At 46.3% G+C, this 70,624-nt stretch overlaps 3 protein-coding genes and 1 long non-coding RNA gene across 9 annotated transcripts in view; 2 read left to right on the forward strand and 2 right to left on the reverse strand.

Annotated features, from left to right (window-relative positions):
* Positions 1-12,224: 12,224 nt before the first annotated feature.
* On the reverse strand, positions 12,225-14,918 carry rh50 (Rh50-like protein). The gene has a single exon (XM_064306300.1). The coding sequence runs from the start codon at positions 14,900-14,902 to the stop codon at positions 13,481-13,483; it is 1,422 nt and encodes a 473-aa protein (XP_064162370.1). The 5' UTR covers positions 14,903-14,918; the 3' UTR covers positions 12,225-13,480.
* Positions 14,919-25,258: 10,340 nt separating this feature from the next.
* Positions 25,259-42,053, forward strand: arfgap1 (ADP-ribosylation factor GTPase activating protein 1). 6 transcript variants are annotated; one of them, XM_064306687.1, is made up of 14 exons: positions 25,259-25,508; positions 26,361-26,423; positions 26,734-26,843; positions 27,096-27,267; positions 27,402-27,502; positions 28,126-28,215; positions 31,955-32,066; positions 32,205-32,261; positions 33,153-33,185; positions 34,234-34,263; positions 35,794-35,850; positions 36,479-36,538; positions 37,032-37,108; positions 38,066-42,053. In XM_064306687.1, exons 2-14 carry the CDS (start codon positions 26,364-26,366, stop codon positions 38,415-38,417), a joined length of 1,311 nt encoding a protein of 436 aa, XP_064162757.1. In that variant the 5' UTR covers positions 25,259-25,508; positions 26,361-26,363; the 3' UTR covers positions 38,418-42,053. The 6 variants fall into 6 exon arrangements, with proteins under 6 accessions (XP_064162757.1, XP_064162759.1, XP_064162756.1 ...); XM_064306686.1 differs by having other exon boundaries at positions 25,260-25,506; positions 26,358-26,423; XM_064306689.1 differs by lacking the exon at positions 36,479-36,538 and having other exon boundaries at positions 25,259-25,506; positions 26,358-26,423; positions 37,038-37,108.
* Positions 42,054-51,819: 9,766 nt separating this feature from the next.
* The window catches only part of elmo2 (engulfment and cell motility 2), a 26,226-nt gene continuing 7,421 nt past the window's right edge, over positions 51,820-70,624 (forward strand). Inside the window, exons 1-10 of the mRNA XM_064306092.1 lie at positions 51,820-51,877; positions 52,000-52,157; positions 58,469-58,512; positions 60,876-60,948; positions 61,575-61,625; positions 63,078-63,247; positions 64,283-64,382; positions 65,886-66,037; positions 68,204-68,282; positions 69,706-69,741. Coding sequence (XP_064162162.1) covers positions 51,820-51,877; positions 52,000-52,157; positions 58,469-58,512; positions 60,876-60,948; positions 61,575-61,625; positions 63,078-63,247; positions 64,283-64,382; positions 65,886-66,037; positions 68,204-68,282; positions 69,706-69,741 — 921 coding nt within the window. The remainder of the gene's footprint in view (positions 51,878-51,999; positions 52,158-58,468; positions 58,513-60,875; positions 60,949-61,574; positions 61,626-63,077; positions 63,248-64,282; positions 64,383-65,885; positions 66,038-68,203; positions 68,283-69,705; positions 69,742-70,624) is intronic.
* On the reverse strand, positions 53,945-57,414 carry LOC135237634 (uncharacterized). Its single transcript, XR_010324880.1, has 2 exons — positions 56,835-57,414; positions 53,945-55,225 (listed from the first exon to the last, which is right to left on the reverse strand). It is a non-coding gene; the product is annotated as an uncharacterized LOC135237634 (long non-coding RNA).

Below are 70,624 nucleotides of genomic sequence, written 5' to 3' on the forward strand. Positions count from 1 at the left end.
ATGGAGTATGAATGACTGCTTGTATGTGCACCATGAGATCAGTAGGCAGGTGTTGCAAGGGTTAAAAAAAATACAACCAACGACAAAAAAGCAGACTGCACAACAGCAGCCATCCGGTTACGCGGAGGAGAGAGAAAATATGATAGAGGCCATCGTGTGGTAAACAGTCTTCTAAAAAGACGCAGGCCAGGTGTTGCCGATCAAATCAGGTGAGCACCGCTGCTACCTGACGCACCTGCAAATTACAAGTAAACATCGCCGCCAGCAGGGAAACGGAGGGGCACAGAAGGCACGGTCGTCTCTGATTTATCTGGGAATTTAGTATTTGGTCAGGTAGCCTAAATGATAAATTAGGACAGTTCAGGTTGAGACAGTTATAAACACATTTGCAGACCAGGGTTACCCGATGGCAGTTCAAATGGTCCATTAAGAATTCAGATGTCATTAAACTCAGCCAGTAAACCAGATAAAGGCGTGCTAGCGTCATTCGAAGCAGATGGAGCCTTGTAACAGCCTAGATGGGAGTTATTCGCTTAATTAAGTTTAATAGGAAGGAACTCGGGCTGTTCCTGTATTGTCAATAATTTAACCTGAAAGAATTAAACTCGTTTTCACATATATAGCAATCGCCCCCTCTCTTACTCTGTCGAGTCGAGAATAAAACTCATTATAACCATCTAAGATTAGGGTGAATGTATTGAGTCAAAACTATGACCGGACCAGAACGTCATTAGCGGTATGGAGCCAAACATTATTAATTTAGAAATTATACTTCTAACAGTCATATGTCAGAGACCATGCAATTTCTTTTCTTAAAAAATACCAGGTGATGATAGGCTGTTTTAATCAGCATCAAGCCCCGGATTTGGTTTATATTCCCAGAAAAAAACAAACAAGAGAATCATAAAAAATTTAGACTAAGTAGATCTATCGATTCCACTCACACAGTGACCAAGGGCAGCAGCGTTGAAGCAAGTAAGTAACCCAATTTACGTACTTGCCTGTATTGAGTATTCTGCTATCCCTGTTCCAGACACCTTGCAGTACTATCGTAGACCGCAAGATGTCACTGTCAAATAACTATGGGCCTTTCTTTATACAATAACAAAAAAAGGTTATCCACTGTCTTTACTTGTAGAGCGAACCTTCAACAGTTGCCACATGCACCTGAGTTCATATTCACACCAAGGAAGTTAAACAAAAAAGAGCTGAGCTGGTTTGAACAGATGTGAATATATTTATTTTTTCTGGTTGATTTGTTTGCTTTTAGTCTGTTATGTAGAGTTTGCTTAGTGTCATTGCCTTAATGACATCAATCATTAGACCTCAGCCAGACTCTCAGTATTTGTCATAGAAACAGAAAAGCAAATGGACTGACTCTCAGGGGGCTATGCTGTGTTCGTAATCTGAGAATGTAACATTACTGCCTCTACCACAGGTGACATAGCTCAGGAGGTAAGAGCGGTTGTCTGGCAGTCGGAGGGTTGCCGATTTGGTACCCCGAAAGACACTAATTGCTCCCAACAAGCTGATTGGTACCTTCCATGGCAGCCTTTCACCGTTGGTGAGTGTGTGTGTGTGAATGGGTGAATGAGAGGCATCAATTGTAAAGCGCTTTGGATAAAAGCGCTATATAAATGCAGTCCATTTACCAGTCCCCTCCCTAAAGCAAAGAAAACCAAATCACCTTGTGAAATTTGTAGGAAATTAATAAAAAATCTATTTTGGAGGAGTGACAGAATTGAGACTGATGACAACATGTTTGTGTAGGTGTGTGCGTGATTGTCCGTGTGTGAGTCTGTACGTGCGTATGCTTGTGTGCACATTTTTTGCGTGTGTGTGTGTAAATGTTTGAAGGAAAAAAAAATGACTGAAGAGAGCACATGAGGACACTACCTTATGGTACATTTTATTACTGCAGAAAAAAATATTTTAAATAAAAGTTTATTGGAGTTTACTGAACCAGGTGTACTAGTGCCACCCACTCTTAAAGTGCTCAACAGAATTACACAATAATTCTGTACACAGAAGAAAACACATATACTACCCAAATGTGTATATAAACAGTAAACAGAGTGTATTTCATGCATTTCTCACTATTGCAGATCGTCGGCAGGCAAAACAACAGAGTGTGCATGTGTTTTTCTCCCCTTGGACATTTTCCATTTTGGTACAATTCACCTTTTTAAAAAAAAGCATGAACACCCCCCCCCACCCCGCAGTCCGCCCCCCCCCCCCCCGATCCCAACGTTCCCTGGGCTACTCCAGGGATTACAAGGTCTTTTAACGTGAGGTTCTTAGAAAAATATAATCTACTCAATGACCATTAGAAATCAGAAACTCCTGCATTTATTGGGAGGATAAAAACACTTGCAGTAAATACTTGCAAACTCTTTATTTAATCTCCAACGTCCAAACTGTCATATAATTTGGCTTTCCAGTACCTGTAACACATTTTTAAAAATAATATAAAACCACATATTAGGAAATAAATGTAATGGTTATACTTGAAAGAATTACACAAATACTCTCAAGATATATTTTAAAAAGGAATGAACTTACAAATAAACATGGTGGTTACCCCTTTGATTGTTTCTTTAATATCGTTGAAAAAGATCAAACAAAACTGTAAAAATTGAGCATAAAAAAAGTTTATATTAATTTTTTTTTCTCATGAAGTTTATTGTTTAAATCAATTACAAATACGTAGGCTACTTAGGATGACCGGTCTCTGGATACAAGATAAAGTCTGTGCTCCCTGTGCAGGGGTGAGGGAATCTCAAATAAAGGCCATATGGAGAAGGTATTTAGAAGCCAAACCAGGTCGTTAGGATGCCTGCGAAAACCAAAGTGCTCTGAGCAGGTCACCAAACATCAATGCTAGCGCTGTGCCGAGAATCACGGGAGAATGTGCCGTGAGAAACGGTCTGATTCGTAGAACTGACGGCGCTTAACAGCCAATCACGCTAATCTCAGTACAACAAGGGAAGACTGCAAAGCTGCACATGAAGGGGCGGATTTATGAAGTCCCGGTGGTCCTTTAGAGCTCTTGCCCACATTGGAATCTTGATGCTGCGAGCATCTACTACCAGTGTTACACAGAGAGCACGCGTAAGCAAAGGACCACCCAGCTTTCCACGAGGACAAAGTGAGAGGACTTTGTCACTATTGAGTAGGTGGGCAGTCTTTAGCGCTATTTTACCGTTCTTAAAAGTTTTAATATATCGCCCAGCTAGCTTACCTTAGGATGACTCCAGGATCAATATGACTGCGTATATTATTTAAAACCTCAAAAGCAGTGTATAGTGCAATTTTATATGCTGTAAGAGCCACAAACACCAGACAGCCTGAAACACAGCTGGAAGGCCAATCAAAGCAGCAATAAGAAGATGGAAGAACAAACCACCTGGAGCATATCTGGTTTGATGCTTAATTAGCATGCCAGTGGTGTGCTTTCTAAAACTGGGTCTTGTGACCCTTGAAAGGTTTAGGATTTTTTTTCCCAGGGAGGTAAACAAGTTTATCTGACTCCATCAGATTACAGGTTATCAAAATTAATGGAATTTGCACATGAATACGGGTTTGCACGTGCACACATTGACTGGGGTTGTGCTTATGTGAAATATTGACCTTCTGTCCTTGGAGGCAAATGTACCACTCCCCCTGAAATATCACAATTTATATTCCTGTGCCATGATCAAGCGACTTCAACCTGTGAAATATGTAGATCCGGGTACCGACTAACTCAGGCTTACTCCATCTGGTTTGTGAATATCCTGTCCCATGACCCCTCTGATATTTTGTAAAGTAACACTAGGATCAATCTGGACACTGTGTCGGAACAGTGTTACCCCAAAACCACATGTAAAAGATGCAGAGATGCAAAGCCAAGTCAGCGTATAAAGGCAGGTGCACATTATACGAGTTGCAGGCTCCTAGTTTTTTTTTCAGATTAGGTCTTAACGTCGCAACTTGCATTCCAAAATGATCTGACTGCTTTACGAGCTCCAAACTGTTTTTTTGACATGTCAAAAAAATTCAGGCACAGTCAGCTTGAATCAGTCAGGTGTGAGAGGTCATGCCAGCCGATTCTGTGTTTTAATTCCCGTTGACCAATGGGGAGGCGGCCCCGTGTATGACGTTCTGCCCGCTGTGCTTTGCCGACTGTAACGTCTTCCGATCTGGTCGGGAACTCGTATGGTCTGTTATCACCCGACCGGTTGTCACGATCTGAACCTCTCGCTTAGTGCAAGAGGGCGTCCAAACTCCTGACTCCCAACCCGTGAGAAACCCGTGAGACAATCATATAATGTACGCCCGCCTTAGTATAAGAACATGAAAAAAAACACTTATGCATGCCCAAAATTCTCATTCTGTCTTATGACTGCCCGGTGTGCCTGTCCGTGTATCACGCATCTCCTACATTTCAGACGATGCTCTCCCCAGTCCACTGCATCTATATCTTCCCCATTAAAATGCATGTATAATGCCTTCTTTCAGTCCAGAATGCAGGTGTGCCTCTGGCTTTTCCAAGTTTGAGAAGGTTTGACCCAGCAGTGCCCTGTGGGAGGTATATGATATATTGGCCCTGTCCTTGGCTTCTGTTTGGCCCCGTGACACATCCTGGGTTCTGTCGCTCCAATCAGAGCGGGCTTGATAGGAGTTATCTTGTTCCTCATAAAAAGGGTTGCAAGACTGTCCCATGTTTAGGAAGCACACTGTGCTGATAAAGCAGTTTACCAGAGAGGCCTCCGGTTGGTTTGTCCTTTTCATCTTCCCGTTGTTGTGGTGATTGGCCTTCCAGCTGTGTATACGAAGTGCAGTTGTGCACAGTAAAAATGTTCACTGTTAAATCAACTCTTACAGAGCACATATGGTCCCTGTTGGACTCGTATATACTCCTTTAGAGTTGAATTATCACTGGACATTTTACTACGCACAATCGCACCTTATACCCTGTTTGTGTTGCAAGATCGCTACTGTACTTGACCCCAGGTTCCATGGTCCAAGGTGCATTCCCAGAGAACGAAGGGAAGAGGTGTGGGTTTCAGTGAGAAACCCGTCAAAGGAAGAGAGGCCGGCCCCAGTAGCCATCTGTTGAGACAACAGGGAGTCAGTCTCCAAAAAGGGGAGGATGTCCCTCCTGCTTGGCTCTTCTGATACAGATACAGTGGAGGAGGAGGAGGAATCCATTGATAAGTGTGTAAATTGTAAATCAGAAGCCAAACCTGACACGAAAGAGTGTCCACCGCAGTGGACAGAAGGGGCAGATGCAACCACAGTGCTTTGTGAGAGGTCATGTTCACTGTGAGGCCATATTGACAAAAGAAAAGCCCAATTAGTCATCTGAAAATGCTAGCGGTCTGTCTTGGTGACTGGCTCTGGAGAAAGGATAGGTAGGCCCAGGTCCCTGTGAAGGGATTTGAATCCTAATCTAAATTCTCTTCAGACATTTTTTTTGTTTGTTTTCCAATTGCCAAATTTTCAATGATTATTATAAGACTTCTTAGACATGTCCTACTGTAGGTGAATATTCCAGACTGGTGCGGCATGAGTGTATATTTGCAGAAGACCAGGCAGACAGCAGCATTCTGGACCAGTTGTAGCAGCCTGAAAGCCAAGGAACTGCAGTAGTCCAGATAAGGGATTTTAAAGGCTTGTGCCAGTGTTTTAGGACCTCAAATTCCACCACATTTAAATTCCGTGGATAAAATTTTATTGTGCGTTAAAATTTATGGAAATATGTCAGGTTTAAGTCATGTTATATTTTTTGGAAATAAATCTAAAACTGAACCATGCAAAAATTTGAACTTGTTTTCTCAATAAGTTCCCTCCATAAAGCTTCCCTGAGAAAAACGTTCCAGTTCTAATGCATATATATTTTCAGTATGGACACAAACTAGTTAACGGACCTACCAACCTATATTCCCCTGTCACCCAATTACCATTCTGTAGAATGAGTAATAATTCTGGTGTTATTCTTTTGTACTGATTGAAATAATCAAATGGATTTTTATCCATCATTTACCCACATTAAGTGATTTAGGCCTACTCTGTTTTCATTTCTCTATGTTTACATTCAACATTGTTTATTATCATATTCAAGCTGTTCATGTCCAGGGTTCTTCAGGACGTTGGGCTCTGCTGCGACATGAATCACATTTTTTAAAAACTAAATTAGACTAAACCTCTACAATTTGTGACAACTAGTTTACCAAAACTGTGAAATAATTGCAGGGTTATATATTTTCCCTTCAACTTGGCATCAAAAGACATGAAATATGATTGTAATAAAGTAAAACCCATGAGGCATAAGTCCAGATTCAGTTCAGCTACAACGCCTTGACTAATGCACTGTTCAGTTCTGCCCTTGTTTCTGAGTGTTATCAATATTAAAGCACTGCAGTTTCAGAATTTATGTAGGTGAGGATACAGATGGAATAGTGAGGAATGACCAGGAAAATGTCATTATTTAGTGTGTTTCCACTGTTTTTTTAATAGCTTTTTTCCACCATCGTTTCCTAGCTCCTTGTTTTAGTAGACAAATTTATTCAGAAACTATTCTGAATTTTGGTTTGAGTTGTTTTGTCCCCTGGGGCCAGTTCAGTGTCTCACTTAAATCTCACTGGGCCAACTTGTGTGAAAATTCAACATATATTCTATTTTTGAAGCTGCCCATTATCTGTATGGTGCACAACAATACTGGAAAGATTATTTTCCATATCTGAAATAAGATATAATTCCAACCAATGAAATCACAGGCATTGGTCACATACAATAGGGCTGTTGGGCTTCATATTTGACATCCCAAATATCATTTATTAATGTAACAGAAGCGTTGTGGTTAATACAATCTCGATGACCCAAAGCTAAATGACATGCACCTGAGAAGGCACAGGGATCAGACTGCAGCCCTGAAGGACCGCTGCACCTGCTTGTTTTCGGGGTGTCTCGGCACCAGAGGCTCATTTAAGTGATTGATTGGCTAAAGAATCCTCACCCCTTGCTCTCAATGGCTAATTTGGCAGCAGAAAACCACAAAATCCCACAGACACCATAACCCCCTGGAACTTGAGTTTGACAACCCTGTCATAAGGTCATCATAAGGCCATCGCTTGCTTTTCACTCTGCCTGTGGATGTTTACGAGAACCTGTTTGTGATCACTTGACATGGCCCAAGAAAAATATGCCAAGGATGCCTGACTTGTGGTTAAATCGGGTCAGGAGAGGTTAATGGCATTTGGCCAGATGCAAACTTGTTTCTCTACATCAGTGGTTTTCAGGTCTGGCACCCTTGTGATGCTTTTTCATTCCAACCACAATTGAAACCCCTGAATTTTAACAAGCTCTTCAAGTTCTGAGGAATTGTTTACCTTCTTTGCCCACATTATGTCAGAAATTACTATGCAAGTCCATATTGTGCAATATTTCAAATGATTACATGAACGGAGGTTAAAAAAAAAGAAAGAAAAAAGAATGTTAACTGATCAAATTAAAGAATGTGAATCATCCATCCATCCATCCATTTTCTAACCTCTTGATCTAAGTCAGAGTCGCGATCAAGCAGTTAAAAAATGGATGGTGGACCTTGATCAATTTTGGGTCAGTCAAGGACCAATGAGGCATAAACAGATAAAATAAGCAACTTGAATTTAGTTACAAGGTACTGCAAGTAGGAAATTAACTGGGATTGTGTAACCAATCTGCTGTAAAGAGAGTAGGTGATTTGGTGGCCAGATTGAGAGAGCCAGTTTTTTTGTAAATTTGACCCCAGGACACTGGCATTTACAGCCCTACTCTTTCCATTGTTGCCACTGGATCTTAAATGATCCATCGACAGTGAATCACCTTATGAAAGTGTGCGGGAGCAGTTAAATTTAGGGGAGGGCGTGAACCTGAATTTTCAGTGCCAGGAATAAGTCAGTTATCCTCTACTTCCATTGCATTAGCTGAAAAAATAGCAAACCCATGCTGAAACATACCGCCAGTGGTTCCGCAGCATGGAGATGTCGGAAGATAAGTCACCCGAAGCACTTAACACCTGGTTTCAAAGACCCGTTTAGCAGGTGGGTCAGGCACAGCGGCAGCAGAAAAGAGGCCATTATGGAAACACTGGTGTTGGACAGTTCCTGCGTGTTCTGTATCCAGAGGTGAGGACAAGGAACATGACCATACCGCTGCTGCTGCAGCTGCTATATTGGTGGAGTCATACACCGCTGCTTTTAAGATACCCGGGGCCCGCTACTATGCTGGTTTACTGCAACCAGCTAAGGGTAAGTCTGGGGTGTTTGGGAAAGGAAGTGGTTCAGCATCCCTACCCTGTTCCTAGAGATCTACCATCCTGTAGGTTTTAATTTCAACCCTAATTTGGCACACCTGACTACTAATTAGCAGCTCAACAAGATATCTAGCTGTTGAATAAGGTGTGCTTTGTTAGCGTTGGAATGACAACCTACTGGATGGTAGATCTCCAGGAACAGGGTTGGTTACCACTGCTCTAGGAGGAGCGGGTGGGAAGGGCAAAGCTCCTCAGAGGTATCTAGTCTACTATAGTGTTTTATGAGATCAGTTAACATATAATAGGGGAGGTTTTGACCACTCCTCTGAATTAGAATGCTTTAAGATCCTTCAGATCTTTTGTTCTGCGCATGCATATTGCTCTCTTCAATTCAAACCACACATTTTCAATTCGGTTCAAGTCTGCACTCTGAGTTGGCCATCGCAGTTGTAGCGGGTGTGGGTCGACTAGCCCACCATTATGCACTGTGAGGTGCAGTAAAGTGAAGGCTTCGTAGCAGGCTTCCATGACAACATTCTCTGGTGATGTGACCCCTAGGTCCAAAATAACACTTTTGCCCTTAGCTAGAGGAAAGTTCACCTTTAGCTGGCTGGTAACATGTCCTTGGATCTTTTGGGCGAGCGAGAAGCCCAGGTTCAGATCTAACCTGGGACAAATCTCAAACTTGTTACATTGGTGCCAACTGACTTGGATCAGAATTGTAAAAAAAAGAAAAAAAAGAAAGTGGTTGCAGCTGAGTTTCAAGTGGACGGGGGAGTCAAAGAGTCAAAGAGGGGTGAGTATAGTCTGCTAGTATGCACAATGAGGTACGGTAAACCGAAGGTCTCGTAGTAGGTTACCATGTCAGCACTCTCTGGCGCAACCCTTGGGTTCAAAACAATGACATTGCCCTTAACCATGGGCAAGTTCACCTTCAGCTGACTGGCGAGGCATTTGTCTTAGGAGCCTCTGAGCGCGTGAGAGACCTAGGTTCAAATCTCACCTCAGGCAAATCCCTAACTCATCACACAACACAGCAGTAATTTTGTGGTCAGCAAACCCTTTCTTGGATGCTTCAGAAAATTGTCTTGTAAAAAGATCCATTCACACCCAACTTTTTTGGTGGAGATATCAGGCTGAACTGAATAATTGGGGAAAAGTTTGTTAAATCTTTTTTCTGGTGAATTGTGCTAGTATGAAGCATATTGTTGTGCCTTTCGAAGTATCCTGGTTCTCGCGATAACGACAATGATGAAGGGAAGTGGGCAATAATGAATTACGGCCATGACAACAATAAGGCTCTTTATTGTCCTTACTGGAATCACTACTGCTATTATCACAATAGTAATACAGGTCCTCTTCCATGGAGACAGAACAAGCTAACTACGTCAATGCGGTCGAGCATCCAAGAAACCTAGTACAACCCAATTATCAGGAACACAAACGCTGCTGTTATACTCGTGTAGTGAGTTCAAAGGTCAATACAACATACAGGGAGGAGAGAACCAGAGATAGGCCTACAGCTGTCTGCAGACATCTTCACTACTAAACACAATATTTCCTCCTTTTTTGCACATATAATTTATCTCATTCCTGTATTGTTTATTTTATACAGCCTTCTTTCCTCAACTTCATTAGAGCTGTGAATACTAGGAGGGCACTGTATTTCAAGGTCACTCAAAGTGTCAAAAAACGCTTCCTCACATTAAAAAAGGAGTCTGCCACTCATCTGAAAGCCAACAGCAGTTCAACGGCTGGCCCTAGGACTACGAGCATCATAAATAAGGATACTCTATAACACCAAAAGGATGAATCTCTCCCCCTTGTCTCCATAGCTAAGCAAGTCATTCAAGAAGATGTAAGGACGATTTACATCCAGTCTCTGTTATCAGCTCAAACAGCACACCAAGTGGAACCTTTACAGTGGTTTACACCATCATTTCTGTGAAGGTGTGTCTGCTATCAGCAAAGTGACACATTTGGCCAAAATCAGTCCCTGAAAAAATATGGTCAATAAAGATCAGAAACCCCCTGATGCTGACTGTGCACGTTGGGTCTCTGTTCTACTGTAGATACAGAACCAAAAGGACCGGTTGTTCCCGGTTGAACCACCAAATCATTACCTTAGGACTGCATTAGCTGCAGATTAATGAGGTGCGGTTAAGATAATAAACTGAGAAGTATGATAATACCGTTTGATATCAGAAATTGTTACGGATTAAATCAGCGCATTGCATTAGTGGAATGCAGGTGCAGCCATTCGGTGTTTGCCCTATCAGCCCGCTCTTGTGCCTGAGTTAAAAGTGACCAAGTGCAGCACGTTATCTTAAAGGAATAATTCACTTTCTCTTATCTGGTGTTATTTTGATATTACATTAGATGTGATGTATGTTTTTAATTGGCCCAGACATTTTTGTGTGAAATGAAGGATATTTTTGATACAGTAGTTTTTGACGTTTGTGTTTATAATGGCTCGCATGGCGTGAGGCGCTCGCGAGACCGTGGTTTAAAGCAAGAAAATAAAATGACTCTAGCTTCAAAGCAGCGTGTACAGCGACACGATGTTTCCAGGGACTATATATAAACGCATTAATTGGATAGTATTTATTCACAATTATAAACATGAACATCCGTTTTATATTTATACCCTGCCGGTAAAGTTAACTATCCCTTTAACACACTTCATACTACTCACGAGAACAAAAAAAAAAAAAAACAAATAGAAGTACCGGTTGCACAATTTATTATAGCAGCGCACTTGAATATTTCTTGCAGCGCTGATCGATGCAGTTGAGCGCTCTTTGTAGGATTTAGTGTCGGGCGCCCAGCTGGCACGTGCACTGGCTCTGACTCCGGCCTCTTCGCGGATTAAATAAAGCCTGGTCTCATGGGACTGGCTATACTGTAGCAGCTCTGACTACTTTTACTCAGAACCTCGATTAGCCTTCGTGGTGTCAGGTAAGGTGGGCTACACTTTGTCGCTCTTTCGAACATAATATGTCCACTGATGGGGTTGCTAAAGGGAAACTCTGATTATAACTAATATAACATTCAAATAGTTTTTGATATGGACATGGACATTATCTTTAAACTGTCAGTTGCAACTTTTTAATGTAAATGCACTGGAATTATAGCCTACTGGGCAGGCCAATCACCAACACGGATAAATCAACCCCCGCTTGTTCCCCGGTAGCTCGAGGCCCAATTAAATGAGAAAACCTAGCTTTGTAACCAACGAGCAACATGCCGTCTGCTTATCGAGCAAGCTAGACGAAAGTATTGAAATAAGTGAGAGCTGTAGACTACACAACTGTTTTCGAAGGTGACAACATAAACTGCTCTACCCAGTCACCAGCCCCTAGGCATCATGAGCGCTTCCAAATAATTCCCTTACATTAATCTGTTAAAGGACACGAGACCGTTGGCCGCAACATAATTTATTTTAAAAACAAACAACAGTCTGTTGCCTCCAGTGGCCATTCATTTTGGAAATTGTGACGAACTATACCTAAGAGCACGTAGGCTAATCGTGGGTTTACGAAAAAGTGTACACCGAGGACCGAACGAGGCAATAAATCACTGAATCACTACAACCCCACACAGGGCTTTTTTCTGAGATTTCCCCCCTGTATTGTGATTGGACCTATAGGGGGAAATGCCATACCCCCTAGTATTTTTGCTGCTCCTGTTTGATTTTCAAAAATCAAGGTGCTCACATGTGGATCTTTTGATGGTGAGCCAAGTAGACCTTTGGTTTACCTGATTTAGGATTAAGATGAACCATCAAATAACCCAGTAGCAGACAAACAGGGCAAGGTTGCAGAAGGGGAAATGTATTTATAAATACTCATCTCAGAATTAATGGGTTGATAATGACAATACCTGTCTGTGTCCCCACATCCCTTACAATGCATATCTGTATAACCTGTGCTTGGTTTTGTGCAGACACCCACAACCCCGCACACAGCTTCTGGGCCCTCCTCATTTAATTGCAGACACACACACACACACACACAATGAATGAATTAAAATTTGGAACTTGTTTTATTTTGTCCATTGAGCAAGACCTTAAAAAGCAGTACCAGAAAATGTGTCTGCATTTACATATTGGCACATTTGCATATTCATTTTATATACATATGACTTTGCAATTACAACACTGAATAAAAAATAACATACACAAGTACGAACATACAACTAACATGTATGTAATTCCCAGGGCACCAGGGGGTTTGGCAGTCTTTTGGTCTGGTAAAGAACAAAAAAGTAAAACCACTTCAATATAAAAGGAAAATTCAAACAGTATATAATCCAGCAGGAGAAATTTCTGGAGTTATAAAGGACCTAATCCCATTATACTGGCCATTGTGTTTGGTCTTCAAATTCCTCCAACTATACATCATAACTGAAGCTTTCCACGTGATGCTGTAATACACAATACTACTTCTACTTTTTAAATCTATTGTGAGCTCTCTCTCTCTCTCTCTCTCTCTCTCTGCATGTGTGTGTATGTGTGTGTGTGCGCGCATGTCTATGCTAGGTATAATGCAGCAACATGGTGTTTGGTTATTATTAGAGTAATAAAGATTTAAAAAATGAATCTTGCCAGGATTGTGCGCGTATACAATGAACTTCAGCACGATTTATGCTTAATACATTTTCAAGCTTTACCTCAAGTTTTTGGTTATAAAAAGGATGTACCATGTGTTTACCCTTCTACTGTTCGGCGGTGAAGAGCATTACTGATCCAGAGTGTAGCCCCGGGCTTAATGAAGCTAACTCCCCAGTACGCTTCACACATTTTATGTACACAATGTGCCACAAACCAAAGAAAGCCTGCGTGTGTCACTGGATTCGTTTGGACATGGCTTTATGTTATTCCTGCCACATGTTCTTGTTAATAAATCATGGAAATATCAAATATTTATGTTTATAAATAGTCATAAAACATAGTTAGAATATGATAAGTTCAATAAATAAATAAATAATCACCAAATTAAAGTATGTATATGAAAGTATGGGTTAATATTCTCACCATTATAATTATCATGTATGTTGCACCCGAGATTGCAGCTGTGTCTACTTGCATAGACACAGAAGCTTAAGATGGTAACCTTGGTTTATGAGCCATTTTCATAGTGATTGTCCTTCACACGGGTGACACTGTGACGTCCTGAAATTCGGGCAGGATCGTGCGGTGCCTCAAACCTTGCTCTCCTGATTGTCGATGAGAACTTTGGGCATGTCCGCGGTGTCAAAGTCAGAAGGCACTTCGAAGAAGACCTCGTCGTCGTAGCACCATTCGTCGGACGGAGAGGCCAGGAAGGGCAGCTTCAGCACGAACCCCGTGACGATGCCGCCCAGCACCGCCAGCGAGATGGTGGAGAAAATGGCCGCCACCTGGTAGACGGCCTGCTGCTTGGCGCTCCGGCCCAGGCCCGGCTTGAGGCCCGGGATGAGCGCCTGGAGCTCCAGCAGTCGGGGGTCCCCCTCGGGGGGCGCGCGGTAGGCGAAGGTCTGGTACAGGCTGGGGCCGTAGGTCTCCTCCGTGGCCAGGAGGATGGCGCAGATCCCAGCCAGGCAGGAGATGAGGCCCGTTAGCCCGTGCAGGTTGTGGATGCCGCACTGGTCCTGGATGCGGAAGCGCCGGGCCAGGAAGGGCGTGAGGTACTTGTAGCCGAGCATGCAGGCGACGCAGCCCATCACGCCCAGCGCGAACGCCGCCGCCGGCGAGATCATCATGTCCACCGAGGCGCCCACGGTCACCCCGCCGGCCAGCGTGACGTTCTGGATGTCGGCCAGGGTGAGCTTGCCCCTCTTGTTGAGCATGGCGGAGAGGGCGAAGGCGGTGAGAGTGGACGAGCTGAGCCCGATGAAGGTGTGCAGGACGGCCCGGTGCTGGTCGTCCCCCTTCAGGGTGAGCGCCGAGTTGAAGGACGGCCAGAACACCCAGAGGAACAGGGTGCCCATCAGCGAGAGGATGTCCGACTGGTAGGAGGTGATGTCCTTGGCGTGGCCGTCGTTCAGGCTGGGGCGGAACAGCACGAAGGTGACGGCCAGCCCGAAGTAGCAGGCGAAGAGGTGGATGAGGATGGAGCCCCCGGCGTCGTTGATCTTGATGTACTTGAGCACCGCCCACTCGGTGACGGAGAACACCGGCACCTCCAGCAGGGCCATGACCAGCAGCTGCACCGGGCTGGTCTTGCCCAGCACCGCGCCGAAGGAGATGAGCACCACCGCGCAGGCGAACTCGGCGTTCAGCAGGTTTATCACGCCCAGGCGGATCTTGCCGTCCGAGAAGAACTGGAAGTAGCCCTGCACCAGGATGGCCCACTGGATGGCGAAGGTGGCCGTCAGGAAGTTGAAGACCATCCCGCTGAAGCCGTACAGCCGCAGGAAGGCCAGCAGGCAGCCGAAGCCCACGAAGATCATCACCTGCACGTCGGCGAAGAAGTGGTAGTCCTGGTAGAGCGCGTTGTCCATGGGCTTCGTCGCGTTGGTCTGCATCTTGGCGTCGGCGTTGTCGTCGTACGTGACGAAGACGGCGTACAGGAAGAGCATGACCACCTCCACCCCCACCACTAGCGTGGGCAGCCGAACCTTCAAGCTGGTGGACTGCTTCATTGTGCGTAAGCTCTCAGCGCCCGGCAGCTATTAGTGCTGCAACTCGCCGCTCTCCCCCTTTATATCCTCTCCAGTCAGATAAGCCCCCGGGCACTGCAGCAGAAGCCACGCACACACAGACACACGAACCGCAGCCCGTTCCCTCCGCTGAGAAGTCTGTACTTTGGCCTTTCTATTTGGCCGCTGTACCGTTTTCGACAAGCCAGCATATTTTCCAGCTCCTCGGCGCAACCAAGCCCCGTATAAATAATAGCCAATCACCTAATGGAAAACTCAGTCTCAGCTGATGGGAAGTATCAGCCGTGTGACAGAACCTAAATGAGGAATGCAAAGATATTTTCACTTTTTTTCCTTTTGTGTTTTTACAAAGGAAAATTTGCTGTAAAGGTTTGTTGTGGGTATTATTAAGCCCCCTACTAGTGGTTTCCATAGAGAGAGGGATAATGTCCTTGTAGCCAGCGCACAGCGGGAAAGTAGTAACTATGCTTTCGAGCCATAATCACTTGAATTCCTCGACTGTGTTTTACTCAGTGAGGAAATGTGTTTGACACAAATGTGTGAGTTCACACTGTATTATTTTGGTGAACCCCCCACAGGTATTGGTGGAGCATTGATTAATTAACCCATGTAAAACAAGGCAAATGTAAGCATTAAATGTGGTAGTTTATATATTAGTGAATTAATTGTTTATTTCGTGATGATAAACCTATAAATGTATCGCAGTATCTGCTGACAAGAAAAGACAGGTATGTGGCCGTTCATAAGGAAAGCTCGCCAATTATAGAGCTGTATTGTTTTAACACAATTGTTTGTGCTTTGAGTCATAGGTCCTCAACAGGAGCCTCACCCTAAGACGGATTTGCATATGTGCATATTATACGCTAATGTTCCATTACAACATCGAAACCAGAAAGTATAGTACCTAGCCTACAGAATGAAATATCTCCATATCCCTAAAAGGCTAGCAAGGTGTGAACCCGTAGCGTATCACAGAGTTCGCGTGAAACCTGAAAAAGTTGTATCTCCTCGGTATTTAATTTAACAATTTCGTACACATTCAACAAATATTTTATTCTCTATTTTGAATGTAGAACCTGCTGACCGGCCCTTTATTATGTCGTAAATAAACTTTAACCATACAAAAAAATAACCAGCCGAAATGACAAAGGAAGGACACGTTACACGTACAGTAGCCTAGGTCATTTCAGTGAACAAATTAACGCTGTTTTAGCGCCGTTGACTGTGCGTACCTGTACAAGTATATGAAGCGAATTTGACTTCACAGAATCAGTTTTTGTTCGGTGGTGTCACCTCGTGGACGTAAAAAGAGTAGCAATAGAATAGAATAATTAACTATTTCACAGTTGTGGCACCTTAAAATGTACAACACAGATCATTTCACCGACATATATTCAATCAAAAACAAACAGTGCAGTAAAATTACTAAATGAACCATGTACGGCACGCCAGACCTTGACAAATCCTAAATAAATCAGTTATGCTAATAAATAAAAAGCTGTCGCACATATAAAACAATAAATATACAATGAATTAAAATATGTTGGCAGAAAAAAACTGTTAAGAGCTCTTTTGTTTTTAAACAATGGGCATTGTAGACTCTGATGGCAGAATTTATAATTAAAATTACTCCAACGCCGTAAATGCTCCTCCTTCAACGACTTTCCTAAATATTTGGGACTAAACTAACTGCGCTTTAAAAAATCGACTCAGTCAAGAAATACAGGTAGTTCGAGCCATTTTCTTAACAACACAACCCCCCCCCCCCCCCCTTCCCGAAAATACACAACAGGTGTTTGTACTCAGGTGCGCGCCTTCTACTCCAGCACGCTGTTCAGCAACTGAATAAGCAGCACTTTGATACGAGTTTCACAATCAAGCGCTGTCGAAACTTACTTCGCAAATATAATCACACGAAATACATCCACTGCAATCGTCTTTGGTTCAGGTTTTCTCTGAAACTGAAACTGAATGAGAAAAAGAGTCTCTCCAAAGAGAAGGGAGGAAAGAATGTGCTGCATTTGTTATGACCAAATAAATTTGCATAAAAAAATATTGCACCTTGTATTTCTTTAACTACTTCTTATTCCATTTTCAGTTTGTGTTTTATCATGCACATTTTTGCGCTTTTCTCAGTGTTTCTGTAATATGCATCGATACATTTTCCCATAAGAGATGATTGCTGTCATGTTCCGGTGTTCCTGTCTGCGTTTTCCCTGTTGGGCCGCCAGATGGCGGCACTTCTGTTTTGTGTCCTGTTCCCCCCCTGTTAATTGTATTATTGGTTGTCTCGTTATCCCATCATTGTTCCCACCTGTGTCTTGTTATCCCCTCCTTCTGGTTTGATTGTTTTTTTGAGTTCACCTGTGTCTTGTCACCCCCTGTCTATTTAAGTTCTCTGTTCCCTTGACTCGGGTGCTGGTTCCTTGTGTTTGTTACCTGACATACATGTTCCTGCCTGCTTGTGTTTGTTGCCTTAATGTTCAGACCATTTATACCTGCCTGCGTTTTTTTTACCTGTTTGTGTTTGTTCCCGAGTTGTGTTTGTTCCCGATATCTGTTGGTTTCAAGCGTATGTACCTGCCTGTGTTTGTTCTGACTTGTGTTTTGTTTGACCTGCCCTTGTCTGCTACCTGCCTGTGTTCTGCCCTGCCCATGTTTGTGAGTTCCTCTTGTTTTCTGTTTTATTTAGATATTTTTTGAGTTTGTGTTTTTGCCCTTCGTGTCCTTTCTGTTCCCTGTTTGTTTGCCTTATTTAGATTTTTTGAGTTTGTGTTTTTGCCCTTCGTGTCCTTTTCTGTTCCGTGTGTTTGCCTTTCTGTAAGTAAAGTCTTTGTTAATTTTCTCCCCTTTGAGTTTCGTGTTTTTTCCACTCTGCGCCTGGGTCCCAGCACCCGTACCGTCACAGAAGGAACCAGCCAGTTTGGGACCCAGCAGAGGTTTTTTTTTTTTTTTTTTTTTTTTTTTTTTTTTGTTTTGTTTAAAATGCCATCGGGGTGGTGGGAGCTTCAACCTCCCAGTGCCCGGGGCGGGCGGTTGCGGAGGCGCCGTGGTCGGGCTGCCTCCCGGTCGGCCAGACCTCCAGCTGATCAGCCGGCGGATCCTGACCCTTTTGAGGGGTCGCGGCTTGCAATCTTCCCAGGGTCCGGCCCGCGGGGGTCCCGCCGGTCCCGTCCGGCTGCCCAGCCGGGTTCCCTACAGCTGTGGTCTGTGTTCCTGTCCCCTGCCCAGCCCAGATGGCAGGGCCCTCGGCCTGCTCCACCCCAAGTCCCAGAGGGACCTTCATGGCCTGCTCTGCCCGAGTGCCGGAGGGACCTTCACGGCCTGCTCTGCCCCGAGTGCCGGAGGTGACCTTCACGCGCCTGCTCTGCCCCGAGTGCCGGAGGGACCTTCACGGCCTGCTCTGCCCCGAGTGCCGGAGGGACCTTCACGGCCTGCTCTGCCCGAGTGCCGGAGGGACCTTCACGGCCTGCTCTGCCCCGAGTGCCGGAGGGACCTTCACGGCCTGCTCTGCCCCGAGTGCCGGAGGGACCTTCACGGCCTGCTCTGCCCGAGTGCCGGAGGGACCTTCACGGCCTGCTCTGCCCCGAGTGCCGGAGGGACCTTCACGGCCTGCTCTGCCCCGAGTGCCGGAGGGACCTTCACGGCCTGCTCTGCCTCAAGTCCCGGAGCGGCCTTCACGGCCTGCTCTGCCTCAAGTCCCGGAGCGGCCTTCACGGCCTGCTCTGCCTCAAGCCCCGGAGCGGCCTTCACGGCCTGCTCTGCCTCAAGTCCCGGAGCGGCCTTCACGGCCTGCTCTGCCTCAAGTCCCGGAGCGGCCTTCACGGCCTGCTCTGCCTCAAGTCCCGGAGGGGCCCCCAGAACCGCCTCGAGCCCCGGAGAGGCCCCCAGATCCGCCTCGAGCCCCGGAGAGGCTCCCAGATCCGCCTCGAGCCCCGGAGAGGCTCCCAGATCCGCCTCGAGCCCCGGAGAGGCTCCCAGAGCCGCCTCGAGCCCCGGAGAGGCCCCAGAGCCGCCTCGAGCCCCGGAGAGGCCCCCAGAGCCGCCTCGAGCCCGGAGAGGCCCCCAGAGCCGCCTCGAGCCCCGGAGAGGCCCCCAGAGCCGCCTCGAGCCCCGGAGAGGCCCCCAGAGCCGCCTCGAGCCCCGGAGAGGCCCCCAGAGCAGCTTCCAGCCCCGGAGGCCTCGCCTGCTCTGACCCTTCCGCGGAGGCCGCCTGCTACACCCAAGTTTCGGGCTGTACTTGTGCCTCAAGCCCCGGGGGGGCCTCCGGAGCCGCCTCAAGCCCCAGGGGAGCCTCCGCAGCCGCCTCGAGTCCCGGGGGGGCCTCCGGAGCCGTCCAGAGCTCCGGAGAGGCCTCCAGAGCCGTCCAGAGCCCCGGAGAGGACAACGGTCCCATGTGTTGTCCCGCAGGGGCCGCCGCAGACTGCTCTGGCCGCCCCGCAGGCTAAGCCGCCTGCCTTGCCCCCTAGCGTTCGTGCTCCCCCTGGCGTTCGTGCTCCCCCTGGCGTTCGTTCTCCCCCTAGCGTTCGTGCTCCCCCTAGTGTTCTCGCGCCCCCCAGTGTCCGTTCTTCCCCTAGTGTTCTTGCTCTCCCTAGTGTCCACACCTTGCCCCCTGGCGTTCGTGCTCCCCTGGCGTTCGTGCTCCCCCTAGTGTTCTCGCGCCCCCAGTGTCCGTTCTTTCCCTAGTGTTCCCGCTCCCCCTAGTGTCCACACCTTGCCCCCTGGCGTTCGTGCTTCCCCTGGCGTTCGTGCTTCCCCTAGTGTTCTCGCTCCCCCTAGTGTTCGCCCTTCCCCCAGTGATCGTCTCTCCCCCGGTATCGTCGCTTCCCCCAGTGGTCGCCTCTTCCCCGGAGTCTGTCCTCCCCCCAGTGGTCGTCCCTCCCCGGTCTCGTCGCTCCCCCAGTGGTCGTCTCTCCCCCGGTGTCGGTCCTTCCCCCAGTGATCGTCTCTTCCCCGGAGTCCGTCCTCCCCCAGTGGTCGTCCCTCCCCCGGCCTCGTCACTCCCCCTGGTGTCCATTCTCCCTTTGGTGTTCGTCCTCCCAACCGTGTGTCCGTGTGTTCCCCGGCCCCCCTGTCTAATTGTCTGCCCGCCTGTTTGTCTGTTGGTCTACCCGTATGTGTGTCAGCCAGTTTGTTGGCCTGTTTGTCTGCCCCCCAAGCCGTCAGCCCATCGGCCAACGTGTTTGCCCGCCTGTCTGCCTGTCTGTCAGTGTGCCAGTCCGCGTGTGTTTTGTCTTGTTTGCCTGTGTGTCAGTCCCTATGTCAGTTGTTGGGCTCCCCCCTCGCCTTCCCTGTCTGCCTGTCCCTTTGTGTGTCCGTCGGTGTCGCCGTGTGCCTCCCCGCCTGCTTGTCCCTGTGTTTGTCCTTGTAGGTATCCCGATTGTGCCAGTATCTGGCAGTCTGTTTCCCCCTCAGTCTTGTCCAACCCAGTCCAGTGTTGTCGTGCCCCGTCTCAGTCCTGTCCTGTATGTCTGCCTTGCCCCTGTCCGAGTCCCCCCTGGTTTCCTGAGTCCCCGTGTCGCCCGGAGTGCGGGCCCTGAATTTCCCCGTGTCGCCCGGAGTGCGGGCCCTGAATTTCCCCGTGTCGCCCGGAGTGCGGGCCCTGAATTTCCCCGTGTCGCCCGATGTGCGGGCCCTGAGTCTCCCCCGTGTCGCCCGATGTGCGGGCCCTGAGTCTCCCCCGTGTCGCCCGATGTGCGGGCCCTGAGTCTCCCCCGTGTCGCCCGATGTGCGGGCCCTGAGTTTCCCCCGTGTCGCCCGATGTGCGGGCCCTGAATTTCCCCGTGTCGCCCGATGTGCGGGCCCTGAGTTTCCCCGTGTCGCCCGATGTGCGGGCCCTGAGTTTCCCCGAGTCCTGCCCAGCCCTGAGTCTCCCCGTGTCGCCCGGGTCCTGCCCAACCCTGAGTCTCCCCGTGTTGCCCGGGTCCTGCCCAGTCCCGAGTCCTGTTCCCCCGTCCTAGTCCAGTCCCGAGTCCTGCGTCCCGTTCCAGTCCCGAGTCCTGCGTCCCGTTCCAGTCCCGAGTCCTGCGTCCCGTTCCAGTCCTGTTTCTGCCCTGAGTCCTGTGTCCAGTCCTGTTTCTGCCCTGAGTCCTGTTTCCAGCCCCGAGTTCCCGTCCAGCCCCGAGTTCCCGTCCAGCCCCGAGTTCCCGTCCAGCCCCGAGTTCCCGTCCAGCCCCGAGTTCCCCTCCAGCCCCGAGTCTTGTTCTTGTTTTGTTCCTGTCCTGTCCAGTCCAGCCCTGAGTCTTGTCCTGTCCAGTCCAGTCCTGTTCCTACCCCAGTTCTGTGTCCAGTCCCTGTTCCTGTCTGAGTCCTGTTCCCCCGTCAGAGTCCGGTCCAGAGTCTTGTTCCCGTGTTCTGTCCCTGTTCTTGTCTTGTCCAGTCCTAAGTCCTGTCTCCAGCCCCCACCCTCTGTTGACTCCCTCCCGGGTCGGCCTCCTGGGACGTCAGGAGCCGTCCCTTGGGGGGGGGTACTGTCATGTTCCGGTGTTCCTGTCTGCGTTTTCCCTGTTGGGCCGCCAGATGGCGGCACTTCTGTTTTGTGTCCTGTTCCCCCCCTGTTAATTGTATTATTGGTTGTCTCGTTATCCCATCATTGTTCCCACCTGTGTCTTGTTATCCCCTCCTTCTGGTTTGATTGTTTTTTGAGTTCACCTGTGTCTTGTCACCCCCTGTCTATTTAAGTTCTCTGTTCCCTTGACTCGGGTGCTGGTTCCTTGTGTTTGTTACCTGACATACATGTTCCTGCCTGCTTGTGTTTGTTGCCTTAATGTTCAGACCATTTATACCTGCCTGCGTTTTTTTTACCTGTTTGTGTTTGTTCCCGAGTTGTGTTTGTTCCCGATATCTGTTGGTTTCAAGCGTATGTACCTGCCTGTGTTTGTTCTGACTTGTGTTTTGTTTGACCTGCCCTTGTCTGCTACCTGCCTGTGTTCTGCCCTGCCCATGTTTGTGAGTTCCTCTTGTTTTCTGTTTTATTTAGATATTTTTTGAGTTTGTGTTTTTGCCCTTCGTGTCCTTTCTGTTCCCTGTTTGTTTGCCTTATTTAGATTTTTTGAGTTTGTGTTTTTGCCCTTCGTGTCCTTTTCTGTTCCGTGTGTTTGCCTTTCTGTAAGTAAAGTCTTTGTTAATTTTCTCCCCTTTGAGTTTCGTGTTTTTTCCACTCTGCGCCTGGGTCCCAGCACCCGTACCGTCACAATTGCAGCAAAGCTTTTTGATGTTTTATTTAATTTATCCTAGCGTGTGCAAATCAAACATACTGGTAAGGTGTGGCTACAACAATGAGGGGAGAAAAATAATTAACAAACAAAAAACAAAACATGTTAGCCTTACATTCTGTAGTTTTTATTTAATTAGGGGTTCATGGCATAGAGTTTTTCATGAAGACGAGGAACTTTTTTTTTAATTATAAAATATGTTTTTCAGTTTATAATTGACTTCAGTGTTCCCTCAGGTAGGGGTGGTGGCGGAGTTCATGCAGTACATACTTTGCAGTTCAGAGTAAGGATGAGTAACTATGTTTTGATTTTGTCGATGTTTGAAACTTGATTTGACTGTTTGTATACCAAAGTGTCATAAAAGCCTGTTATGGCTATATGAACATATAGTTAATTGTTTGTTAAGCACAGATTTAAAAATCAAATTACCTGTTGTTAAACTGCATTATTATTGATGTCATTGTAAAATCATGACTTTAGTGCTTTAATATTTAAACAATAGCAGTGCCAGTGATTATAATGGAAAAAATCTGGAATTTTATATAGCTTTGGGTTAAACTTCACACTCTTCCTGTTTTGACCACGCCCACTTCCAATTTCATCTGAATACAAATACAAAAACATTTTTGGTTGAGCAAATACAGAAACAAACACAAATAGTGGCATCTCCCTCCACCCCTAGAAGGTACCAAAGCAGGTCCACCCCTTTGCAGAAGTGGAAAATCCAGGATCAAAGTAAAAGTCCTCCCCTGTATTTTGTTTCAATTACCTGGATTTCTAATCACATCACAGTTCTTCAGTCAGGAAGTAGAACTATCCAGAACTAAGAACTAAGTTCTTATAACTGAGTTGTGTAAGTCACTCTGGATAAGAGCGTCTGCTAAAAATGCCTGTAATGTAATGTAAGAGGCAGGAACACACCCTGGACAGGCCGCCAATCTATTGCAGGGCACACTCACCATTCACTCACACAGTCATACCTATGGGCAATTTGGAGTCTCCAATTAACCTACCTGCATGTCTTTGGACTGTGTGAGGAAGCCAGAGTACCCGGAGGAAACCCATGTGGAGAGAACATGCAAACTCCACACAGAACAGCCGAGACTGAATTCTTGCTGTGAGGTAACAGTGCCACCCACTGCACCACCATGCCGCCCGGAGGTAGAACTAATTAGTGTTCAATAATGAAATGTTAGTTAAATCAACTGGAGTTTATGGGTGGAGGAAAAACATGACAGGCCTTTTATTTTCTGTCCATTGGACTTCCCACCTCTGCTTTCTAGAACATGTGGTTCAACACACCATCTGCTCTGATCATCCAGTGCTGCTAATCTTCAAAGACCACAAGGCCCACATTTTACTGAGGGCTGTGGAGATTGCGAAAAGAAACGGTACTGTTATTCTCACACTTACTCCTATCGTATGCAGCCACTGGGCAAGTGTGGTTTGGGGGCTATTCAAGACCTATTACAACAGATCTCTTGAGTGTGGGATCCAGCCTAGGCAAAAGCCAGCATATTTCATATCAGATGTGTAGATGTCAGCAATGACACCAAGCAATATTATCTCTGAATTCAACTTGTGTAAGCCTTGCAGTTGCTGCCACAGTGGATATGATTCACCTGCTGATATACGTCCTCTACCCAAATGACAGCAACCCAGGGCACAAGGAAAGTGAAAAAAACAATCTTAAAGACATGCTATGTAGGATTTTTTTAGCCTTGCTGTGGTCCTGTGTTTACAATCAAAGAAGTCTCCTCCTCCTTCTTCAACCCCGCCCATCACCCCGAGTACCTGACTTTGGCCATTTAGCTACCTAACATAGCTAGCTGGATAGCTATAGACAATGCTACTTACAGGTCCAACAGAAAATAAGGCAACTTCGCAAATGCAATAATTATCATTATGTAAGCTTGATAGAGAAAATAGTGGTTGATGAAGTGGGGGCAAAATTTCTCTGAAGACTCTGAGGAAGCACTGTCAACGAAAAACCCATTTCTACATCTGAGGAAAACGATGAGGGGTTTTTCCCCAACAAAGCCATGTGCGTAAGAAGCTAGCTCAAGCCCTGGAGGGAAAAACAATTTGTATTTCCCTCTAACCCTGATGGGTGGAATGCTAAATTGGACTCACTGTACATGGACCCAAATAAACAAGCCTTGCCTTGGGTTTAATGCACCTAAAGAGAAGTCCAAAAAGTTAGGCTACAGAACTGAAAGGAGAGAACTATTTATGTTCATCCCTTGAAATGTGACATTTGATTTTTGTTGTGATAGAGGCAGCATTTGCCTTTTCTCCCCATCTATTTATAGTTCTTTTTTGCTGTTGGACTGTAAAGTATGCTGAATGCCCTTTAATTTGATGATGATGATTATGCACTCTCGCTGTTTTTACATAACCAGAAACATGTTCACCGGTTAAAAACATTACAATTGTGATACTTTATCTGACTGAATTCATGTTGTTAATGAATATGCCCATGTGAAAGAATAGTACACTGAAGCATACCTGTATATACAATTTTATACTTAAGAATACGTGAAGTATAGTTAAGTTTATATCAAGTATACTAAGTATGCTATTTTTTCACATGAGAAATAATAAATATTGAAAATGAATATAACTGTTTTTAAAAGTGGAATGTGCTGTTCAAGTAATTTTCTAAGATATTATTGTTAATTATGTCAAGATTTTGACTTTTTAAAGTCAATTGGTAAGTAAGGATGAACTTACTCCTTATTTGGGGCAATATGAGCCACAGAACCAGTTGTATTATCGCACCTCTTTTTGGAGACACATCATTTCAATTGGAAGTAAACATTCTGAAAGATGGGTAGATGTATTTGCTTTTCTGTATCATTTTTCCTTGTCGAGAGGTCATTTAAGTGAAAACTGTCTTATTTTACCATCTCCTCTACAATTACCACAAATGCCGTTTGTCTTACTACGTTTCAATTCAAAGATGTACATAAACGCGTTTTGATCGCAGCAGTATTGAACAATTTCCACGGTATCTACAAAACTGTGCAGCACAAACGTGCAAAAAAAAGAGTGATTTAAAAGAGAAACCCTGCACGACGGAATTATGAAGTACGGTCCAGAGACTGCTACGGTCACATGGGAATATGACGATCAATTTGGTTACGTTGACCCATGATGCATTTCGCTTCCGCTGTGCAACGTAGGCAGTCTCCAATCTGCAATCCCTCAATATGGCTACTGTTTGATAGGAGACACCATTAGGATTGTATGTCTATGGAAGCTTTTAAAATATACTATTGAATAAACTTACCTTGGTGTCCTGCTATCTGTAAATACATTCTGTTTTTTCGTTCACCACTTTTAAAGCAGCTCGCATCCTTAAATAACCAGGTAAGAGATAAGTCGAGCAATTGTTATGATCTAACCTGCCGGCTAAGAGTTAGCTACCGTATGCTATTAGCTAGCAGTATAATTTCCTAGAGATCCAGTCAACTAGCTAGTTAATGGATACCTGGATAGATTACGTTTCAGATGACAATCATTTCCTATTAGCTAACTAGCTGGTAAGCTAAATAGCTACGTTGTGACAGCGATGACAATCTAGTTTGGTATCCTTAGCTAGTCAAATAACAAGGACAGCTAAGTTAGACTACCATGTAGCTAGATAATGACATGTCTTGCTAGGTAGAAGCGCAACATTAGATATAGAAACGAATATCAGTTTAGTTACGCAGTTAGCTAGCTATGTTAGGTATTTACACGAAACGTCAAGTAGAAACAGCCAAATTAACATTAGTCTAACAAACTGTTGTAACGTTACATCAGCAAACCAGCTCACTAGGTGTCTACTTTTCATATTCCTAATGTGTGCCAGGCCAGTTATCGGTTCGTCTGAGCCTACATAGCCAGCTCGCTGCCTCTGTCAATTATCAGCTCAGTAGCTCATTCATAAATTAACTGCAATCCATTCTACAGTTCACGAATTGTACATAGTTGGCGTTAAGCCTTTACTCAGCAACCTTTATGGTAGTTCTCTAGCTGACATGTTTAGGCAACTAACATGTAACTTCGCTATAGTGCTCTGGTCATTACTGGCAGCACATATCTTTATAGAATAGATAGACTTTTAAGCCTACTAGCTGGCTGCACAAGGTTGTTCACATTATTGAATATATAGCTGGCTAGTGTAGCTATCAGCTTTTCCCTACTTTGTAGAGACACCTTTTTAAAATTAATTCCAGGTAAAAATGGCCAGTCCACGCACCAGAAGAGTTTTGAAGGAGGTGAGAACACAGGACGAAAACAATGTGAGTATCTTCCCCACATGAAATGCTAGGAAAGTTTTGAAGCTATAACCTTGTCTGCAGCTTCTCACGGACCTGCTGGCTTGCTAAACTTCACTTCTGAATTTAGTAATGCCATTAAAATGTTTTAAACTTTTGCTTTCTTTCAATGTGAAACATCAATTAACTGAATGTCTATGGAGCATGTGTTTCACGTAACAGTTAAGGCAATACCAAGTTAAGCACTGTATAGTAATAGTTTTTTTAAAAACCTATATCCTGTTAGAGAAGGTTGTTTTTTGCCTGTGTATTGAATTTCTCTTGTGTTTCGCAGACTTGTTTTGAATGTGGAGCATTCAACCCCCAGTGGGTGAGTGTTACGTATGGAATCTGGATTTGCCTGGAATGTTCTGGAAAGCACAGAGGTTTGGGGGTGCACCTCAGGTGAGCAGCTCTATCTCCACTCTGCTTCCACCATAGAAGAAGAACTTATCCCATACTATACTTCAGTGGCACCTGATTTGCCATTTAAAAAACACACTGCCTTTTCCCACAAGACAAATAGTGTATTTCAGTCATTTTCAGATTTGCCATGCCCCTCCATTGACATCTATGCGATAAACCCTTGATAGTTTTTCAGTCTTTGCAATGCCGTAGAATAAGCCTGTGACTGATGCGCTGATGTCGATTGGCTAGCTTTGTGCGCTCCGTCACCATGGACAAGTGGAAGGACATAGAGCTGGAGAAGATGAAGGCGGGGGGGAACGGAAAGTTCCGGCTGTTCCTCGAGCTGCAGGACGACTACGACGCCAGCTGGACCATGCAGGAGAAGTACAACAGCCGGGCGGCGGCTCTTTTCCGAGACAAGGTGGGCGCGCCGCCGGCACCGCCCTTGGGCGCTCGCTGTTTCGGAGTGCACGTTAGTTTAGCTCGCTCCTTTCCGCCAAAGTGCTTAATGATAACACCGATGTATGCTAACGCTGATGAACGCTAACGTCGCAGGTTGCGACCGTAGCCGAGGGCAAGGAGTGGTCAATCGAGACGTCTCCCGCCAAAGACTGGACGGCCCCTCAGCCCAAGATGGGTCTCTCTTCTGCTCACCGGTATGACCTCGCGACTGTTTCCTTCAGTTCCACTCTCAAACGTTCAAAACCTTCTTTGCGTTATTCATAAAGAACCAAAGGGAACAAATGCTGTGACATCAAGCTCATTTTATTCAGGCAGGATTTTAAATTTGTGTCTGTATAATGAAAGCACCGAAGTTCTTGTACTGCCTGCTACAGGTCAGGAGGATTTGATATTGGTTGTTCGGAGCCCCTGTTTATCGCGTAATTAACATGGGATTCTGCTTTTTAATTAATCAAAGGTGTGACCGTTTAGTGGGCTGCCAATAAAGGTGACTTATTGTGTAGTGACATGCCTTCAGACCCCTTGGTCTTGTGTGTAGAAAGGAATTATTTTATTTAAGAAGGCAAGTTTGTTATTTTCCTCTTGGTAATGATTCATTTGTTATTATTGTCCTGGTAATGTCTTCTAAGAAGCAGCATGCAAAACATGTAACATATGCTTTTAGCTGTGCATATTTTTCCCTGTCTAGCTCGGCACTACTGGTTCAATCTTCGATAGCACCATTATGCCAGGCGAACCGTTGTGTGTTTAATGTTTCTATGGTACTGGCATGGGCACTTACAGTAAGTAGCACATAAATCCTTCTTCCACATTGTAGCAGCTCTGCTGGACCTGGGCAGAGTTCAGGACACTCTTCAGACAAGGCCTTTGAAGACTGGTTGAGTGATGATGTCAACTCCTACCAAAGGTAAGCTATATTCTTGCTCGGCCTCTGTGGTAGTACCCTGCTCTTTATGCTTTAACTGTATATAGGCGGAGTCATGGGCTCCAAAATGCAAGCCACTTTTTTCTTTTGTTGAAACAAATTCAGCACGTCTTTTTAGTCTAGACTTCAGTGGAGTAGATGCGTACCGTCCGCATGAATACAGATTTCTTTTTATCGCCGCCCACAAACAAGAAACACTTTTCTCTGTGAGTGCCAGTTTGTTTGTGAGTTTTAGTAATTTTGAAAGGGATGTCCTTAAATTCTCTTGGCTGCTGGAAGACAAATCGCTGTGAAATAAGAAATTCACCTTGTGTTCATAGGTTCTTTGCTTGCATAATTTCGCAACAGGCTGCGGAGACTGACACGTTATTTAATTGTGTGTTTTTAACAGTTGCTATATCAGGTTGGCAAATTTCTAAACCCGTGAGAGAGTTCATGAAATGTGTTTCCAAGGAGACTTGAAAACTTGTGCCAAGCACATGCGCAGTTGGCTTTCCAGTTGTCAGTGGGCATCTTTAACTTGTCCATGCATTGCAGCCCACTTGTAAGCATACTACATGTAAGAATAGCCCATAGGGTAGGACTGCTGCTATCCAAATGCTATTTAAGTGCTGCGCATGTAATTATGAAGTCCTCTCTATGAATCTTTGGCTCAGTCAGAACATTAAATATTCATATTAATCTATTGCAGAGTTAATGAAAGGCATTTTACTTGGGGAGCTTTGCGATGTCATTGCAGCCAAGTATAAGCAAAACGCTTCCTTTATGTTTCAGATGTTCAGTTGGCAGCATAAATTAATTTTTTAAGAACAACTGGGGTCTGCATACATTATACGTCATTTCAGGTCTAATTTCTTATTTTTAAAGTTAGATCGTTGTGGCTCAGCCCAAATTCTCATTGCTAAAAAAAAAAAAATCTCGAAATTATTTCACTACGTATTGCCATGACTCCGGTAACTAGTTAAAAACAAGAATTACTTTGGTTACTTTGTTTATATTATGCTTGTAAACCGTATGTTCATAAATACAATTAAATTTTACAGATTCACTGATTTGAACACACTCGTACATCTAATAGTGTATTACATGTATCGGTGAAAGCTAGGGTGGATGCCCTTTTTGTTAAAGCAGATTGCACTTTATCGGAAAACGGTGTACAGTAAGTGGGCTGGCTTCTCTTTAGTTGAAATGGGGGTAATGAATGCATTGAATAAGTGATGCGCAGCATAGCAATTCTGGGGCCAAATCGATAACCAAAATTTGATTGATCATTTTGGCCGCAGCCTATACTAACTTTTTATGCCTCCGCGACGGCACAGCCGTGGCCGGAGGCATCATGTTTTCGGGTTGTCCGTCCGTCCGTCCGTCCGTCCGTTCCGATTCTCGTGAACGCGATATCTCAGGAACGCCTTGAGGGAATTTCTTCATATTTGGCACACACGTCCACTTGGACTCAAGGATGAACTGATTAAATTTTGGTGGTCAAAGGTCAAGGTCACTGTGACCTCACAAAACACGTTTTTGGCCATAACTCAAGAATTCATACGCTAATTATGGCAAAGTTTCACACAAATGTCTAATAGGATAAAATGATGAAGTGATGACATTTTATATACATCACCGCGAAATACAGAGCACTGGCTACTGGTTGGCGGAGGCATACAAGCGCGAGGCGGTATTTCTAGTTTTTTAATATTACGGCCAATGAGAGATGCAACCTGGTTTCTAAGTTCACAGAGATAGTTCATGAGCGCAGACAATCAGCTCATAAAGGAAAAACACGGCAAATTTTATTTGTATAATAAAATGTTTCGACTTTCAGCTTACCGTAAAACCTCCATTAGACACGGTCTCTGAGGAGCGTAGCTCTCTTTTAATAGCTGTGAACAAACAAATAAAAACGCTAATAAACTCCGGTCTCCAGCAGTAACCAGGTAGAGAAAATACATCACCCTGAGGATAACAGGGAAGCAGTTTATCAGTGTCCTCCACATGTTACTGTTTTGCCACAAGAGAAGATTTGATATTAAATTTGTCTCGTTCAGAAAATAATACTGAGCAGCAGCGAGGCCCGTTGGAAGAGATGCCAAGTAAGCGCTTGAATGGAAGGGGAAATTAGACGAAGTTTTTTATATATTATATATATATATATATATATTCCACAGAAAGGACAAGGTGCACAAGTTCAGTGCTTCACAACAATGCTACAAATATGTTTAGATGAATGTGCTACCCGTAAGCTGGTAGTGTACTTTAATAAACAGATTTTCCATTCTCCTAGCCTTCTGACACAGACCATCCAATGGAAATGATTTTTTTGTACAATTATTTTTATTAGACTTTTTTATACATATATTATCCAGCATTAAAAAAAAAAGAATTGTTAGCAGTCTTGTTAGTCTTCCTGACATTGGATACCTCATTTGATATCATTCTCGTAATAAAGTTCTAGTTGGTATCAAGGACAGCGAAAGAGAAAATGAATTGCTTACAATTCCCTAACATGAACATTAGCATCTCATTGCTCTCTAGCGACCCCCACTGGTTGATCATGTGCCCACAATCTGTTTGCTGACGCTTCATACGAGGAATCTTTCTCCGACTTCTGTATACTGTATATGTGCTTGGCTTGTAGGGGTTACTTATTGCCAAAAGTTAATGCCAGAAATTAAGTTGAGTGTGTAAATCCCCCCCCCACACACACTCACACACACACACATTCTGAATGCCCATGCATTCACGTTACTTGCACACAGATTTATTCCGCTCGCCCCCAGTTTGATACCCGCTCATACTTGCCTCAAAATGACTGCCTAAAGTCCCGCCAAAAAGAATTAGCCTATCTGGACATGCATTCGCCCTGTAACTGCCCATCTTATTTGACCGAACAAGTCATTACTGGTTCCTGATAATCTAATTGGTTGAGTGAGTAAGAAGCATCACTACTCTGTAGTAGTAAAGAAGAAGCAAGCGTAAAGCAGAGAATAGAGTAGACTGCAGTGTCTGACCCTAAGCAGCGACCCTGGGTTAGCTGCTACTCTCGCTATCGACGTGGTCATATAAACTTTGTTCATACGTTTCTTTGAAATTGTAAAGTAAAGGCCTTAGGCTTGTGGGCTGAGGAGTGGAGCCGGCAGCATCCTGTGCTTTGGAGTAGAGCGCTTGTCCCTGATTGGCTGTGTAGATTGTCGCTTGAGCACAGCCGTATATGGTCGTGCATTCCAAGTTGAGGAGATGCGCTCGGAGAGCGCCGTTTCCTTCACCTGTGTCATTTCTCAGGTTGTGTGCCTTTCAGCTGGGGATTTCCTGATGTAATTGAAAGACGACTCCCGTCAGCCGTGGCTTTATGGCTTTAATGACTCGTGTGAGGAAGTTTTTAAAGTGTCGAAGTGAGCAGGTGGAAATGGATGGAGCAGAAAGCTCTCCATTTGCTCCAACAAACAACTATAATGGTAGATGTGAATTTTCCTTTTTTGGAACATTGAGTGCCGTTATTTGGAAAAAAAAGAATGCATTAAATTTTGTCCATAGAACTGGTATTTTTATTGCACTACATTTTCCCTTAGACTTTCCTGTTGGGAATGGAAGGTTCATTGATTAACTTTGGTTCTTGCTTATGGACAGTTAACGGTGCATGTTTTGATTTGAACGTCGGGCTGATCCTTGTGTTCGTTTCGATGGTGAACGCTGGTTGTGATACCTGCCTGCCTGTGACCTTCAGCGGCGGCGGTTACAGCGGTCAGGAGAACCGCTACGTCGGCTTCGGGAACACGGTCGCCCCCCAGAAGAAGGACGACGACTTCCTGAACAACGCCATGTCCTCCATCTACTCGGTAAACGAAGCGCTCCCGTTTGTCCGCCGGCGCTTTTAGCCGCCGTCGTTTATTTTCGGCGAATAACCGTTGGGCGCCGCGAGCGGCGAGGCTGCGTGCGGTCTCCTCGCTGTCCTACTCACTGTCCTCCGCTTGCAGGGCTGGAGCAGCTTCACCGTCGGAGCCAGCAAGTTCGCCTCGGTCGCCAAAGACAACGTGAGCACCCCCCCCTTTTTGAGCCTCGTTTTGCAGATGTGGATATGAGGTGTTGGTTCACCAACTTTCCTATACTGACTACCATTTAAATAGTTTCTTAACCTATGGGCAGATTACAATTTGATTAACTAGGGTTGTCGAAAGCAATGTCCTTTTACTGTAAAATACTACCATCCTTTCCGTGTCCTTTCAGTGAAATATTTTGAGGCAACTGCATTTGTGTTGTCCTCTGGTTCATATCTGGTCAGTACGTAGCCTGGCTGTCGAACGGGAGAAATTATAAATGTGATCTCCCTGGATACAGGGATAGCTGTGGTTCTTTACTGAAGCATTTTTACTGTTTTTATGCACAAGAGATCTCCCGAGGCCCGTTCTACTGCCTGTTTAAAAGAGATTACCACCGGCTGATGCATTTATCACGAGGCTCCCCCCTGCATCGTAACCACTTTTTATCAAGTCCAACGCCGCAGCGCTGCCACTAACTCTGATTCACCTTGCGGAAGTATAGCGGGAGGCTGTGGCGGGGTGATGATAGTCCGTCGCGGGGTTTGAAGGATTTCGAGAACGCGCTTGGCAGACTTAGCGGGCGGAGCCTGTGATGCTGCCGCTAATCCCAGCCGCGGGCGTTACCGCCAGCGCTTGGAGTCTGTTTCGAGGGTCGCTGCCCGGGCACTGCCGCCATGAAATGGGAGCTATTTGCATCGACTCCTGAAATGTTTTGTATTTTCGCGGATGTCTGCTTCTTTTTTCTTGAGTGCTTAGTTTTTCTTGAGAGTAACCGGCTTGGGTTTGGGTTACACTCAAGAAAAACTAAGCACTTCCACAATTTATAATTATGCACTGTGTATTTTCCTCATGATATTTGCATTTGTTTTTTCCCCCTTCATACAGACAACAAAACTTGCAACCCAGGCCACCCAAAAGGTATGACTTCATTATTAAACCCTTAGACATGTGCAAGTCCTGTAGCCACTGCCTAATTTACTCCTGTTAACAAAGCTTTGCATCAGCACTGGATAACGCTGCACAAGCTTTTAAAATGTTAACAGAAAAGCAGCACAAGCTTTTAAAATGGTAAAAGAAAAGCAGCACAAGTATAATGTGTAGGCCATGGTAGACCCTGGGATGTGAATAGCTTGTAGGCCATGGTAAACCCTGGGATGTGAATAGCGTATAGGCCATGGTAAACCCTGGGATGTGAATAGCATGTAGGCCGTGGTTGACCCTGGGATGTGAATAGCATGTAGGCCGTGGTTGACCCTGGGATGTGAATAGCTTGTAGGCCATGGTAAACCCTGGGATGTGAATAGCATGTAGGCCGTGGTTGACCCTGGGATGTGAATAGCTTGTGAGGCCATGGTAAACCCTGGAATGTGAATAGTGTAGGCCATGGTAAATCCTGGGATGTGAATAGTGTGTAGGTCATGGTAAACCCTGGGATGTGAATAGCATGTAGGCCTTGGTAAACCCTGGGATGTGAATAGTGTGTAGGCCATGGTAAACCCTGGGATGTGAATAGTGTGTAGGCCATGGTAGACCCTGGGATGTGAATAATGTGTATGCCATGGTAGACCCTGGGATGTGAATAGTGTGTAGGCCATGGTAGACCCTGGGATGTGAATAATGTGTATGCCATGGTAAACCCTGGGATGTGAATAGTGTGTAGGCCATGGTAAATCCTGGAATGTGAATAGCGTATAGTCCATGGTAAATCCTGGGATGTGAATAGTGTGTAGGCCATGGTAAACCCTGGGATGTGAATAGCATGTAGGCCTTGGTAGACCCTGGGATGTGAATAGTGTGTAGGCCATGGTAAACCCTGGGATGTGAATAGTGTGTAGGCCATGGTAAACCCTGGGATGTGAATAGTGTGTAGGCCATGGTAAACCCTGGGATGTGGATAGTGTGTAGGCTGTAGTTTGAACGGTCTGTTGCTTCCTTTGCTTCTCGCTGCTCCCATCACCGGATGTAGCTAAGGGGCTATAGGCCGCCACCAGAACCGGTAAAGCTGTCCCACCTGTCCGTGCACGTGCCGCTCTGTCTGTCTCCATTCCATCTTCCTCCATGGATACTCAGCTCAGGGTTACAAGGCAAAGTCAGTTAGCTTAAGCTGTGGGCACAGTGAAATCAGCATAGCTGCTAGCAACCTGCGCAGTCAGGCTCTTTGCAGTCTGCACAAGTCTGCCTAATTAACCCTTTAAGGTGTAGCATCACAAATATGTGATTAGAATGTTCTTAGCTGAACATTCTAATGCTGATGTCACAATCACTACTGGTAACTGAATGTTCTAGAACACTGATGTACAATGTTGACAAATCATTCCAAAAAACCTACTCCGCAAAGGGTTAAATCACTGCATGGACACTCTTCAGTCCAGAGCCAGATGACCTTATGTTATATTTTCATGTTGAACTCTTTTAACCACCAGTGTCAATGCACCTGTGCAACCAACTCACCTTGCACCTTTCCCATCGCTTATGTAACCCGAATGTCTTGCATCCAAAGCCTGTGCAGTAGACAGTGTTTAATGTGCCTGATGTTTTGGATGTGAAGCCTGTGCAGTAGATTGTGTTTAACGTGCCTGATGTTTTGGATCCAAAGCCTGTGGAATAGATGGTGTTTAATGATCTGGATGTTTGGGATCAGAAGCCTGTTGAGTTTACCTGGTCATGTGCCTGTGGTAGCCGTGTGCTTGCGACGCTCCTGCTTGGCAGCGAGTCCGTATGGGTTCTGGCTGCGTGCAAGGCTGATGGATGGTCCTTCCCAGAGAGAGTCCACAGAGAGCGGTGCATTACATTTCACCTGTGATGTATGCGGTGCTCCGTAAGTCTGTGGTTCTCTCACTGCCTCTCTCTCTCTCTGTACTCCTGTCAGCTCCAATCAACCACTGCTTTAGCACAGAGCCGTCTGGCGCCCTTTAAGGTGGATCAGGCGTTACAACAGAGTAACGGCTGAGCTCAGGCGGAATGGTAACATGGGACTCTGAGCCTCCAGTACCGGTCCACCTTAAGATGGAATCTGGCCCCTCAGCAACAGGGCAACTGGGAAAAGTGGTCCCAGGCTTCACCCACACCATGCCATAACTAAGGTCTTTTCTCCAGGAAACCCTCGCCGTGCAAAAACCTGGTAATTCCAGACATGGTTTAGTCATTCAGGGTTTTGCACCAACTTTATTAGTCATTGAGTTAAGAAACCGTGACAGTACATCGAGGTACCCAAAATGGAAAAAATAAATGGAGCTACAAGGTTTTTTTTCGCGAGGCCTTTTGGTAAGACGATGACAGGATTATTGAGGAGAGTTCTGCAGTGAGGGAAGGATTGGGGCTCCTCTGGGGTCCTCCATCAGAGGGTGACTGTGCTGAGCGTTTGAGAAGTGCTTGGGCTGTGTGCTGGCTGGCTGCTCTCACTGCGGGGGTGGGTGGGTGGGGTCTCAGAGAAACACTGTGCCTTGTTTCTCTGTGAATGTTCAACTGTTTCTCACACTTTTTTTTCTACCCTCCCTTTCTTTTTCCCCTTTTCACTCCCAACTAGGCCACAGAGTTAGGCCAGCAATTAAATGAGAATGTAATCAAACCTACTACAGAAAAGGTAACTTTAACGTTGAACTTTTTGAAACTGCTGCTAGCCTGGTGGTGGGTTCCAATCACACTGGGATAGAAACGTTATGGCTCAGTGGCCGGTACGGTGGGCTCTTCTGATTCAAACGCTAGTTTAGCCGTGAGTTCACCAACAGTAACTTTGGGGGCGGGGGGGGCGGGGGGGGCGGGGCACCAGAGATTACCATCGGTGTAATTTGATAACTCCGTGCCGTAGCTAAGATTAATGCAGGGGCTGTCTAGACTGCATTATGTCATTTCCTCTTGAGAAAGGCCAAGGCCTCATTGACATGGGAAATGAAGTCTTGAGCGGAGCTGAAACGGGCTTTGTCGGGTGTGATGAACTACAGTCCTGACAGTATTCCTGCTGTATTTGCTCTGCATTACACCCTGTGGAATGTTCGAATATTTGATCTGACACTACAGCGATGGCTTCTGTAGACATTATGAATCCGCAGAGATGATCAAGCCATTGCGTCTTTGTTTTGAAAACCCATGAGCCTGTCATCGCTAAAAGGCTGCGTACGCAGTCAGACGCAGAGTCTCAGACTCTTACCAGTCGCAGTGCGTCTCCGCCGCCTGCCCCTTCCTGGCGATTAACCGTGGTTTGGCTTGTCCAGGTGAAAGACGGGAAGTTGCTAGACGAGATGACCACCGGCTTCACGGGGCTGGCGACCAAGGTACGGGACGGGGCCGCCGTCCGCGGCGCGCACGCCCTCAGCCAGGCTCCCGGTCGGAGGTCAGGGGTCGTAGGTCGAAGCGCAGCTCTGTTACGGGCAGCGCAAAGCAGGACGGAGACTGGCTGGGGCGTACAGCTGTGTGTTTGTCGATGTTAATGTCTCTTTAATCTCTCCTCTTTTTCTGCTACCGTTGTCATTTTGACCGTGAGTACGATGATATTTTACGAACATTTTTTTTTATTACTTAACGAAGTCAGGTTTTAATAATTGTTTTAATGTGTTGATAATAAATGGAGGACTGTAAAATATTTGTATGTTGGGATTTTTATGCTGGGAATGTGGGAATTTATCATGGCACAAATGTGTCTTTTGTCCGAGTGACCTTCTGTCTGTAACATATAATATAAGTATCGTCAAATGTATAATGTTATTTTAATATTCAAAATATATATATTCTGTATGTCATAAAATATATGTTCTGTCTGGTTTTAAGGTCCAGGGAGCTGGTGCAAAGGGTTGGAAAGACATGACCACCTTCTTCTCGGGGAAATCTGAAGATTCAGCTGACGGGTAACACCAGTGTCATTCGCTGTTGATTCTGTACATCTCTACTTTTTTCCCTTGCAAAGGAAAAAAAAGTCATATTTTTTGTCTGCATGTGTAATTTAAAGATTAATGTGCCTCACTGTTTGATGCTTCTCCTTCTCCTTGCTGTTCCATTCATTTTTAAGAAAGCTGCCCGAGGCAAAATAATTCAGAAGTTTATGAAAAACGTATGATTTAAAAAAAATTTTTTTTACAGTAGGTACATCAGGGTTTCGAGGTCTTTGTTTTAAAACATTCTCCGCTGTCAGAAGTTGAATGATCGCAGACTGAAATGGGGGAATGTTTAATAAGAGATGTTCTCCAGACTGAGAGGTGTGAGTTTCGGGCTTCAGAGATAGTCTGTCAGGTTTCTGTCGAGCTCACATCACATGACAGGGGCCCGGTTTGGGTCAGCAGTTCCGGGGTCCCTGCACGGATGAGAGACCTAACCGATATTTTGGAGAAGCCCAAATACCTCTCTCTTTTCTCTGCTGTTATAGACGTGACTGAAATGACAACTGAAAACTGTAAAAAAAAAATTAAAAAAAAATTTAAGTATGGCAGACTTATTTTCACTTACTTGCTTTTCCCTTGCGTATCTGTCAGTGGATATGCTCTGGTTTTCTGTTTGCCTTTTCATATTACTGCTTTAACGGAATATAAATAACCTAGTTCAGTTTGAGCATAGAATCCAAACTGAAAACGTGCTTCTGGGTTTGTCTGCATTAAAATGATATTCACACAGCCTGAAGCATTTACCCGTTTGGCAGATGCTCCCAGCGTATATTTTACATGAAGTTCATTTATACAGACGGATGTTCACTGAAGCAGTTTGGGTAGAGTACCTCACTGACAGGCACAACTGGCCAGTGGCCTCACCTGAATTTCTAAGCTGTCACCTCTGAGTCTGTAAACGGAACTCCGTGCGGTCTTCTGCCTCAGGACCCCGACGGGAGAGGGCTACCAGAACATGGGCGAGTCGGAGGGGTACCAGAACAGCGGCGGCGGCGGCGGCGAGGGCGAGGTGGGCCAGGGCTTCTGGGAGACCTTCGGGAGCGGGTCCAAGCCCAAGGCGTCGCCCAGCACGGACAGCTGGACCATCGCCGACAACTCGGCGGAGAAGAAGAGCTCGGACAGCTGGGACCAGTGGGGCTCGGAGGCGGGCGCCAACAACAAGCACAGCACCGGGGACAGCTGGGAGGCCTGGGACAACAACTGGGACAGCGCCGAGGCCAAGGCCAAGAAGACCCCCCCGAAGCAGGCCGAGGAGGCCTGGGGCAACGCCGACTGGTAGACCACGACCACCGGCACCGGCACCCACCCGTCCGCTCCACCTTATCTGGCCTAAAATGCATAGGGTCCTAAAGAGCCCTCTGTCTGAAGGTGGTGCAGTCAGATAGCTGTATTTGGACACCTTTACGTGTATACATGTATCCATGAATCTAGGGTTTTGCCTTTATGACCTTGTATGTGTATATATATACACACACACACACGTACGTACAAACAGTATAGTATGTGTGTGTGTGTGTACTTTAAAAAAGCAACTAAATGTGTTACATTTCCCGTGAGATCTGTCACAATTGGGTAGTACAAATTTTTACAGGAATACAAAAACTAGTGGAGCCTAGTAGCCATTGTTGGAAAGGGCAGAATTGACGGTTTATTTTTATATTCGCACACTCCATTAAGTACGAGTGTGGAAACACACACATGCTGTCGTCGGTGATAAAAAAAAGTCTTTGAGGTGTAAACAAATGTATCTTTTTTTGACTGCACCTAAATTTTGTATCGAGGCTCTTCGTCCACAGTAGCGTGGCTAAGTATATTCATCAGTTAAGTTGAACGAGTGAAGTTTCTGTAACGTCACTGCGTACAGCTCCGACTTCACAGAAACATTGAAATATGAATCGTGTGCTGCCAGACTATTGGTAAGCAGTTTGTATTTTGTTTCGATCCTCTTAAAAATGAAAAAGCTGCATCTCTTTAGAGATTTGGATTTTGGGTGGGTTCCCAGGTTTAAAAGTGATTAGGAGTGTATAAAGAGGTGAATCAGCCAGTCTGAGAGCCTTCTGTGACTCAGACTCAGTGGTCTGGAAGCCAGCAGCTTGCTTTGTGTCGTCTCCACTACCACCTCCCCGCAGCTGTAGTGGGTGTCATACGTTGCGTTCTTAGTGTGTTAATCATCTCTCAAACTGCACTCCTGCTGAGTCAGTTATTTGTGTGTGTCTGTTATTTTGTGTGTGTGTGTCTGTCTGTCTCTCTCTGAACGCACTTTCACACTAGGATGTCCTCACCTGTCATACCCTTCCCAAATGTCAGAGGGCAGGGGCTGATCAAGCTTTTAAATGTGTGCATGTACATTTTGCCGGTATGAGAGAAATGGCATCCTCATGCTTGGAACACATTTACCTCATGAGAGATTTAGCTGATGGACATTAACCACGGAAGACCATTCATTGCATTGCTTGAACTGTGATCCCACACAAACTCACAGCAAATGACATATTCAAACCTTGGAACCCCCTTTCCATATTTGAATTTAACTATAATTCCAGTTTTATTCATTTTGCTTTTATTTTTCTTAGAATCTTCAGCATATTTGCAACTTTAGGTTTCTTAAGGGTTAAGTGTGGAATGGTATCAGTGGTAGCAAGCTGGTGTTAAAGGCACTGTACGATTACAGTGGAATACCCCGAGGGAAATATCATGGCTACTGTGGGTCAGGTTGAGATTGCATCTCTGCCTTTCCACTAAGAACAACCAACAAAGCTGCATTTCTCCTACGCACATCTTATAATTAAAGTTTTATTCTTTATTGAAAATGTCTCCCCCCCCCCAAAGTAGAGTAATATAGAAGAGTAAGGAAACTGGTTTTGCTAACTATCTGGAAAGCTGGTATTAAATTGTTGACAAAGCCAATGGCTGTTTACAGTGGAATAGCGTATTCATGTGTCCTCCACCGACAGTGACGAACACCGTTTACTTCACTCCTGTCAGCATCTGTTCAGAATGGCTGACCCCCCACGCGCCTGTGGTTTCTCATCCGTGTCATCACTGCTCTTAAACAGCCTCGCGAGTGGTCCGGGTACGTACTGTCATCTCGCTTGTGAGTTGTGCGAGTTTGTAAACGTGCGTGCACGCGCGTGACTATCGTTGACGTAAATTAGTCACTTTTTTCCGCGTAGGTATCGGCAAGGTTATTTTACAGTGCTTTCTTGTTCGCCGTTTTCATTTTCATCTGAAAATCTTTAGCAGAATTTTACCTGGCGTGGCATGCACTGTCTAATAATGACGGGCCGGTACGCAGCAGCACAGGGAAAGGGTTAGGAGGGAAGGTGCATGTGTTTTATACAAAACCTGAATTCCGTAATTCGTTTTGAAGCGAAGCAGATTTACCACTTGTTTAATTAATGTGGCATCTGTGCAGAGCTCGTGTGACGCATCTAACTCACGGATTACGCTCGTTTTTTATTTAAATTAGCTGGTAATAAATGTACTTGTTATAAGCCTTACAGAAAAAAAATACCATGCCTCTTTATGAACAGATCTTTGACATTTTCGTTGTTAACAGTTTGGTGCTTTGTGCGTGAGTGTACGTTAATTTCTATCTCCTCTGAAATGCATGTAAAATCAAGGAAGAAAAAAAATCAACCTACACAAAAGATCAAATGGACAATGTCTGGATTTTCCCTCTAATTCTTGTCGTGTATTTACTGAAACGGTCCCTAAAATTTGTGTATGATTTTAAATGTACGTGTTGTATGAATTTAGGATCCAAGATGTATTCTATACAGTAGACTGAGAATCTGAACCAGTCCATTGAACCTGAACCCATTCATACAAAGTGCAATTGGGATGTGAACTGTATCCAGATTATCTGGGAGAATCTCTGCTGGCTGAATTCCAAGAGAGATTTTTCCATACATGAAGTTCAACACAGATCGCTGTTATCCCTGGTGAATATTTTGAAGAAAAAATTCATTCAGTTAATACATACCGTCACAGTAAAACCTTTCCAAACTTCATGAGGACTTTGTACAAGCAGGATAAAATTGCCTCAGCATGTAACTATATTTAAGTGGATTATTTTTACTAGCCAATACATTGATTTTTTTCATATTGTAATTACTATTAAACAATGTTTACTAATGTAGCACATTTCTTTTGTTGCAACATTTTCCTGCCAATTTTAAAACATGCGCGCAAAATAACAAGGAGGGTTTGACTTCTATCTGGAGCTGACATGGGTACAATAGACCTTTCAGTGTTGTGCAAACTGTACTTATGTAGTGGAAATTGAAATTGGCTGACTCTTTCCAAACAAAAGGTTTGATATTTCAACAGCAATATAGTGCACTCTGGTTTTGGATTGCATTGATCGCTTTCAAGGGGAAAAAGATTATATCTTAAAAAGAATCTCATGAAATGGCTGGTTCACACTATTTTTTTTTTTTATTATCTTCCTGTTGTCGGTTGTAGATTTGTGGCATCTGAACAGTGTAGAACAGGTCAGTGTTGTATATATTTCACCTCGATATCTCACTGCTCCGCATCACCGAGTGAACTTGCCACTTCGAAACTCTTTCTTCTCTTGTCTCTTTTCTTCTCGTTTAACTGGTTTCTGTTAAGATTCAGATTCGTGTTTGTTTCATGATTTGTATTGAACTGTTTTTCCTTTATTAAGTGCGTTTCCTTCCCCTTCCTATGTGTATGAGAAGCATTCCATGGGTGGAGAGAAGTTCAGTTCATTGTGCTGGGTCAGTGTGCAATATTACTGCATTCCCCCCCTCGGGTGAACCTCCCCCAACACTCAAAGCAAGACGAACCCGGACAGTGTGCAAGCCCTGTACAACACACGGGCTGCTGTTATCCTGCTGTACATTGTCTGCTGTCTGGGAAAATATTCTAAATAAAGAAATAAACATTTTGGCTCGTGTTTGTTTTATCTGTGCTTCAGTAACACACAGGCTTTTCTAGAATCCAAAGATTGCTGAAAAAATTCAATCCGTAATGCTTTATTGGCACGATTACACATATTGCCAAAGCACATGCATCGATCTCATTCTGTACATTAAGTTGTAAGTCTCATAGAGATTGTATTGTTATTAACACTGATGCCAACAATACTCTTAATGGCAATGAGTAATAAAAACAAATATTATAATCAATAGTTAAAGCCTAGGAGCCCTCTGCTAAGGCATATTATTTGCCTTCTTATTTGAATTTTAAGAATAGGAAAATGAAACTTTTGTAAAAGAGCTGATTGCCATTTTGAGTACTATGGTGTTCATAAATAAAAATATCCTCTTAAATTTAGCCTGAGTTCAAAAGCTCCCCCTTGTTGAGTTAAAAAATAAAATAAAATGTTTTAAAAATCCCCAAACCCGGACTGCAATTGTTCTCTTACATCCCCCTGTTTATCATTGAATACAACTTGCAGTTTTATGGAGCACTACAAAAAAATATAATTATGTAAAAATTAAATGATCAAGTCTGAATTATGCCTCTGCTGAAGCTGTTTGGGTGTGCATGCGTGTGTTTGATATTTTCTATTTAAAAATGTTGAACACTACCAAGAAAATGAAATGTGCAGTCAAACTGTCATTGGAAATTTCAGAATACTGTCTTTCCAGTATGGTATTTTAATACTAGAATGTAATATCTTTAAGGCATGCACTCATCTATTGATTTAGAATGCAGAATGGAAATGGAGTTATGTGAGCCTTGAGATATTAAAGTATACTTTGATTTATATTGAATAGCAATTGAATTCAGTTTGGGGCAAAAAAGATACTGCACTTTATGGAGTTATTGTCCGTAGGTTGATGTATCATATATTGATAACTCGCGCACCAGTCTTGATTTAAGTCTTTTTTATTTTTATGAATATGACCCAAAAAAATCCTATTTGAACGTAGGTTTGTTAGACCATTTTGAATGTTGCGTTTTGGGGGAGTAGGCTAATTGCATTGCCATTGGGCTCTGTTCACTTCGGTTCAATAGATGGCCCACTGCGGCGTTCTACAGTAAAGGTAGGAGTCCATGATGCTGTGCCAGTGAAGGACAGTTCCATCCTCAGTAAACGCATCCGGCGTTGACTCAAAAAATGTTTTATATCTCGGCTTATTATGATCAATCGTGACGCAGATAATCCAATCACTGCACGACAATTGGAGTGGATGCCGTTGGGAACCAATAGCCAGTTCAACATTTGGTGGGGTCACGCCTTTGAGGCGTGTCCTCGTATCTTGCTTGAAGTTATTCTCTCCACAGAACATAATACGAAATTGCGAATGGTCGCACTAAATGGGGTAAGTGCGTTATATTCTCAGCATTCAGTTAAATTTTCAAAGGAGCTACTGCGAAACATAATCACATGAAACCGAACGTTTGCTTGGTACCTTGCTCATAACAATACAATACGGGACACAATGTCGCAGCTTACCAGCTTGCTATTATTAGTCATCTCAAATAAATCTGGTGTTGAAGCGAGTGAGTGGAGTTTTGTCTATATTGCTAGCTAGCTAAATTGCTAGCCCGGCTTGTTGAGTCTCATGCTTGAGAGTGCTGTAAAATATTGCTAGATGCACTCCAGCAAGCGAGCCACCTAATTAGCCTAACGTTAGTTCGCGCTAAGTTAGCGCAATCGGAATGCTCACAGGTACCACTAGCTAGCTGTCGATTAACGAATCTGGTTGATTAGCTAGCTAACGACGTTTGCTAATATTCGAGATTCATATGTGTACGCATTTTTTTCCCCTCGAAAATAATTCCCTGTGCCCTATTCCCACTGTATTGTCACATGTGCAATCTGTTGAATGTTTTCTGCTTTAGATTTGCCCCTGCTAGCTCGCTCGCCAGATAGCATGTTTAGAATTAATAGTTGCTAGCCAGATTGATATCAAGCTACTTGCCCCGTGATATTTTTCGCTGGCTGGCTTGCTAATAATACGAATACAAGCTCGCTGGCTTGCAGCCTAGACTAGTTACCCTCCCACACTAACTTGCTACCTAGCTAACGGTAGTCTATCCAATAAGCTGACCAGCGGTTGCTCTGCTTATCAAACACATTAGGGATGTCTGTGTAATTATATTTTTTTATATTTTGTTTTAGTGCATACCTAGCTAGCTAGCGTTAGATTTGAAATGTAATGATCGCTCTCTGCAGTCAGTGCGGAGATATTGTAGCTAGAAAATCCAGTTTGCTGTCTGTCATGCCTTTACTGAACGTGCTTATCTATAATGGTATTTTTGCAGCATTGACCTAATTGAATAAAGCAAATAAATTAGCAATATAGTATCCAAACACTAAGTTGTTTCATTTTTATGCACTTGTAACTTAAGGTTTTTCTTTTTCAATTGAAGATAGCGTGAATGCATTCACGTTAGCAAGATCATTTTTGACAAATTCTTCTGGATCGTTTTGACGGATAAAGTGGAAATCTAGTTTTCCGTCTAGCAAACATTTTACATTAACACCCACCAGTTGGTGAACATCAAACAAATGAACAGGCTCCCCCCCCCCTTTTTTTTGTCGTGCGATGCAGTCATAGTGTGGTGTAGACATTTTGTTACAACACTGGATCCATGTGATTGGATACCGGTCACTCTATTGATCAAAATGTCGTTGCTATCAGGATAAGTGACTTGTTGTAATTAAATTCATCAATCATATATCAGCGAGCCCGCTAGCTACCTATTGTGGTTTCGCTTGCTTGTGAGCGAGACGTCCAGTTATTCTCAATAAAAAGGATTCTTCATCAGTTTAACGTACGGCTTGTAAATTGGCTTTCTGGCATTTCGGATACTGTGCCACATTTTTGTCAAATTACTTATGAAATAATATTCTCATATAGGCTAGTCATAATTTTTTATATGGTATTGTCTTTATCAAATTGTGTAAGCCTATAGTCGCTGACGTTATACATTGACGCCAATGTACACTGAAGCAAGGTTTTCATCATATGTACTATGAAACAGGGCAGGGAGCAGTAAACTGACAGCTTTCTGAGGGAACCTGTTGATGCTGTTACTATTGTTGTGGAAAAGCTCATTTTGTCCAGCTCCTTTGCAAAGAGGACACAGTGAGGTACTGAATCAGTCCAGTCCCAATAAAAGAGACTGAGAGATCATGATGTACATGCTCTTCTTACCTGGTGCGTCAAGCAAAGTTGGTGGGCTAGCTCATTTTTGAAGCAGTGGAACGCCATGCAGAAATCTGTTTACTGTCTAGGTAGGTCATTCGTTGCCAGAGTAACCAGGCTCCACAGCAACATCTTTGATCTGGCAGCCCACACACTATGCTTTGTGAGGGTGGTGATGAAGAATATGATGAAGATGCTGTCGCTGGTGTGTCCCCAGCCTTTTAGGAGTGCTGGGACTGATTTGTATACAAAATAAATTGGGTTCTGTAAAACCTAAGGATCAGTGAAATCTTCAAAGTGCAACAAGTTAATCTAGCTTGTTTTGACCATTTCTATTTTATAACATTGGTGCAGTGTTTTGGCTATAGTGTTTAAGGCAGGACTGCCAAACCCTGTTCCTGGAGATCTATTATCCTGCAGGTTTTCACTCCAACCCTAACAAAGCACATCACATTCAATCTACAGCTAGAGAGCTCATTGAGCTGCTAATTACTAGAGTCAGGTGTGCCAAATTAGGGTTGAAATGAAAACCTACAGGATGGTAGCTCTCCAGAAACAGGGTTGGGCAGCCCTGATTTAGGGCAAACGTTTCAGAAATGGACACGGTAGTATCTTCATCTACCGGGTGTGCTGTTTCCATGATTGGTTTACAGGGTTTTCTAAAGGAATGCAGACATTATACTTTATCACAGTTTAGCAGACCGAGCATTGCAATTTACGTGAGCCATGTTTCCTGTTTCCAGATGTGCTGATGCGATGGTTTGAGAGTCACGCCTGAGATAGACCAAGGGTGAAGAGCCCGTTCTACCGTTTGCAATCAGGTGAGGTGTCTGAACTTCCGCCGGAATAAAACTCCTCAGCTCAGAATGCAGAGAACTGGACACTAAGAATGTCTGCAATTTGGCTTCCGTTTCAAAACGGCTTACTTTGTTTTCACTTTTATAAGAGCTGCGGCTTTTCATAAACACAATGGAGTATTGCACTGTGGGATTGCTGGCGCTCCGGCACTCCACAGAGTGTCCCTTTTTGAAGGGGCGTCGACTGTTCTCGGGGTCCAGGGCCGTGGTTTTCGTGGTTGTGGATTTGCAGTAATGTATTTGCATTCAGCCGGATGCCATGGTTCCAAATGGAGTTAGCGACTCTTAAAAACATAGCCCTAGATACCGCCGCACTCAACCGCCCCTTCAGAAAGAGAGACTTTGGAGTCAGAGAGCCAGCAGTCCCACAGTGCATCGCTCCATTGTGTTTATAAACAAAAGGCTTTGGTCCTTTTAAATGCAAATAACAAAAAAAAAGCAAGCAATTTTTAAACAGGAACTAAAGGAGTGATAGGATATGCATAATTTAACACTCTGCAGGTTTAGTTTCTGTTTGTTTCCCAGTAGATGTTCCCTTTAAAACAAAAGCAAGGACTTGCACATGAACGTGAAGGTAGCAGGACCTGCATGTGACCATAAAACAGCAGATTATGTCATGCCTGCGGTGATGCTGGCTCAAGCCCCTACTGATTCTCTGTCAGTCCCTGTGCACTGACCCCCTGCTGTGCGCCAGTAAAATACCTGTGTTGTACAGTGTTGCCACCAAGATGGTCTGGAGAAAGAGCAGGGCTGGAAGGCCTGCTGGGTCTGTTCTGGGTCTCTGTGCCGATCAGGGTGAGAGTTCAGACTGTGCGCGCTCTGTTATGGGGTATAGGATGCTGTGTTCGTGCTGTGCCGTCTGGACTGAATAGAATTAATATTCAGATGGTGCTTGCTCTGTTATGGGGTAGAGGACATTGTGTTTGTGCTTACTTTAGTCGATAGAGATGCATATTCAGCCTGTGTTGGCTCTGTTATGGGGTAGAGAATGTTGTGTTTGTGCTTGCTCTAGCTGATGGAGATGCATGTTTAGCCTGTGTTGGCTGTGTTATGGGGTAGAGGACATTGTGTTTGTGCTTTCTTTAGTCGATAGAGATGCATATTCAGCCTGTGTTGGCTGTGTTATGGGGTAGAGGACGTTGTGTTTGTGCTTGCTCTGGCCACTTGAGATGCATATTCAGCCTGTGTTGGCTGTGTTATGGGGTAGAGGACGCTGTGTTTGTGCTTGCTCTGGCTGATAGAGATGCATGTTTAGCCTGTGTTGACTGTGTTATGGGGTAGAGGACATTGTGTTTGTGCTTTCTTTAGCCGATAGAGATGCATATTCAGCCTGCGCTGGCTGTGTTATGTGGTAGAGGACGTTGTGTTTGTGCTTACTCTATATTACATTACATTACAGGCATTTGGCAGACGCTCTTATCCAGAGCGACGTGCAACAAATTGTATAACCATAACCAGGAACAAGTGTGTTGAAAACTCTAGCCTATAGAGATGCATGTTCAGCCTGTGCTGGCTGTGTTATGGGGTAGAGGACGTTGTGTTTGTGCTTGCTCTGGCCGACAGAGATGCATGTTCAGCCTGTGTTGGCTGAGCACTCTGAGTGTAGTAGGCCCAGCCCTTCTTTGCCTTGAAGGGCATCTGTTTCCAATTCCAATTTTATTGCTCATTGCCTCGGGCTTTCTGTCAGGCAGCGTTTCCGGGCCCCCCCCCCTCCCCCTGCAGGCCCCGGCTCCCCGGGCCCCGCCCCCCCGCGACCTTCCCCCACAGGCGCGGTCGTGGACAAGGCGCCGCACGCCACCCCGACCTCCGCCGAAAAAACCCGCGCCGTTTATTCGGGGCGTTTAGCCGCGACGCGGACGCGTCTTCGCCCTCCTCGGCCCCCGTCCGATACCGCCGCCCGCTCCCGCCGCGGTTTGGGACGCGTCCGCCAGCGCCGGGCGGGCCGTGGGCGAGTTACTGGACCCGGGAGAGTCCTCCGGGACCGAAGAGGGAGGAAGCGTCTCGCAGCGTTGATCAGCTCCATCTGCGCGGACGTTTAAAAAAAAAAAATTTAAAAAAAAAACAGTAAGCAACGACAAACGCTACAACGTCTCGCCCTTCCCGACACAGCGCGGCACGGGACGCTCGAGCCCGGCGGGTGGCGCTCGTCCCTCTCTCTCTGTCCCAAACGAGAGCGGGGCGCGGGGCTGACGCACTTCACGCCGCCGTTCGTTTAATTTAGCTTAGCCGCGCCCGCTGTGTCGCCGGGCCCGGGAGGGGCCCTCGACAGGTGCGCGCTTCGGGGTGGGTCCGGTCCTGTCGAACAGGCTGCTCTCGATCGCCGGAACAAGCAAGTCCTCGGTCCTGGTGACGCGCACATTTTAGCCCGCGTTCCACAGAGACAATAGCAAGCGAGGGCTTCTGGGAAGGCTACAAGAAAGCGCTAGGCCAGGGAAGTCCGTGAAGTCGTGGGCAAACTGTCAATTTGAGAAAGAAACGAGCAGTAAGCACAGAAACTATTTTTTGTCCTCGGAGTGAAGCTAGGAGTTACACACAGTTAAGCTGGTGGGTTTTATCGGAAGTCCTGTGAAATCCGCTCCCCCTGCAGACCCCGCGCTCTCTCGCATTCGATCGCTCGAATGATCGTCAGCACGACGACTTCGGGACCGAAAGGGGGGTACGAGAGTCGTCGCGAATCGGGCCGCCGTTCTCGCCGCGAGCGAAGTTTAATTGGACGCCTGAACGCGAGGGGTTCGAGCCTCTCCGAACTTTCACCCGGAGGTCCCCCTGTGAGGGCGCGAGCGTCCCCCCCCACCGCGCGCGCAGAGCGGGATTCTCAGTTCCGCCCGAAACAACGGCTCCTCTGTCACGCGGCCCGTTCCGCCTTGGCGGGAACTTCCTTCTCTTAATTACCGGCCTGCCTCTCCCCCATTGGCCCGCTGCACCCCAGAACATGCGGCCATTGTTCCTCCCGTAGCACGTTCTTGTACAGCCGAGTGCCTTCTGGGAGGGGGGGGAAAAAAACAAGAGAAGAGCTTGTATCAAATCTTGTGCAGAATTCCCTGATGCGTTTGATGTGTTTTCGAGTTGTTTATGGAATTTTTGAGGCAGTGCCGTTGGGGGGGCTGGGATGGTTGCGGCTGATTGGTTGATTTTTCTTTTTCTTTTTCTTTTTTTTTGTCTGGAGGATGCCGTGTCACGGTTGTGCTCTGGGGTCCTGGGATGGTTCCGGAAGTTTCCCATGCTACTGCTGTCAAATCTGGAGCACAGCTGTGCTGCATGTGTCTGGCTTTCCCACGGTGGTGTTCGTACAGAGAGCAGCTGAACAGTGGTGTAGCTGTTTATACTGAGATTGGCTGAACACTGGTGTGGCTGTGTTTATACAGGGATCAGCTGAAAACTCTTGTGGCTGTGTTCATACAGAGATGGGCTGAACACTAGTGTAGCTGTGTTCATGCAGAGAACGGCTGCACACTGGTGTAGCTGTGTTCATGCAGAGATCAACTGAGCACTGGTGTAGCTGTGTTCATACGGAGATGGGCTGAACACTGGTGTAGCTGTGTTCATACAGAGATCGCCTGAACACTAGTGTAGCTGTGTTCATACTGGGATCAGCTGAACACTAGTGTAGCTGTGCTCATGCAGAGATCAGCTGAACACTAGTGTAGCTGTGTTCATACTGGGATCAGCTGAACACTAGTGTAGCTGTGCTCATGCAGAGATCGACTGAACACTAGTGTAGCTGTGTTCATGCAGAGATCAACTGAGCAGTGGTGTAGCTGTGTTCATACAGAGATCAGCTGAACACTGGTGTGCCTGTGTGTTCAGTTATGGGTTCAACACTGGTGTAGTTGTGTTCGGTTATCTCTATTGACAGCTGCTCTGTTGTGTTTTTCTACATTCCTGAAAGCACACAGTCCCTTTGCTGTATGCGGTATCTGATTGCATGCTGGAATTAGCTTCATCCCAGAAAAGCCAGGCTTGAGTATCCAGGGGGGCTGGAAATGGTGCTATGGGGCTGCTGTGCGGGCTCTTCACCTACCGTGAAGCTCTTACGGCTACTGTGAGGGCTATTTGCCTTTCCGAATTCCTTGAATAGTATTTAGAGAAGCCTTTCAGTTTGAAGTTACATAATTGAAATTGTTTTTAAAGAATCTGCTCACGTCAAACTTGAGGCTCTAAAATTGTAGGGTCGTTGCGGGCTTGGATTGCCCTCAAGCACATCCAGCCCAGCCACTGCGTTCCCAAAAGAGAAACGACAACAGAGTCGTAAACGGACAGAGCCGGTGGGACCCGAGAGCGTTTCCTGACCCTGTCGGCACCGGGCCGCGGACGCAGCCCAGCCGGAGTCGGGCTGTTTTGGTGCCTGTTGGGCCCTTTCCAGCCATTGTTAATTTGGTCGAGGGTATGGATGTTTCCCCAAAAAAAAAAGGCTTTGGGTCGGCTGTACAAAGCCCACGTGTGTGTTGAGTCGTGTTCTCTGTGTTGAGCTCGCTGCGGAAGGTCCCTGTGCGCTCTGTGAATGCGGAGCACAGCTGAAGGACGTGGAAGAGGCCTGTGCTAGAGTGGCGCAGAGGGAACTGAGTGAGAAACTGTGCTGCTGTGTTAGAGTGACGCAGAGGGGAGTGAGAGAGAGTCTGACTGCGGGGGATTTGAGAGCCGTAGCAGCAGCAGATTAATTCTAAGTACAGGTGCACAGGCCCCTGTGTGGGAGTTCTGTTCTGTGCCTGTGGGAGACGTCACTGTTCTATCTGCCACTGTGTGTGTGTGTGTGTGTGTGTACTTACACCACCCACTCTCTGTACTAATAGAGCTCTTATACCACCCGCACAGCACCACCCACTCTCTGTGCTAATAGAGCTCTTACACCACCAACACAGCACCACCCACTCTCTGTACTAATAGAGCTCTTACACCACCCACTCTCTGTACTAATAGGGTTCTTACACCACCAGCACAACACCACCCACTCTCTGTACTAATAGGGCTCTTACACCACCTACTCTCTGTCTAATAGGTCTTACACCACCAGCACAGCACCACCCACTCTCTGTAGCTGATGAGCTCTTCCTGTTGTACTAATTGGTTCTTCACCACCAGCAAACACCACCACTCTCTGACAAGGGCCTCCCACCAGCACACACCCACCCACTCCTGTACTAATGGAAACCACACCACGCACAATCACCCCCAGTCTCTGTCAGTGCTGTAGGAATCTCACAGCTGTTGACAGCTGCATGTGAGTCTGGGGGACAGGTTGCCCCCAGTGCGCGCCTGGCACACCGACTGGCATTCAGAGTGTCCTCAGGCTGAGTCACTCCACAGCTACACTGGCAGGAGCGCGGCTCGGGCCGTGGTGCAGGTCTGGGGATCGACTCGTTCTCCTGTCTGAGCGGAGGGCCAGGGACGATGAGTCTCCCGCACTCATTACGCACACAGGCCTGCTCACCTTCCCTCATTCCTGCTGGAGTCCGTTTGCATTATTAATGTGATTGCTGTTGTGTGGAGAGGGCTCTGTTTATTCACGCCTCACTCTCTCTCTCTCTCTCTCTCCCCTACAGCGCGCTAAGATCGGTCATGCCCTCTCGAACGTCAAGGGGCCCTCGAGTGCGTGCCACGCAGTCAGAGTCGACCAGTGGCACGCCGCTCATAAGATCGACGTTGCCACGCCGCTCTAGACGACGTAGCCAACGCCGCTCATAGATCGACCGGTATGCACGCCAGCCTAGAGATCGCCAGGTTGGCACGCGCCATAGAGATCGACCAGGTTGGCAACGCGTCAAGAGATCGCGTATGCACGCCGCTCTGAGAGCAGGTACAACGTCCACTCATAGAGATCGACCAGGTTAGTGCCAACGCCCAGCTCATAGAGATCGACCAGTTGTGCAACCAGCTATAGAGATCGACCAGGTTAGTGCCAACGCCCAGCTCATAGAGATCGACCAGGTTAGTGCCAACGCCCAGCTCATAGAGATCGACCAGGTTAGTGCCAACGCCCAGCTCATAGAGATCGACCAGGTTAGTGCCAACGCCCAGCTCATAGAGATCGACGGTTATGCAACGCTGTCATAAGTCGACGGTTGTGCCACGCCGCTCAAAGATCGAGGTATGCCACGCCAGCTCATAGAGATCGACAGTATCGCCACACTTTAGAGTTGAGCAGGCTAGTGTCCCCACTCATATGGGTAACCTGCAGTGTAGTACTGTCCTTCTAGAAATCAAGCAGGTAAGTGCTGGCTCACAGCTTATAGGGATTGAAGAGGATAGGGCTAATTTCCATCGTATAGCATTGAGTAGGTTAGTGTTAGCACCCCGCTCACTGTAATTGAGCAGATTCACCCAGCTCATCGATATCAAGCAGGTTAATGCCTAGATGAAAGAGACTGAGCGGATTAGAGCTAGTGATCAGCTCATAGACTTTGAGTAGGTCACGCCTAGAATGCAGCTTGTAGAGATCAAGCAGATTAGTGCTAACAGCCAGCTCATAGAGAGTGAGTAGGGCCGTGCTAACACCCAGCTACTAGACTGTGGGTACTGTAGGCTATTGCTAGCACCCAGCTCATAGAGATTAAAAGGTTCTTTCTTGGCTCACAATAGGGTGTCGGTGGTGACTTTGTGTGACAGCAACTGCAGTTGGTCTGTCTTTATTTCCATTGTCAACTTGACGCGTTGTCTCCCTATATTTATCTAAATTTAGAATGTGAAGTTCTGGTCTTCAAGAAGCCACCGCAGTGCACTGAGAGGCTATAAAAAAATTTAACTGGTAACAAAAATAAAAAAGAACAATTTGAACAATTTATTTAAGCATTTATTGAAAGGTTATATATTGCCAGAATTGGGGGGGGCATTCTACAGGAATAATGGTATTTGGAACTGCAATATGTCTTGAAATTGCATTTTTGCATTCAAACCTTAGGGTACAGTATTAATTAACTTTTAAATTAATGAATCCACACAAATGCCAGCTTTACTGTATTTAAATTACGTTCATGCATTCACTCAGAGTGCTTGCATCACCCTTTTTGGTGTTACTTGTTCCTTAAACAATATTAAAGGCTTTTCAGAAGTCTATTTCTCTGTTCAATCAGGCCGATGGGCAAAACAAAAAAAAGGCTAATGATAATGCAGTATCAGATAATTTGGGTATTTTCACAGAATTGCCAAATCCGGAACAATTTCCCATTCATTCCATTGTAAAGAAATTGTATATTTGTATACACATATTATATAAGTAAAATGTTGGCAGATGGGCCCTAAACTAACTGACAATTGCCCTATAAAGATGCATCATTTACAGAGGCAGCCGGCTTCTGTTGAACATCGCATCGATGGCGACACGTACTGTCATCGGCGGACTCTGTCCCATTCTCTTATGCAATTAAGCGGATTCTAATGTACGGTAGCTAATTTAGTATGTCTAAGGTTGCAGTCAAAACTTTAAACTAAATGAGAAGCGGTATGTCAGTAAGGTGTTCTTTGCAATTTGGCTTTAAAAGCACTTATAGAAAATCCTAGTTGAGCTGGTTAATGCTAGCACCAGCTTGTAGAGATTGAGCAGGTCAGTGCTAGCATCGACTTGTAGAGATTGAGCAGGTCAGTGCTAGCCTCAGCTTGTAGAGATTGAGCAGGTCAGTGCTAGCATCGACTTGTAGAGATTGAGCAGGTCAGTGCTAGCCTCAGCTTGTAGAGAGTGAGCAGGTCAGTGCTAGCAGCGACTTGTAGAGATTGAGCGGGTTAGTTCTAGAGATTGAGCAGTTTTGGCAGGTTTGTTCAAGTACACTGTGTATAGCCACTGTGTTTTCTCTTGAATAAAATGTTGGAACAGTGCATGGAACTACTCATTTTCTCAACTGTAATTTATTCCAAAGAACAACCAAAAAGGACAAAACGAAAATAAAGCTTGTGTCTGGTATGCATTGCAACGTTACAGCTGCAATTGGCATGAAAGGCCAGCAGTCTCCCCCAGGACCACAGTGTTGGGCAGTTTCTCCTCTCCCTCCTTGTGAAAGATTGTTTTTAAATGCTGCTTTTCATACAAGTAAACAAGGTGCCACTGTGAGTGTGGTTTTTTTTACTCTATAGCAGTGGTAACCAACCCTATTTCTGGAGATCTAGTGTCCTGTACGTTTTCATTCCAACCCTAACAAAACACACCTCTTTCAACGGCTAGAGATCTTGTTGAGCTGTTAATTAGTGGAGTCAGGTGTGCCAAATTAGGGCTGAAATGAAAACCAAAAGGATGGTAGATCCCCAGGAACAGGGTTAGTTACCCCTGTTCTATAGGAATACAAACTCAGATTCTAGAAACTGTTGATCAAGCATGTTGCACATGGATGCCATCTGTCAACATTTTATGAAACTTTTGATTGAGTTTATTTGATTCAAAATGAATATCTGTCCACCGGGGCACCTTTTTCTCTACAATATCTTGGTTCTTATTTTTTTTAAAAAGCAGTGATTAATATACAATCTACCAAAAAAGTCTGTTTGAATCTATCCTCTAAAAATGAGCAATATAGGGTACTGATGTGCATTCCTGGAATCACAGATCAGTTTAGAAACTTGCACGTGTCCCTTTTGAAGTTCATTGGCCAGTTCAAATTATATCTTGAGTGACTTTCACTTTATGTAGGCTGTGTGTGTTCACTTTTACTAAAATTGCACTTGAAATTGTTGGACAGTATTGAGGCTCCTCACAGGCTGGGTTGGTTCCTTTCTGAGATTTTCTCTTTTTAACCTTCGTCACGCTCTGACAATCATCAGATTAGGCCATTTTGACAGGAAAATTTCCACCTCAGGAGCTTCAGTTACTGAGGAGAGTCAGGAGACCGGTCCCACACAGTGATCCAATCGATGATCAGTTTATTAAGACGCATGCATGTGGAGTTCAGCATCAACCGCTCTCTCTCTCTCTCTGGGGCTGGATATCATTAGGGGCAGACTTCTGAGGTCCTCGTTTATCCCTGAGTTCCCCGTTTCCAAGGCAACACGCACACAACCTGCTCTTCTTTCTGTGAATTGAACTCTTGATGCTCCAGGCCTTGCCAGAGACCTTGGAGAGTTCTGGCATCGCCTAACCCCTCCCCGCAAGCGTACTTCTTTCAGGGGATGCTGGTTTGCTGAAAAGAGAAGAGAAATATATATATTTACAGGCATTTAAGTTATAAAGGAACTAAGCCAATAGCTGAAATTGATGTACATAGGTGTTAATTGGAAAGTAGGAGAAACTCTTGACCTCCATCAGTCTTATTACCGTTTCCCAGGTGTAATGAAGAGATATGGAGCCAATCAGTCAGATTCAGAGACACTGTCACTGTCAGTTGGTGACTCTGTCACTGTCAGTCGGAGACACTGCCACTGTCAGTGTCACTGCATGTACTGTATGTCCCGCAGGCCTCGAATTTGCCCTAGGGCAGGGGTGCACAGACTTTGTCGCCGATGACCAATAGATATCTGTCCGTGCTTTTCGCATGATAATTAATTGTTAAATTGCTGACGATAGGCAGGTTTTAATACCTAAAAGTTAAATGAAAGGAGCACAAGTTCCTGAAATTAGCAGGCAGTTAATCACTGAAAGCATAGTCCTACCAAAAGAATTTAAGGCTTTATCAATGACGCATAGTCTGGGTAAAGCGCTCAAAGCTGCCCGAGTCTTTTTTTTTAATGGGAGGTGTCTGCCACTTATCAATTTCCCAGTGGAAAACTTTGAACAAATTTTGAATGCTTATATTTGTATATATTGCTAATACTGCAAAACAGCCAATATTTCAATAAAGATACAGTGTCAAAAGCACAAAAAGACTGAATTACAATGATTAGCTAAAGTTCTTAAATGTCTTGTGTTGTATGAGCAGTAAACAAGTTAATAAGGTAGATTCGCTATCTCGTGGGGTATAGAAGGAATCACGCACCAGTCAACATTAAAGCAAGCATTTGCGTGATCATATGACATACACTGTCACATGTATTTCTGTTTAGCATTTATTTGTACAAACACAGAATAACATTGGCGAATATAGACACCACCTTGTGTGTTCAGGCCTAATTGCATTGCAGTGCTGCCATTGGCTACACGATACCACGAACCAAGTAGATGTCCCCCGTGACCTAAGTTTGGCTGACCGACCCGCAGTTTGTGCATCGCTGGCCTGAACAAGAACTTGCTAGCCAAGCAAGAGCTTCAAGGACAATTATTATAAGCAGTCTGGCAGAGCGCAGTTGGAATTACGCGGGTCGCCTCTCTCGCCACTGAAAATGAAAGACTTCCAGCGAGAGCGCCGCGGGAATGCCGCGTATGGTGTAAATCCAGGGTAACTCGTGATTTCACAGCCCAATAGAGACCCGCAGTTTGTGCACCGCTGCTGTTGGGTGAGGCCACTGGACTTGGCAATGTCTAAATTTCATAGGGCACCGAAGCCAAACCAAAAGTGAGTAGGCCAAAATGAAATTTGACCTGCGGCCTTTATGGCCGAAATAGCACGTTGTAAAAGCACGTATCCCATCCATCCAATCAGAAGTAATTGTTGCTAATTGTTGGTAGTAATGTTAGCTCTGCAGCTGGCTAGCTGGCTAATGCTTAGCCGCAGCTAAATTGATCACTGAAAAAGTGCTAATCCTACTCTGAGTAAACGGTTGTTTGTCAACAGTACTAATTTTGGCTATGTAGCTAGCCAATTAAAACGTTTGAAAAAAACGTTACATTCCGTAAGAGGATTTGGAAGGGCTCACCTCGGGGATTTCTTTCACCGGAGCTCTCTCCCGTTAAGGATGGTGTCACTACACACGCGGCAGAGGAAGTGTTTAAAGTGCAGGGAGCCGAGCCTGGCAGCCAGCAGTGCAGGGCTGGCTGACAGGAGCACCGTGGGAAAACGCTGCCGAACAGCGCCGCTTTGACAGGCAGCGAAGAAAGAGACGTACTTTTTCCACAAGCAGGGACGGGCCTCTTTTTTTCCCCCTCCTCTTCCAGAAGGGCCCCACAACCGTACAGACTTTAAGACAGGCCAGGCGGGTTGCTATTTTTGATAGGGCATTTACGTCAACGTGCAGGACATCCACGGAAATGGCCGAACAGCCACTACGTCAATTTGAGCTCAGAAGCAGTGACGTTGCTTTTGATACTCTGCCTGTTTGAGCTGATTTTCTCAACCGATTAAACATTAATGAATGTCTTCAGCATTAAGGAGGGGTGAGGCTAGATATTATCTGACACTGCAACCATGGCTTTAAATCAAACAGTACATGAATCATTATTAAAGTGTACAGCAACACCAGCTTAATGCCTGACTCCGCCCATTTCACAAATTTTATTACGTGCTGCAATAAAAACAAAAATGTGAAAATACTACAATTTGAAAACTATAACGTTACAATTTTAAATTCTGTGTACGTACATGTATAAGAGCTAACTATCTAAAGCTTAACAACAGGCAAACTGTAACTGTACTATTAACAACCTACTAAAGTGCCAAATATAGAGCTAAAGAACGGTACTGAAAATGGATCAAGGAAAGACTAAAAGGGATCTCTAGCTAAGTAAATCTAAAGAGAAATAACACTATCCTGGCTGTCACAAACCTGACCGTGGGGTGGAGATGGGGCTTTGACTTGTAGACTTGTAGCTTGTGTAGATGCAGGTTTTTTTTTACCTGCTTCCATGTCACGGATGTGGCTCATGGCAAAACAAAACCAAATTTCACCTTTGGGTGGCAGTACATGGCTCTGGCAGGGCTTGGGTTTTTGTTCTTTTTAACAACAGGACTAAAGTGATGTATCAAATGGAGACAGGATACTCGGCTTTAGAACTCAAAAAACGCGGTTTAGTTACCCCTTTAATGGTGGAAATGTCTGACATAAAATGTGACTTGATAGGAATTGTTAGACATAAATGTTTTTTGAAAAGAAAATTTTGTATTTTAATTTACTTGTGCCTCGTTGTTTTGTCATACAGGTAGAAGATTATTTTTCTCTTTCTGTTGAACCGTGGTAAAACCAGTTACATTCGCACACTGGATTACAGCTCCCAATACTTTATTGACTAAAAAAGCAAAGCAACTTTTCAACCCAACAGGGATTTCATCATTCAAATGATGGTCATTGCCCGATGAAGACCCTGTTGGGTTGAAACGTTGCTTTGCTTTTTTTAGTCAATAAAGTATTGGGAGCTGTAATCCAGTGTGCGGGTATCCATTTGCTTTCAATCTTCACATGTACTTTTATCCTGCACCTGGCCAAATACTGGTTGGATGTGCACACAGCTACTCTACTGTGCTTTAAACCAGTTGTATTCTCACGCAGGATGGAAGTTCATTCTCATTACTGTGTAAAAGGTTAAACAATCTCTCATCACCGCTGTTCTCTGTTCACAGAAAAAGCCCCTGTCCTCCATCATCAGGGAAGTGTGTGACGGGTGAGCATTTCCTGTCCTTGTGTACACACACACATACACACTGACACACACACACACTGACACACACACACAGGCGCACACGCACACACACACACACACACACACTGACACGCACACGCACACACACACACACACACACACACTGACACACACACACACTCTCTCTCTGCTGTTTCCTGTCCTGGCCCCGGGTCCTGTCCGGTTCGGGGTCGGCTGGTGTTGTCAGAAGCCCGTGCCCACGCCGTACGCGACGCACGCGCGGGTTTGACGCTACGCGAGGTTGCGTCGGAGACCGAGGCCGACGCGGACCCAGACGGAGCGGAGGAGAGCGCAGCCGTCAGCTTGGGCAGAACCAGGCCTCAGACGCGCGTCTCGGTCGCGGCGCGCGGCGCGCGCTATCCGTGTCCGCGTTCGCCGGGCCGCCGCTCTGCGCTTCAGCGGCGGGCAGTTTGGCGCTAGCAGGGCCGCGTCCGCCCCGTCGCGTTTCTGGGCTGGCTCTCCCGGGCAGGGTTTTGGGAGTTTAGGACGCCGCGCCGGGTCTCCTGGGCCTTTTTCAGTTACAGTTCAGTCGAGGTCCGTTTCTTTCTGGGTTCTCGTGTGCTGCCAGAAAGGCTGCAGTCCAAGCCTCCCTCTCTCTTCCCCCCCCCCACCCCACTCCCCCTCCCCAGACTGCCTTTCTGCTAAACTGAGGGACTAATGAAGGCGCGTAATGGCTGGCAGATGGGACACAGGCCCGGCTCTGGAACGGCTCGCTGGTTATGCAATCATCCCAATTACATCTCCTCCCCTCCCTCCCTCCCCACCCTCCCTCCCTCCGTTCCCTCTCTCCCTCTCTCCGCGTTCTGTCGGCACACCTCATTTGTCCCGTCCCTGCGACTGCGGCGGGCCGGCTCTCCCTGCGTCGTTATCTCTGCTTCTGCCTCTCCTCTCGTCTCTGTGCCTCTCTCCCGCTGCTCTTCCCTCTCTCCCTCCTCCTCTGCGGCTCCGTTGCCTCCCACTCCTTTTCCCTCGCATCCGAAAGCGCGCTCACGCGCTCGCCCACTTTGTTCCTCCGTCTCTGTGTCCCCCCCCCTCCATCTGGATCCCTCCATCTGCGCGGGGGAAAATGGCGGTATGGACGCTTTGCGTGCCGGTAATGGCCCTGGGGTGGAGAGTGCCGCGGCGTGTGAAGGAAAATGAAATAAAACCTGAGGAGCATTCAGAGGACTCCTTTTACAGGGCAGGACGCTGTGCCTGTACCTCTCTCTGTAGCATCTGTAGAGTTTGGGATGTTCCTGTACCTCTCTCTAGCCTCTGTAGTGTTTGGGCTGTACCTCTCTCTAGCCTCTGTAGTGTTTGGGCTGTACCTCTCTCTGCAGCCTCTGTAGAGTTTGGGATGTTCCTCTCTCTGCAGCCTCTATAGATTTTGGACTGTTCCTGTACCTCTCTCTAGCCTCTGTATAGTTTGGGCTGTATCTCTCTCTAGCCTCTGTATAGTTTGGGCTGTATCTCTCTCTGCAGCCTCGGTAGAGTTTGGGATGTTCCTGTACCTCTCTCTAGCCTCTGTATAGTTTGGGCTGTACCTCTCTCTAGCCTCTGTTAGAGTTTGGGATGTTCCTGTACCTCTCTCTAGCCTCTGTATAGTTTGGGCTGTATCTCTCTCTGCAGCCTCGGTAGAGTTTGGGATGTTCCTGTACCTCTCTCTAGCCTCTGTATAGTTTGGGCTGTACCTCTCTCTAGCCTCTATAGATTTTGGGCTGCGCCTGTACCTCTCTCTAGCCTCTGTATAGTTTGGGCTGTACCTCTCTCTGCAGCCTCTGTAGAGTTTGGGATGTTCCTGTACCTCTCTCTAGCCTCTGTATAGTTTGGGCTGTACCTCTCTCTAGCCTCTATAGATTTTGGGCTGCACCTGTACCTCTCTCTAGCCTCTGTATAGTTTGGACTCTTTCCTTCTCTAGCCTGCATAAAATAGCACTGATAGGTTTAGTGTCACTGGGGAGGCCTGGGGGGCACAGGCTTCCCCTCTATAACCAGGTTTTTGGAAGGAACCCTTAATTCCCACTGCGGCTTCTTTTTAGCCTTTATTGCTGATTATTTGGAGCTCTTGTCTCTCACAGTTAGGCTTTCTTCCCCGCTTCCGTATTGTCCCGTAGAGCGTGTTCCGATGTCTCCGTAAGTCATTACACAGAGACTGGGGGTGAGCTGAAACTGAGCGCGTGCGACAGGCCGTGCCGTCACGCGGGCTGTGCTTCGGGGGCGGGGCCACAGAGTCGCCGGGGGCGGGGCCACAGAGTCGCCGGGGGCGGGGCCACAGAGTCGCCGGGGGCGGGGCCACAGAGTCGCCGGGGCCTCTCTGAGCGCCGGCCTTCTTCTCGTTTCCGCAGCTGGTCGCTGTCGGGCTCGGAGCAGTTCGCCCTGCGCTACGCCGACGGGCCCCAGCTCTACATCACCGAGCAGGTGAGCCCCCGCAACGCACCCGGGTGTCACGTCAAGCACACCTGGCCCCGCTTTGCTAATTAGCGATGACTTCAGGCCTTTGAAAATGTCACATTTTGTCATACAAGTGTATTTTGTATTTCCCTTCAGTGACACAACATCGGTGTGATGGTTGTAATATAAATGTATCCCTGAACAGTTCTGAACACCCCTGTTATGTTCCGGCGTGTTCTTTTCCTCGTGCGGACACACAAGGCTGATATGGCTTGAGGTGCTTGGTTTAGTCTCATGGAACCTCAAGTGTGTTAAATGTTGTTTTTGCCGTGAGGAACAGTGCTACTCCTGTAGCGACCCGCCATTGGCACCAGTGGCCTTAAATTCACCGCACTGGAGCACAACACCGCAGTAACTGTGATTCGAATTTATCCTTCTGATAAAAATGAGTTCTGTGTTCCGCGCCCTCACGGATTACGGTAGTCTTGACAGGTTTTAGGCAAGAATAATAATGATGATGATGATGATGTAATGTATTGACCTTATACAGTGTATTCCTTGGATCCTGTGGATAGGGGATAACTCCTCCGCTGCCGTTTGGCTGTAGGCTGTACTTTTTCCCCGGTTTTACCGCTTCGGTGTTTGCTTCTCAGAGTCGTGGCGAAATCAAGAATGGGACCATTCTGCGCCTGGCCATTTCTCCAGTAAGCCCCTTCCCCCTGTGTTCAGGGGGACCCCTGTCCGTGTTTACACACATCTCACGTCCTCCTAAGACCCGGACATTAGTAGGGGACCGGAATCTCTGGTCGTCATCTCAAAAAGGATAAATTGTGCTATGCTGAAACTTACACTAGAAGGGACATTTGATAAAAAAAATAAAATACTGCTTTGAAAATATTTACACTGCAACATGTTTTTGTTATTCAAGACACTGGTATTATGTCAAAAAAATGAAAAAAACTTTTTTATTGCCGGGTCTCTGGTGGATAAGCGGTGACTGCACTTGTGATAATAAGCAGTCATTTTCAGACTGTTTAGAAGATACGTGGGTATGGGGACATTTCAGGAGTCTACCTGCCGTTCTGTGTACTGATTAGTACAGTGTAGCACTGTGACCCTGTGACTGTAGTGTACTGTTTGCTCAGTGTTGAGTCGTGACTCTGTGACTAGTGTACTGTTTGCTCAGTGTTGAGTCGTGACTCTGTGAGTCTAGTGTACTGGTTAGCGCAGTGTAAGCTGTGAAAATTGAGCGTGACTCTGTAGTGTACTGTTTGCTCAGTGTTGAGTCGTGACTCTGTGAGTCTAGTGTACTGTTTGCTCAGTGTTGATTCGTGACTCTGTGAGTCTAGTGTACTGTTTGCTCAGTGTTGAATCGTGACTCTGTGAGTCTAGTGTACTGTTTAGTGCAGTGTAAGCTGTGAAAATTGAGCGCGACTCTGTAGTGTGCTGTTTAGCGTGACTCTGTAGTGTGCTGTTTAGCGTGACTCTGTAGTGTGCTGTTTAGCGTGACTCTGTAGTGTGCTGTTTAGCGTGACTCTAGTGTGCTGTTTAGCGTGACTCTGTAGTGTGCTGTTTAGCGTGACTCTGTAGTGTGCTGTTTAGTGCGACTCTGTAGTGTGCTGTTTAGCGTGACTCTGTAGTGTGCTGTTTAGCGTGACTCTGTAGGGTGCTGTTTAGGTGACTCTGTAGTGTGCTGTTAGCGTGACTTGTAGTGTGCTGTTTAGCGTGACTCTGTAGTGTGCTGTTTAGTGGCATCTGTAGTGTGCTGTTTAGCGTGACTCTGTAGTGTGCTGTTTAGCGTGACTCTGTAGTGTGCTGTTTAGCGTGACTCTGTAGTGTGCTGTTTAGCGTGACTCTGTAGTGTGCTGTTTAGCGTGACTCTGTAGTGTGCTGTTTAGCGTGACTCTGTAGTGTGCTGTTTAGCGTGACTCTGTAGTGTGCTGTTTAGCGTGACTCTGTAGTGTGCTGTTTAGCGTGACTCTGTAGTGTGCTGTTTAGTGCGACTCTGTAGTGTACTGTTTAGTGCGACTCTGTAGTGTGCTGTTTAGCGTGACTCTGTAGTGTACTGTTTAGTGCGACTCTGTAGTGTACTGTTTAGTGCGACTCTGTAGTGTGCTGTTTAGCGTGGTGTAAATAGTGACCCCCGTGCTCCGCAGACCCGCGCCGCGCGGCAGCTGCTGGAGAGGATTCAGTCTCACGGGATTGACGCGCGGCTGGAGGCCCTGAAGGAGCTGGCCAAGCTGTCCGCGGACCCCACCTTCGCCACCGAGTTCATCAACATGGAGGGCATCGCCACCCTGGCCAGGCTGGTGGAGAGCGGCACACAGTCAGTATCGTAACGCACACACACTCCCTCTCCCACACACCTGTACAGGCGCACACCTGCGGAACACTGAGTCACAGACGCCATTCAGCACGAGGGTTTTACTGTGAGTCACGGAGACTGTATTTGGGGCTGGGTTTTACTGTGTTAGAGGGAGTCAGAGATACTGCGTTTAGCGCAGGGTTTTATTGTGAGTCAGAGAGACTGTGTTCAGAGCAGGGGTTTTACTGAGAGTCAGAGATGCTGTGTTTAGCGCAGGGGTTTTACTGTGTTAGAGAGACTGTGTTCGGTGCAGGGGTTTTACTGTGTGTCTGAGAGATTGTATTCATTGCAGGCGTTTTACTTTGCATCAGAGACTGTGTATCAGATCGTGTCCAGTGAATCAGGAGAGAGGCTGAGTCATCTCCCTCCGGTGGCTATCTATAACAGCTCCTATCAGATCGAGAGCCTGGTGCCAGCCAAGGGGACGTCTCTGTATGTTCAGGAGATCATCAGACCCTACGGTCCTGCCGGTCCTCTCCGTTCTGCTGCCTCCGGGCACCTTTTCAGCTGCAGATCGCACGCTGGATAAGAGCTGCAGATAAGAGACTGTAATGCACTGAGGGTGGTTCACAGCAGGGCTTCTACTGTACGCGACAGAGAGAGTGTTCAGTGCAGGGGTTCTGCTGTGAGTCAGGGAGACTGTTCAGCGCTCGGTTTTTACTTTGACTGTGCTGAGCGCAGGGTATTTACTGTGTGTTCAGCGCAGGTTCTTACTGTGTTCTGCACAGGTTCTTACTGAGAGTGAGACTGTGTTCACCGCATAAATACATATTTTAATTTTTTTTTTTTTACAGTGTGTTTGCATGGGATGTGAATGTGTACCAGTTTGGCATTTTGTCCTTTATATGCGTAACATTTATAAGATAATTGATCATAGAAAAAGCGAGAGAGCTTTTACTGTGAGTCAGAGAGAGTGTGTTCAGCACAGGGCTCTTTCTCTGAGTCATATAGTCTGTGTTCAGGGCTGTTTTTCACCCCCCCCCCCATTTGCTGCAGCTTTGGGGAGATGCTGGCGTTCACCCTGACCGCGTTCCTGGAGCTGATGGACCACGGGATCGTCTCCTGGGACCTCATCTCCCTGTCCTTCATCAAACAGGTGCGTCCCGCCCAAACGCTGAACCCCCCCTTCCTCCTCCTCCTCCTCCTCCTCACGCGCAGTACCCCTGAGCTTTCCCTGGCTCTGCCGCGCACTTCCTGCCCGCGATTAAAGCGATCCGAGCGATTGTTCGAGGCCGGGTCGCCATTGTTCTCCTCTTCTGTCTTCGAAAAGCCTGCGAAGAATAAACTGGCGACGGAACCCGTCAGCGGCGTTCGAAGCCTCCGCTGTCGGTTCCGACGCGTCGGGCTTCGCGCGAGGAGAAAAACATCTCGTTAGCGTCGCCCCGGAGCTGCGTCGCTCACAGCTGCGTAGACGCTAAGGAGGAACGCGTTCGCACCGCGCGCAGAGAAGCAAGAATACGTTTTACCGGAGGAAAAAGACAACTTGAGGAGACGAGAGTGCGTCAGAAGGAGTCCGCCTGCGTGGAAGATCGCTCACGCTTTGTGTTTCTCGTGGGGGGGGAGGGGGGCATTCTGGGATACTGGGAGTGGATTTGCGTGTGGAAGCGCACCGTACCTTTAATTGGTGTGAAAACGGGTGGGCCTGGGGACGCCGCGCGTCCTGCGTGTCCTGACGCGAGCGGCGTAGGAGGCCGCTGCTGTCGTCGTACTCCCCACCCCCCGTTTCGGTGGGAAAGCGCTGCTCTCTCGCCAATGCGGGGGATTAAAAAGCCAATCTGGAGCCCCTCCCCCCCCCTTTAAATAATGACCCCTGCCCACCCGCCGCCTCACCAGAATGGTTATTAAGAGCCGGCTGTGGCGACATGGCAACCCCCTGTGCTGTATGTCTGTCCATTCTCCTCCTTCAGCTGTCACTGCTCACCACTCTCACCACTGTTTCATCACCACAGCCAGAATCACCCGGTAAAACCAGACCAAAAGGACTCCATTTAACAAAACCACAGATTCCCTACTGAAAAACACAGCATTACAGGCACACCACACAGCTGTAGAGACTACAGGAAAACCACACAGCTGTACAGACTACAGGAAAACCACACAGCTGTGCAGACTACAGGAAAACCACACAGCTGTACAGACTACAGGAAAACCACACAGCTGTGCAGACTACAGGAAAACCACACTGCTGAACAGACTACAGGAAACCCACAAAAGACTCCTGCTAGGCAACACAGACTCCTTGAATGAAAAGCACAGCTGCCTGGTCTGTCTGCAGTAAAACCACACAGCCCCACAGATGTGCCCATTTGTCTGTCTGTCTAAGAACTCAACATGAAGCAGCCCATGCTAGGTGTTTCTGTCTGTCTGTCTGTCTGTCAGATTGCAGGCTATGTGAACCAGCCCAATGTAGACGTGTCTGTCTGTCTGTCAGATTGCAGGCTATGTGAACTAGCCCAATGTAGACGTGTCTGTCTGTCTGTCTGTCTGTCTGTCAGATTGCAGGCTATGTGAACTAGCCCAATGTAGACGTGTCTGTCTGTCTGTCAGATTGCAGGCTATGTGAACCAGCCCAATGTAGACGTGTCTGTCTGTCTGTCAGATTGCGGGCTACGTGAACCAGCCCATGGTGGACGTGTCCATCCTGCAGCGCTCCCTGGCCATCCTGGAGAGCATGGTGCTCAACAGCCACAGCCTCTACCACCGGGTGGCGCAAGAGATCACCGTGGGACAACTCATCGCACACCTGCAAGTGTGAGCACACACCCACGCACAGCAAGCAGTCGCGCTTCTCCGACTGGCCCCCCCGCCCGGCGGGAGGTGAACGTGCAGATAGATGTTGCTGTCTGTAGGCCTAGCGCTGGAGAGACTGTTTGTACGGCACTACAGTGTGCTTACTGGGAATCGGACCGGTGTTCTGTTCATGCTGGACTACTCCACCTGACGCTCTCATGCTATTACCGGCATTAGAAAATGGCTGAGTCGTTGGGCTCGGGTTCCATTTTAGTTCACCGGACGATAAACTGGAGACTTTCTGCCCGTTTTGCCTGCTGTGTTTCGGTGACACAGAGACAAATCGGGGAGTTTAAGGCTCAGTATTTCATGACTTGTGATGATTTGCAGCTTGACATAATAAGCAGCTGGTAGCGTAGCTGCATGCTGGCCAATAGTTTTTTTTTATTGGTTCTTACAAATCATCCATATAAAAGTGTTTATTTTCTTATTCAAAACAGAAAAAACACAACTTGTGAAACGACAGTCCCGAAAAAAAACTGCAGTTGGTTGTTTTACTAAATAAATAACAGTTTTTAATATACAACATGGGGAAAACAGCAGTCTTAAACACACAATATGAAAAAACAACAGTTTTAAATATACAACATGAGAAAAACAAGTCTTAAATACACAACATAAAAACAACTATCTTAAATATAAAACGTGAAAACAGTCATTAAAAAAAGAACATTAAATAAACGACAGCCTTAAATACACAACATGAAAAAGTCAAACTCACGGCGTGAAAATAAGTGTTAAAAAACTTAAAAACACAACATGAGAAAAAACGGTCATTAAAAACGTAGATGGTTCCTGTGCGGGGGTTTCTTGCTTCGTTTGCAGATGCAGTGGCGATGTTCTTCTCTGTGGGGCTGAACTAGGTAATCTGTTCTTTGCAGTCGTGCCATCTCCCATTTCTCTCTCGCCATTTTATTGTTTTCAGTCCAGCACAGTGCTGTCCTGGAGGAGGTTCTGGAGAGCGATATGGTCCACTGTTGACTTTTGATAGACCTTGATATTGCTTACCTCCCACGGGACCTGCTTAATGGTGTCGATTGTGCCTGTGGGATGAGCCGCACAGCTGTGGTTTAAGGGTTAGATAGATGTTAGGTAGACGGCATCTGAATAAGTGTTGCCACGGTGCAAGTCTAAGCCTTATTCATTATGGGATGTAAATGCAAAGGGAGCAACAGCCAGTGAAATGCAGTATGTAAATTAGGTCATCGCCTTTCAGCAGCACGGGCAGGCGCGCGATGATGTAACAGTGCAGATGGTTTCTAAGGCGATTTTGGGGGAATGTGACAAACATGGCCGCCACAAACTTTGCCGTGACAGCGAATCGTCGCAATGGAATCTCACAGGGGCTTCGAGTAAAGCTGAGATTCTCGACAGCGAAACTTCCTCCAGGAGAGGAGGCGGGCGGAAGCTCGTCCAGATTATTCCAGAAACGTATTCGGCTCAGCCTCTATTTTTAAATTCACGTTCCCTGGCAACTATATCTCGGCACTACAGTTTGAGTTTGTGAGCGGCGCAGTGGCACACCAGAACAAAGGCAAATGTTCCCAGCAGCATTGTTTTAAAAAATAAGAACATTTAAGTGTTTTGCTAAAAAGCACGATAGCCTATTGTTCATTTTAAAATCCAGCTGTCCAATCTCAAAACATTTTCACAGACTTGTAAAATAAAGTAGTTCCCGCTGTTGAATTAGTTTTTGCGTTGTTTGCTTAATAACATGTATATAAGTAAGACGGTGAAGCCAGTAGTACATATACGGCCACACCCCTTTGCCCAGGAACACCTTAATGGGTAAGACGCTCATCCATGTACAGGTTACGGAAGTGGAGAGATGTGGTGAAGCGCTGAGGAGATTGCAGATGAACTAGTCCAGTTTGAACGGTCCAAAAGCAGAACTCAGAAGGTCAGGAATATTGTTGGTCCCAGTTTTTTCTGGCAGGAATTCGGGTGGTTTTTAACCTGTTTCTGTCAAACTGCTTGATCCTGAGTGGAGGCAAGTGGGATGGTGTAGCTGTACTGCTGTAAGAGGGCTGTCAGTCTCAGGCTCGGCAGTAAGGTAACAGGGAGAGAATGAGCAGAGTGAGAGCTAGGTACTGCTAACTGTTTGTGCCGGCATGCACTCTCACACAGGTCCAATCAGGAGATCCAGACGTACGCCATCGCCCTCATCAACGCCCTGTTCCTCAAAGCGCCCGAGGACCGGCGCCAGGTGGGTGTGCGTCGCGTCCCCCTGCACCGCGCACCTGCGTCCGACCCGCGCACTCGTACACTCGGACACACACACGCACACACGCACACGCATGCTTTGCACTTCAACCCCTGCAGTTCTTCCTAATATGGGCACTGTACTTCCTGGCTGTCTTAATTTTAAATCTCTCTCTCTACTGTTTCACACACTGAGATCTCTCTCTTTCTCTCTCTCCACTGTTTCACACACTGAGATCTCTCTCACTCTCTCCACTGTTTCTCTCTCTGAGGTCCCTCCTTCACTACACTGCTACACTATTTTCTGACACCGGAGGGTGCGGATGGCAGGGATGTGTTGCTCTCTCTCAACACTCTGGTTCACTCCAGTGTTTTGTCGGTCTTCCTGGCTTCTCTATCCCTGCTGTGGTCTCCACATAGTTAGTTAGAGCACGTGTCCCAGCACTTTATAGATGGAGGCTCAGTGCAGGACAGGATGGCCAGACCAGTCAGCCTGGGCACCAGGGGTGCCAGCTCATCCCCCCCCCCGTCCCAGCCCACGCGTACTGCTCATGTCCAGGGCACTGACGCTGTGTTCATTACTCACCCAGCGCTGCTGCCCATTAAGCCCAGCTGAGCCACACACACTCAGTGCAGCGGTCCCTGCGGGTCACAGTGTGCTAAAGTGCCTGGCGAGTCTCATTAAATAAACATGAGCAGAGCCCGCTTCTATTGGTCAAACCTCAGGAGGCGCGGTTCTGTATCTATAACAGGAACGGCAAACAGACTTTTATCATACTATCAAATTATGGCCAGTTATTCAAATAGAGATATTTTTTTTGTGCCACTTTGAATAAGGAAAAAAAAGGAGGGGATTCAGTTACATGGCCAGGATCTGATCTGGTCTTTGAGAGAAAACAAAACAAACTTGATAGTTTATTCACTGTTCAATACAGGACCCCTGGGATTTTTATTTTATTTTATTTTATTTTATTTTATTTGACTAAATTTGGCGACAGTTTTCTGAACTGCATATACCTAATGAGGAATAGATAAATAAAACATTCTCAACATCAGGTAGGGAACTATTATCTGTTTATAAGTCTTGGTTCAGTTCGCCACCTTCAAAATGGCCGCAGTACTCCACCTAATTGTGACAAACACAGAAGTCAAGTTTCAGGAACGGTTCACGTCGCTCTCTGACAGCGGCAAAGCGCATTTCTGTTTCACGAGCTTCTGTCATCTCTCAGCTACGGTTTGGTTTTCGGTTGCTCGGCTTGTACCCGCACGTCTCCGCTCCCTGGCTCCGGCGCTCTGTCGCCCCCTGGCTGCTGCATGTGGTGGCTGCGCGCGATGCCTCTTGCCTGTTCTCGTGCCTGTGTGTAAGCGTGCGCTCTCTGTTTCCATTGCTGTCACGCCTGCATCCCCCGCTCCAAACCCGCCCGCAGGAGGAGCATACTAACCCGCTGGACCTGCGGCTCTCTGTGAGTACACATCACACCCCCCCCGCGTCTGCTCTCACTGACCCCTATTGGCAGGAGGTGTGCACTGCAGGCCTGTTTGAGCTGTCGGGTTTTTTAACAGTATACTGCACTGGTTCTTAAACTTTAACATCGGAGCCTAAATTATAAATACTATCTAGTTTTGCGACTCAGATTATAAATTTAGTACCTTTCTTGGACCTGTCAAATTGACATATAGCCTAGCCTAGCCTAGCCTAGCCTAGTGTACTACAGACTCATTCCGGGACCGACCTCATATGCTCCCGTGATCCATTCTGGGTCCCGACCCGTAGTTTAAGAACCACTGGTATACTGCATGAGGTGAGCAAGCCCCAGATTCTGTTTAGCCAGAATGCACTTTTGTCCATCACTTGTACTCAATAGCGTGAGAGAGTATGAGATAAGTGCATTGCAGCTATACTGAATCTGGGTCCATGTATGCTGTGTGTTTGATCCACATACAGCCTTTAAGAGACAGAGTCCCCACGAGCCCCTTCACTGTGACGCGCCCCGCCCCGCCCCGCCCCATCGCTTTTGCATCCCAGTTATCCCCTGACTCCTCCAGCCTTTTCCACCTTCACTGCGGGCAAGATTCTCTAAGGCAGCGGTCACGCCATAACGTTCGCTAAATCGCCGGGCCGTCGCCGCGGTTAGGCACGCCAACACACCGCCAGCCGACTGCTGAGATTGGTCCTAATTGGGCGACAACGAAATGAAATGGCACCACTTACAGTGGGAGACAGAATGGCCTGAAACAATATGGCGTGCTTCCTCGTCCAGATTACTGGGCATCAAGAAAGGGGTAGAAATGAGGAGAAGTGAGGAGCAAGTAACCGAGCTATATTTGAGGAACATAAAAGTTTTG

Source organism: Anguilla rostrata, chromosome 13 (assembly GCF_018555375.3).
Source record: "Anguilla rostrata isolate EN2019 chromosome 13, ASM1855537v3, whole genome shotgun sequence".
Classification (NCBI taxonomy): Eukaryota; Metazoa; Chordata; class Actinopteri; order Anguilliformes; family Anguillidae; genus Anguilla; species Anguilla rostrata.

Excerpts from the sequence above, each read along its gene's own strand:
- arfgap1 (XM_064306687.1), top strand. The coding sequence starts at position 26,364 with ATGGCCAGTCCACGCACCAGAAGAGTTTTGAAGGAGGTGAGAACACAG. Across the intron at positions 26,424-26,733 it reads GAACACAGGACGAAAACAAT|ACTTGTTTTGAATGTGGAGC; the intron begins GTGAGTATCTTC and ends TGTGTTTCGCAG. Across the intron at positions 35,851-36,478 it reads TCAAACCTACTACAGAAAAG|GTGAAAGACGGGAAGTTGCT; the intron begins GTAACTTTAACG and ends TGGCTTGTCCAG.
- rh50 (XM_064306300.1), bottom strand. The coding sequence starts at position 14,902 with ATGAAGCAGTCCACCAGCTTGAAGGTTCGGCTGCCCACGCTAGTGGTG.